The sequence below is a fragment of the Leptinotarsa decemlineata genome, unplaced genomic scaffold (assembly GCF_025532065.1).
Source record: "Leptinotarsa decemlineata unplaced genomic scaffold, Ldec_3_MD MMD2_tig00026328_RagTag_RagTag, whole genome shotgun sequence".
Classification (NCBI taxonomy): Eukaryota; Metazoa; Arthropoda; class Insecta; order Coleoptera; family Chrysomelidae; genus Leptinotarsa; species Leptinotarsa decemlineata.
In genome coordinates this window covers 12,613,605-12,674,552 of record NW_027412688.1, presented here as the reverse complement: position 1 = coordinate 12,674,552, position 60,948 = coordinate 12,613,605, and the positions used below count along the sequence as shown (strand labels likewise).

The 60,948-nt window shown below is 37.3% G+C and overlaps 1 protein-coding gene across 2 annotated transcripts; it reads right to left on the bottom strand.

Moving 5' to 3' along the window:
- Positions 1 to 8,668: 8,668 nt before the first annotated feature.
- LOC111507733 (uncharacterized) lies at positions 8,669 to 35,675 on the bottom strand. Of its 2 annotated transcripts, none has more exons than XM_023163076.2 (3): positions 35,402 to 35,665; positions 34,865 to 35,345; positions 8,669 to 9,462 (listed from the first exon to the last, which is right to left on the bottom strand). In XM_023163076.2, the coding sequence occupies exons 1-3, from the start codon at positions 35,519 to 35,521 to the stop codon at positions 8,807 to 8,809; spliced, it is 1,257 nt and encodes a 418-aa protein (XP_023018844.2). In that variant the 5' UTR covers positions 35,522 to 35,665; the 3' UTR covers positions 8,669 to 8,806. The 2 variants fall into 2 exon arrangements, with proteins under 2 accessions (XP_023018844.2, XP_023018846.1); XM_023163078.2 differs by lacking the exon at positions 8,669 to 9,462 and adding an exon at positions 11,160 to 16,542 and having other exon boundaries at positions 35,402 to 35,675.
- Between the last annotated feature and the right edge of the window lie 25,273 nt (positions 35,676 to 60,948).

Below are 60,948 nucleotides of genomic sequence, written 5' to 3'. Positions count from 1 at the left end.
TGTATACAAGAGAAGATCTAGATCCGTATAAATTTACAGGATAGTTAAATTCAAATGATGAACGTGTGCGTCGCAGCGGTACATTAAAAGGTATTAACGATAGAATTTCCGGACAATTTATTCTATTGTTTAAGATTTTATACAAAAATATCATAATATTCAAACAACGTCTTTGCTGTAGAGATAATATTTTAAATTCTGCTATAAGTGTTGATGTTCGCACCGTTCTATAATCCGGCCATTTATGATATTTTTTTAAATACAGATATCTCAGCAATTTATTTTGCACTTTTTCTATATCACCTAATAGCGTTGCATTCTCGTTTGACCAAACTTCGGATGCATACTCAAGTTTGGGCCGAACTAAGGTATAATAAAGTAATTTAATAGTTTTAATACTGTTGAAATGTCTACTTTCTCTAATTATATATCCTAACATTCGATTAGCAGATTTGATGACATTGTAGATATGGTTGGCAAAGGAAAATGTGTTATTATAGGTTACCCCCAAATCTTTAACTTCCTCTACACGCTCCAATGCTTCATTGTCCATTGTGTAATCAAAAATAACTGGGTGCTTGATCCTATGTATAGTTAAGACATGGCATTTATTTATGTTGAATGAAAGTGTGTTGTCGTTACTCCATTTCACTATATTGTTTACATCTTTCTGTAGGAGTATACAGTCCCTCATCGTTTTTACATTTTTAAAAACTCTAAAATCGTCTGCGAAAAGCAAACCGGATGAATAATTCAGCACTGAAGATAGATCATTAATAAACAATGAAAACAATAGAGGCCCCAAATTAGAGCTTTGTGGGACTCCGGAAGTTATAGGAAACTTTGACGATATATTTTGATTGTGCTTAACCATGAAGAATCTATTTTGTAGGTAATTTGATAATAACTGCAATGCCCCTCCTATTACTCCATACTTCCCCAATTTATACAGTTATACATCGTGATTCACCTGATCAAATGCTTTCCTGAAATCAGTATACACTATATCCAATTTAGACTTGTTTCCAAAACATTCAGAGACACAATTACTGAACAGAAATAGATTAGATCTAATTGATTTATTAGCCATAAAACCATGCTGTTCTGGAACAATATATTTATTGGCATATTGATTTAACTTTGTATGAATAATTTGTTCAAATAGTTTTGCTGGGGAACATAGTATTGAAATAGGCCTGTAGTTCTCTATATCCTTTTTATCGTTCGATTTATGTGTGGGAGTAACTATAGATGTTTTCCAAATAGATGGAAAAGTTTTGCTAGTTATTATTAGGTTGAAAATATGAAGCAATGGTGTTCTGAGCCATTCATGACAGCCTTTAAGTATATATGGCGGTATACCATCCACTCCAGCTGACTTTTTTGGTTTAATTTTTTTTGCCGCATTATCGAAATCAGATTCATCTAAACGATTTATTACAAATGTATCATTACAATAAACATCAGAATCTTCAGAGTTTACAGTATATGTGGCTTGTTGTTGGCAAAACGTGGAAGAGAAAAATGTTGCAAAGTATTCTGTAGTTTCATTAGCTAATACTTCATTTCCCTGGTAGTAGAAAGAATTTAAATTCGGAGAATTATTTTGTTTATTATTAACATAATTCCAGAAGGAGTTAATATCAGTATCTATATTATCCTCCAATCTCTTGAAGTACTTTTGTTCCTCTTTTTTTATTGAATTTTTCAACTCTTATCTCAATTTGAAACATCGGTTTTTTTCCTTTAGTAATAATTTGATTTCTTTTGAAAACCAGGAAGGGTATTTGCTCATTTTACTAGTATTAGTACAGTACGTTGGAACACATTTCGCAACAATTGCCCCCCATGTACTGTAAAATTTGTGTAAAGCTGTTTATACATTATTATCATTCAAAACCTCGTACCAATCTGTATTTCTGACATTCGTACTTAAAGCAAAGAAATCTGCATTTTTGTAATTATATTTCACCTAGTTACACTTTTGGGTAGATTGCTTAATATTAAAACTTTTTGAAACATTGATATTTATATTCAAGGAAGGGTGATAGTTATCCTCTTTTACAAACGGTAATGAATCTCTTTCAACTGAACATTTACCTATAGAACTTTCCGGACCTAGTACCAAGTCTAATATTTTCCCTTGTGTATTCTGAATGTTATTCAACTGTGAAAAGTTATTAAAGTCTAAGAAATCTTGTAACATATTGTATTTTTGTAAATTACTATCATGTATATTGAAATCACCAATAACATAAACTTTTTCGTTATCATAAATTTGGTCCTGTATAAAATTAAATGCCGTTTCAACTATTTGAACTGTACTACTGGGAGATAAATAAATTACACATAAGGTATATTTCTGATTACTTACTTGATATTGATTGATATTGCCTCAAAATCTCTCCGATATCTATTAACATGCAGAACTTTATATGATTTTTTGAGCGCAATAAAAACTCCCCCACCAGTAGTCAAATTAGTGTATTGTAAATTTCTATCAGATCTTATCAGATTGTACCGCTGTACGTAAACTATTTCACCATCTTGTATGTTCTCCTGTAACCATGACTCAACAGCTATAATGATATCAAAATCCTCGTCAAGACTTCTCCCAAAAAACTCATTACTCTTTGTATTTAGTCCCCTGCAATTCTGGTAATAAACATTCAGGTCATATGTACCTATTCTGCTACGATTTTTATTGCATTGGTGAGCTCTAAATATCAAATTAAACTATTTCAAATTGAATTTGGATTCAACAGTTTGGATTCAACAGTTGGAATCAACAGTGTTACAGATATTTGAATTTCCATAATACCAAATTGAGTGCTACTTAATAAAATAAATGAAGAATAAAATAAAAAAATATTTCCTTTTAGAACTAACTTCAAAGAAAATCAATAACAACTTTAAATTCCAGTGTGAAGAAATGCAAACATTTTTATCAATGACTTTTTACTCTACACAAAAAGTCCTATTCCATGTCTACTTCTCGGTTTATCAGTTTAACAGTGTTGTCAACTCTAGCATATATTTTGCCATTCCTAGACCATACGTTTCTGGCTCCATATTTCGATTTGGCTTTTCCTTGGATTTTGTAGCGTGCATCAGACAGATCTTCGTTTATGAACATTGACGTTCCTTTCAGATTTTTCTTGGCTGAGAATATCTCATTCCGTTTTAGACACGACACAAAGGTAAGCAGTACCACTCTAGGACTGGGCTTATTATGAGAATTAGTAATTTTTCCCATGCGAAATACGTTACTTATATCATTCGCCGTAGTTTCAACTTTCAGTACACTATTCAACAAATTGAGTACCTTGGTAAGTAAATTTTCTCTCATTTCTTCCTCTAATCCAATTATCCTCAGAGAATTTAGCTTCAATTTTTGTTCGATTCTATCCATTCTATCATTTAAGGACACCATTTCATTTTTATTCGCTTCGACTGTCTGTTCCAGTGATGAAAATTTGTCGAATAGGGTATTTAACTTTTTGCCTATTTTCTCGAATTGTTTCTCCAGATGTTCCTCAATCATGTTTGATAATCTGGGTGATAATTTATTTAGGATAGCATCCACCATACTATCGTCCACTTGTCCACTTCTTGTTTTGGACATTTTCTTGGAGATATGACAACAATGTACAGGTAATTCAAACCAAAATTTCAAATTGCGTTCTAATGTTATTCTTTTTTACACTGCAGTGCACTTTTAAAAGCTACACCAATAATATTTTATTCACATCAGAGGGTCAATTGAAAGTCACAAAAACAAACCACTAACTATTGAAAATCTCTGGAGCTCACCTTGATAGGTGTTCACAGCAGCACAGTCATAGCACATTATATTGAAGTCTACAATAAAAAAGGCTTTGTGGATTATGTCCTCAATTATTGTTATCATTATTACTTTTATATTTCCACGGATGACCTCTACCATATATCCCCAAGATGAATCGCTCAAGATCAAACTTCAATCTGAGTCGACATCCAGCACCCACGCAGTTCCAGGAGGATGCCAGGCGCTAACTTATGTCCATTGTGCAAAAGTACCTACGTATTGGCGTCTTCATGAGATGAAGTAGAGTAATCTATATTAGTCTTTCATCTCCTGAAGTAGAGTGATGCAGTTCTGGTGTTTGGAAATAGTGTTTGTTTTGGATTTACTCAACGCCAGAGGTTCCGGTTCTACCTTTCATTAACAAATTAATAGTTGAATTTACTAATAAAGAGTTTATACTTTATTTCCTTCTAGAACAGTCTAATGGGTGCTGAAATAAGTATGTTTCATCACATTATTGATAGAATTAATTGCATAAGGAATGAATTGGAAGTTTTCTTAAAACATCGGCTCTTGCTGTAGATAGATAGAAGGATAGTTCATTTCCATTGTTCAAACGTGGTTCATAAGATCACAGTTAGAAAAATAACTCTGGACACTCGATGACATGGTTTATAAGTTTGTAGAGAAATGAACTTGAATGGTAGGTTCTACGGTTTTCTAATGATTAGAAAGATCATTTTCAATGCATCGTTTTGCATAAACTGTTATCAATTTCGTAAATGGCATATTTCAAAAGTTGTTGCTGGACAGATTTATGTAAGACTATATATCAGAAACCAGATCAGAGAGCCATACTCCAATTGTTATCTTACATAAGAATGAAATTGAACTAAGAACAACTTCAGAAAATCAATCCCAAATTTTTTCACTGTCTATATAGTTTTGCCCTAAATACATTGAAAAGTTGGTTTTGACAAAAAATATATACCAAGAAATGATTCAACTCTTCTTGCTCAATAATTGCTATCCACAAGTATAGTTTAAAATTTAAATTCAAAATAATGCAGCTTTTTGCATTTTTCCATTCATTCTGCTGGACATTTCGTAGCTTTGTTTTCAGATATAATGTTCTGGTTCAACGGACTGGGCAAAATGAATTATCTAACCCAGTTCTACATAGCTGGTGAGGTTCTAGTAGACAAATGTCTTGAAATTCATTACCATCGTAAATTCTGGTAAATATTGATCCTATGTTCGGTGCTCGGCATCAGCGAACTGGGCTATCATGGTTTAAATACTTTGTTGGTTCTCTCAACAGGGTTACATTATGCTGAGTATGGCGGCGTGGTCCAATGTTCGATGTCATATTGATCAAACAATTCTGTGAACTCTTTTCCCAGGAACTGTTTACTTTATAAGTGAATACCAATTTTTAAACATCCAATACACGGATGTTTTGAAGTATTCAAGTAACACTTTCCGAAAGGAAGTTGTTGAATAAAATATGTTTTCTGTATTAGGTACCCTGTAGTAAGAGTAATTTAAGATTGACTTAGTTTAAATTGAAAGGGTATATTTTTAGGAGATTTCAGGAAAAAGTTTTTGGCCTTCTATTTCTCCATCATGATACAAAAAATGTGGGAATCTTTCAAAGAAGGGAAGGAAGCAATCAATTTCAAAACTCAACTCTATACAAAGATGTGTAGATCATGCAAAGAAGTAACTTTCAGTCACAAACTGGAAGAAAAATACCTTCAGAAATAGATATTTTCATATAAACATTGAATTACACTAAAGAAAAATACTTTCGAAACAAATACTTTTATATGAACTCTGAATTATACGAAAAATACTTTTCTCTATTCCGTTCGTATATCAAACATTCGTATGGAATCGAATCAGATATCATTCATAGGATTCTTACACAATATAATTAATGAAAGAAGTAAAATTTCACTTACATGGAACACTGTAATCCTCACTGCTAGACATCCGATAGGACCCTTTTCTATGAGAAATGATTTTCAACCAGCTGAATATTTGAGTCAAATCATGATTCAATAGTGTAAATTCGTGAATATTTGTACTGAATTGTTTTTTGAGTAAAATTATTTTTTAGTGGCACCTTGTGAATATAGTTATGCTGTGAATATTGAGTAGCATTGTTAAGTTGTTCTGCAATTACCCTCTCAATTTCAAGCAGAATAATGGAGAACTATGCTGCTGTGAAGCAGAATGATATTTCGAATTTGACGATATAAATTAATTTAGACCATAGTACAGTTCACTTCTTGGTCTATTAATGATTATCATCATTAGTTTTTGATTATGTCATAATCGCACCACATTCAGTGTACAAAACCTATGCACAAATAAACCCTCGATATATGGGCGAGTTCTTAGTGGGGGTACCTATTTATACTCAGCACACTTGCTGTACTTTTCCAACAAATTTAATTGTCAATATTGCGTTTGAGGTATTAGAATGTCACAAAGTATATTTCATCGCAAGTCAGCAGGTAAATACAATCAAACATAAGAAAAGTGACAATGACAAAAGCTGAACTGGATAATAAATTTGATCCACTTCAGTCAAACATACAGTTTGTTCAAACAAATGTTGAAGTGATCACTGAGCAAATATTTCTTATAGATGAAAGGTTGGACCACAATACGTCGGAAGATGAAATCTAGGTTTTTACGGAATAGATCAAGTAAACCAAATGATACCATCTCTTCATATTGAAAATATTTTTAATAATGAGTTGAAAATTGAAAATATTAATACCATGGATGTCGAGTGTGCCAAAAAGTTCTCAGAAAGTGCACCTTATGTCAAATTTGCGAATTATAATGTCAATAAAAGCACTTGCAATGCTGAAAAACTACTTGAAGGATCCAAAATCGAATTCAGAGAAGATCTCACATCTGCCCCCCTCAGTATGGCTCTGACAATGTGTGGACGATGAAAGGAAATACCAACATTTCTGAAAAGAGCAAAGCTGTGAAACCCACTAACCGGGAACGTCAAATTCAAACTGAAAAACACTCCAGCCAACGTGTAGAATAACTTTCTTCCGTATTGAATATTACTGGAGTTTTTTCCCAACACCAAATCGTTATTTTTAACACCTCGACACGTGTTTCGATCACCAAGTGATCATCTTCAAAAAGGAATATTAAAACTGTTTTTATCTTCCTCTTTGAAGATGATCACTTGGTGATCGAAACACGTGTCGAGGTGTTAAAAATAACGATTTGGTGTTGGGAAAAAACTCCAGTAATATTCATTACTACACCAAAGATTCCAAACAGTTCTTCAGTATTGTTCAATCATTGGTATACTTATACCTAATAATTTTTGCTCAACTCTTTTCGGGTTTAAACAATGAGTTTTATTTTGTTCTACTTCACCTACTTATCATTGATGCTTATTGTTTTCTGTTTATTTATTTGAATTATTGCTTGTTTCTAATGGTTAAATTATCAACAATATATTATAATTTTTTTCTGGAAAATTAGGTTTTTTGCACTATATTCTAGGCATACTTTATACACTCAGCTCAAATGAATGATAACTGTTGCTTCCCAGAACTGGGATAGAGAGAATTTATTGACCACCTAACACAAAGGGGAGCTGATTGCATTGAGGCTCTCGAGGATACTATTTCGTTGGCATTACCACATGTGGATGAAATCATACTAGCACTACTAGCAGGAGAAATCAATTTAATTAAAACTACAAACAAAAATACGGCTGATTTCTTTGATTGTTTGGAATCCTTTGGTCCTTTGGTCTCACTATATGAATAGTTCCCCAAGAAAGGTGAATATTTTCGTCAGTATGTAAAAAATTTCTCATATTTCCAGTTAACGAAATCAACAGATCAGTCAATGACCTCAGGCCTATTGATATTTCACCAACAATTTCGGAACTTCTGGAAAACAGAAAGCATCACTCATAAAATTTTGCACAGCTTGTCAAATCTAGGAAGAGACTTGAGAATTCTCTCTTTTTCTCTCGCTCTCATGGTCTTCTAACGAACGCACATCTAGTGGGCGGGACCATAACGGAATTCAGAAAACTCTTCCTACATTTGACAAACTGTACATAGACTCCTGGACAATAACTCTTGAGTATATCATGAATAAACTTGTACCCAGACACCTCATACATGACCAACATATTCGTTTTATTGATCTCACAATTACTGAAAAATTCTTTAAAATTATATGGACGTTAATTTTTTTACTAGGCAGCAACTCTATTCAATACTCAATTTCATTATATTAAAATAAAATAATTTTTTTTGATGAAAATCAAATAAAATAAATTATTATTTTCAGCAGATAGTGAAATTAGTCTAATATGCTATCCTTCGTATATATTGTTCTCTTTTTTATTGTAATTTGGTTTACCTAGCAATAAGATTTTTGACAAATACTCTTGTCAAGTTTGTTCTTGGTTTAGTAAAAAAATAGCCATGCTAATAAACTCCACCAAGTACATAAAAACCCTTTATAAATTTGAAAATAAAGAAAAAATCCCTCTTGAAAACTCAGTCAGACGACATTGCATTGGTGAGATTTATTCGTTTTACGAAAATACTGTCGTCAATTTTCAACAAAAAAAAACCCATTGTTCATTTCAATATTAAAACAAAACCATGCACAGAAACCTTTATTTTTCTTTCGAGTTAACCTTTCTGAACAGTTGAAAAATGAAGGAAAATACACAATCTCAGTGTGTTCGAAAATGTCTTTTCAAATGACTCCTTCTAATGAATCCCTTGTCACAACTTGTGCATTTATAGGGCCTTTCACCAGTATGCAAAAGTACATGTTTCCTCAATGAACCAGATGTTCTAAAAGCTTTATCACATTGTGTACACTGAAAAGGCTTGATACCTTTATGTATATTCAAATGGTGATTTAAAGATCTTTGTATGGTAAACCTGCTCCCGCAAATATGACATTCATAAGGCTTTTCTCCACTATGCATCAGAAGATGAGTTTTTAGATATGAAACTGAGTGCAGCTGTTTTCCACAATGTGAACATACACACTTTTTATCATCAGTATTTCGTTTACCTTTTTGCCAGTCAAGTAGTAATTAAGATGTTTCTTCAAGTAATCTTTGTTTGAAAAGTATTTTCCACAATGGAAGCAAAGGTAAGGAGATGATCCATCATGATTTTTAATATGCTCTGTTAATATTTCCTTACGGGTAAATGTCTTACCACACAAGTTACACTGGAAAGGCCTTTCTTTCGTGTGAACTAAATTGTGCCGTGTTAGAGAATGTCGTTGGGTAAAACCTCTTCCACAAATATTGCAAATGAAGGGCTTCACTGTTGCATGTATGGCCATGTGATTTTTGAGATATCCTCTTCTTCGAAATACTTTGCCACAAAGATTACACAAACATATTTCAATTCGTTTTTTGGTTTTGTGTTCAATCTCTTTTTCTTCAGAAGAATTTTCTTCAGTTTCTAAAGATGTTTCTTTGATTTCCGTTTCAGTTTCCACAGTACTGACGTCAGCTCTCTCGTGTTCAGTAATAATTGATTCAAAATCTGTAACGTTTGAATGGTGTTTCTGAATATGTTCAACGAGCTGATCTTTCCTTCTACCCACTTTTCCACATAAATTGCATTCAAATGGTTTCTCACCTATCAAATTGAAAAATTGAATTATCTGTGAAGTTACCTCTTAGGTTAGATATGTACAATACATACTTATTCCAGATTGCCAACTCTTTTTACATATATAATCTGTTGAAATGTGCATAACCCTTGCCACTCTTTTGGAACAATAACATCTGATTTAGAAATGTTTGTTCTTAGTTGAATTACAGCATCTCATTGTATCTCATTGGTAAAATTAGGGCCCCCGCGCACTGGCAACTTTGTCAAAGCAATTGTTCGGTTGCTTTAAAGAAATATAAATGATGCACACGGTATTGGATGCAGCCCCGCGCACGGGAGACTTTTAAGTTGCCGTGACTAATAATTGCGTCTAGAACTATTCCAAGGGTGACTAAACAGTTGCCAGCAGAAATGAGCAACGTGAATTTCTTCGTAACCTCGCCACAGCATTGTGACCTCGCGCACTGTCAACTATTCAGTTGCTAGACGGCCTTGGTCTGGAGTATATGTGCATTTCCTATTTTTCAAAGCAATGACGACAGTATTGTTGAAACGTTTATTTTGGCAATCGAGAAGCGGCCAGCGTTGTACAATACGCATCTAAAGGAGTATGCTGATAAAATTAAAAAAAAATTGGTTTATTTTAAGAAGTTCTAAAACAATTTTTCATTTACTAAAAATGCCATTTGCGAATTAAATACTAATAAATCGTTTTTATTTGTACTTTGTGATTTAGTTTGCAATAAATTATCAATGTTTGGTAGTGTTAATTAATGTTTTCTTTCTTGAGGTGGTACAGCCTATCATAATGATGTATTTCGGTAAGTAATACGTGTGCCAACAGAAATCAATAGACGATCAAAAGATTCTATGCTCATTCTAAAATAATTGAAGAACTTGTTTGGATGTTCTTTCAATCTGTCGAAGAGCTTATAAAATTTCCCGTCAAGAAGTCGTGAACTAATTAATGGATGTACCCAAAACGTTTTGTTCCTTTGCTTAATTTTTCGCTGCCTCAGAATAAGCGCAACAGCACAGGCGGCTTCCACGATATCCATTGTACACTGAGCTGAGAGGCAACTATTTTAGTAGCGAGCGCGGTGGTGGACAAATCATGGGTGAGTAAACTGTTTAGTTGCTGGTGATTAAAATTTTCAGTGCGCGGGGGCCCTTTTACTGACAAGTTTATGCACCCGCCAGTCAGTATTGACAATTGTAACCGCGAAAATATGGATTAGTTCTTACGCAATTAATATAGATTATTGTAGGAGAGCAATATTAGCACATTACGAAAAATACTTATAATTATTTTAAAAAGGGCTGAGTTTTTATCCAATCTGATCTCATTATTTATAATGCGGTAAATAAGCAAGTACGGCTTCTAGCAATCAATGGAATGCGTCCACCTGCATAGACTCCTGAACGTTTGAATCGATATATCATCATAGACGGTTTTACCGAATAGTTCCATCTTTTTATCCAATTTTCCTGGACTACAGTGTGTTGTGCCCATTTTACCTAGATTACAGTATTTATATGCTGACAGTGATTTTATTCCGAATGTTATCTTCAATGATGATGACTGAATTTAATACAAACTTGTTTAGACATATTTTTATCCATAAATTAGAATTGCTCACTTATATTTTATTCAGAGTCACAAAGAATTTCCATATAAATTCAATGATTTGTAGACTTAAGCTTAGTTCAGTTCCAAACAATTGTGAAGTTGTTGCCTGTTATTTATTAAATAAAACAAAACATAGTGAAAATGTATTATTTTTTGTTTGTGGGTATTATAGATAATACAGGAGTAATTCAATGAAGCTGTTCTCACCACTCGGAGAGGCTTGAAAGGACCAACAATCTCTTGAGGCATAACGTCACTAATGATCGAGAAATAATGAATCTTTTGAAGGCAAATGAACAACGATGAAAATGATGTAAGTCACAAAAGAAAGTGGTAATGCTCCAGAAACTTCATCGTGTTTATTTAGGAAATTACCGAGCGCTTTAGTCAAATCACAACAGCGACAGCAATGAACAAGTGAAATGATATTGAAGTACAAAAGTTTGAAATTGCATTTTTGAGTCTTCGGATGATAAAATTATTAATAGATTAAGTTTGCCACTCAACTTATTAGAGAATCTACAGAAGTAACATAAGCAGCGACAGCCTCGAATTCTTGATATCAGTGAAAGAAAAAAAGAATTGAAAAAGAAGAACGGTAGGAGCGTGAAAGGAAAACAAAGAGAGCAATGAAGAAAAAGAAAGAGATGGAAAAGAAAAAACACGCGACGATCTTTAAGCCACTAGAATAAGGGTGAGAACAAGAGTCATTGCGAAAATAACTAGAACAACATGAAATGGAATGGAAAGAAAAGTAAGAGTATGAAATGAATAGAAAACAAGAAATAAAAGAGAAAGGAAAACGTCAAGAACATTAAAAAAGGATACAAATAGGTATTGATGATAGACTAGAGCAACAAGAAATCACAAAAATGAATCAAGGGATGAACAAGAACGGAGAAGGAAAGATACCTATAGGAATAGAAGAAAAAAATTAGTCTGAAATAACAGAGTGAATGATGAAATATTTGAGGTTCGAAATAAAGTCATATAATTTCGAGGTGAAGTTGAAGAAGTTCGAGATGAAGTGCTGACTTACAGCAGCTGAGTACAATGAATTGAAAATGTAATCGGAAAAATCCATGACCGAAAGAGATGGTCAATAAATTCAAGTGAAAAAAATTAAATGAAAACTAGGGACCACCTACACCTCTTATAACAAGGACAGTCTTGAAGCCTCCACCTTTCCATGAACAGGCATCATGAGTCGTGTACCATCGACAAGGCTAACGCCTTGTCACAAGAGAAAAGAGATAATGCACACGTTGTAGCACTTCGATTATAAAGTACCATAAATACTGCATAACATTTCACAAAATCAGCCAAAACGAATATCAATGGATTGCGGAAGCTCTTGAAATGAGAGGCAAGAAGATCAGAGCCATATCAGCTCTCATATCAACAACTGAAGGAGATTTTTCAGGAGTGTGGCAGTCATCGAAATACCAATTAGTTCGGCTTACCCCAAGTCACGAAACGGACTTGGGGTAGGAACGGACTAATAATTATCCGTGCGCTCGTGCATATAGGGAAACCTACACCAATAACTGTTCCGAAAGCCACAGAGAACAATATTGGGACTCTGCGAGCCTACACGTGTGGTAACCAACTGTGATAAGTATGTATTGACCAGAATTGTCAATACTCACGAAGCTCGTCCGATGCAATTGGTTTTCTATAATGGACCTAAAGAGCAATACGAAGTCCACGCTAACGTCAAGAAAGAGACCGTATTTTCTGCTGAAAGTAGACAGTACCAGTTCAGACTCCTTTTCTTCGGATTGTGAGGTGCTTCAGCCGATTTTGAAAGGTTTATGGGACTGGTTCATGGAAGACTTGCCTTGTCTATCTGAATGACGTAATTGACCATATTCACGTAATAATGGTTACACATACGAGGTCCTCCTAAAAAAGAGATTGCAGCCTGATGAGAGCATCACGATACTTCCTGCAAACAAAGAAAATGCCATGGTGATTCTAGATCCGGCAAACTATCGCAAACTTTAACGGGACCCAACGCAATCTAAGTTAAGGAACGTGAACAAAATCATTAGATCTTCCTCACTGTCGGAAACTGCACAGAAAGTCATTCTTAGAACTGAAGCTGTTCCACCTAGGCTCTACGGGCTTCCGAAAATACACAAAACCAACATGCCACTGAGACCGATAGTCAGTACCCCGGGCTCTCCGACCTACCACTTGGCGAGACATCTGGCCTCGCTTCCACAACCTCATGTGGGAAAGATCAACTCCTACGTTAAGGACTCGACAGACTTCGTTGGTAAAATTAGGGGCTTAACGCTGGAGCCGACGGATATTCTGGTCAGCTTCGATGTGGTGCCCTTGATTACCAATGTCCCACTGGAAGACTCTCTGAGGGGGATAGTCCACGTGTTCCTGAATGACGTCGTCGAACTCTTTAGAGCATGTCTCACAGGAAGTTACTTTCAATGGAGGGGAAACTTCTATGAGCAACTAGATGGCGTTGCGATGGGGAGTCCACTTAGCCCAGTGATAGCAAATTATTTCATGAAACGGTTTGAAGGAAAAGCGATACACGTTTGAATTGAAGCCGACCCTGTGGCTACGTTACGTGGATGACACCTTCGTCATCTGGAAACATGGAAGAGACGCCCTGAACCGTTTCCTAAACCACTTGAATGCCCAACACCCTAGCATAAAATTCACAATGGAGATTGAGCAGGACCAACGGATAGCTTTTCTAGATGTACTAGTAGAACGATGTGGTACCATAATAACCCACAAAGTGTATCGAAACCCCACACACAGATAGATACTTGCACGCACTATCGAACCATCATCCTAGCCATAAGAGAGGAGTCATCTCCACTCTAACGGAACCGGCTCGGAGAATATGTGAACCAGGACATCTGGAGAGGGAACTGAAATACCTTGAAGTGACCTTGAGATCGAATTGATACAGTACCTCCGAGATCAGGAAAGGCATGAAACCGAAGAGCACCACGGTTCCAAAAGCGAAAAAGGATCAGATATAACAAAGCCTCAGGTCGGCTAAAGACAAAAAGAATCCATTATCAGCAGCAGGGGTCTATTGCATACCGTGCACTTGTGGGAAGGTATATATCGGAACCACCAAACGATCCATGGGAACACGACTGAAAGAGCATAAAAGGAACTGCAGACTAGGCTAAGCGGACAAGTCAGCTGTGGCAGAACACGCGCTTAGTGAAGGAGACCACATAATTTTGTTTGAAAACACAGAACTAATTGCCCCCAACCAGGGATACTATAGCCGACTGGTACGGGAGTCAATAGAAATCCACAAACACATGGAGAATTTCAACAGAAAAGAAGAAGCGGTGAACCTCAATCGAATATGGAACCCGATTTTGAGCAATTCGAGAATAACGAACAGAATGACAATAGGCAGCACGATTGTTAATGTTCCAGGTTCAAGTACAGGTACAAATACAGGTACAAGTGCATGTACAAGTACAGGTACAAATACAGGTACCAATACAACTGATTATCTGACAAGGCATAAATACGCTTTACGAAGCCTAAAAGTTAGTCATCGGACAGCAAGCCATGATGGTTAAACCTCTGAAGAAGCTAACCACTCGCGCCAGCGAAACGTCAGAAAGAAATTCCAAAAATCCACGGCTTTCAAAATCGAAAAACAGTGACACTGGATCTTCAAGAGGAGTTTAATCTTCATTACTAATGAATATTACTACAGTAATATTCATTACTACACCAAAGGTTTCAAACAGAACATCACAAGTTATTAATATATGATCAAAATACTAGATCCCGATAAAATCACATTGATTACACTTCTTTTTGTTAATATTTTAAATCAAACATGAAACGGACTGGAAAATATAAAAGCATTTCTACTTTGAAATGGTCTCAGGCGCCTCGCGGCAGGCCCTGCATCTGACGTCAGGGACTCTATGCCCATCATGCGACTACAGTAGACTTAGGTATTAAAGACACCATCCTGGCAAGCCATGATGAACCCGAGAGTTTCCGACATCAGTCCACTCGACCTGAGGAAAGCAAATGTCGGGTGCTGTGATAAGTTGCCATGCATCGGCTAATGCTCGAGTTACCGAAGGAGTGGAAAAATTTTTGAAGCTCTTATGTGGGCCTTTTGCTGAACGAGTTTCAACCTGATGACTCAGTTGTGGTCAACTCATCCAGTGTCGAAAATTAAACCAAGTCCATCAGCCGTCGAGCAGCTGTCTAGAAGAAAAATGTTCCAATTCCTAGACTCTCGTGGTTCCAGATCATACAGAGAACTCGTTTGTTTGAAGGTGGTTGACAATGGTTCGTGGTGTATTTCATCAGTTCGGACTTCCATTGTCTAATAGAATTGTTATTTTTCGGTTAATCTTTTTTTAATTTTGTACAGATTCTTTCAGGGATTTCAAATTAATTTATATTATATTACACAATGGAATCCGAACTAATGAAATAATACATTGAACTCCTGAAGACTTTACAGGCTCCATCCAGTAACATTCTATCATATAGACACTCCAAACTCAAATATCCACGGCACCATGGACGGATGATTTGGGATGCAAACACTTCCTCGCCTACCTATTTGTTCGTCGTTTCACTTGAGAACTGCTAATTACATACTCTTCAGTGTATCATGAATCTCAAAAAAAGGACAGTATCTTTGCGGAACCCCCTTTGAGAGAGTCGCAGTAGATATACTTATTTAGACATTTTTCCATTACTAATGATGGCAATAAATACCTGATAGCTGTAATGGATAATGTCTCCAAATGGTCGAGATTGTTTCTATTTCAATTCAACAGGCTGGAAGGTACAGTAGCAGAGGCGTTACTCATACATGGACTATCCATAGAACTGCATTTCGATTAGGGAAGGAATTTCGATCGGAAAAGGTCTGTGGCAAGAACTGATGCTAAGATTGAGAACCCTAAAATTCATAAGGCAAAAAGATACTTCAACGACAATGGCAGTACGGCACAACAAAACAGTCAGATAGTATATATATGTACCGTTTTAGAAGATGAGAAACTCCGTCTCAACTTGGTATCAATATTCCAAGAACCAAGATCTGAGAACAGAAAAGAGTTACCAAAAAAAATGAAAAATTATGTATCACCTTGAGGGAAATGAACAGCGGTAAAAACGAATAAAGGTTGAAGAAGACAGTGGAGAACTTTTGAGTAATTTCCTCTAGTTATTTTAAATTTTCCAAGAGATATCGGGAACTAGTCTTAGTCCAACCAGGATACAGAGATCCAAAAATCATGAATTCGAATCCGTCTCCAATCAGATATGTTTCTGGCACAAATGTATCTAGTTGAAGGTAGAAATCTGCTATTTTAGATGGCTGCGAATTGCTATGATGTTCTCTAGGTGGCTCGGGAAAATTAATAATTGTACCCACTGTACTTCGGCTACTGCCGAAGTCGCCAACAAATGTCAAAGTCATCTGTCAAGTGTATCTGCAAAAAATTCAAATCAAATATATAAGAAAATAAGTTTCATTAAATCCTCTACTGTTATACATTGAGCTGGCAGTGCACATGTGCATTCAACTTGTCCGAAGTTTTTGCAGTATTCTCATTAAATATTTTTGGCATTCTGGAGTAAATATATTAATTCAAGATTACAGAGCCGCCAGATTTGCATCATTTCAGCAAAGCTAATATATATTTTGACAATAAATTGAGTATCATGTAAGAAATGTATGTATACTTGCTAGTTTTGAAAAGAGGCCCTTTTACAGATATCAGAAAATCAATTAGTATTTTTTCACCCAGAATTTGCACTTGAATTAGCAATCTAATGCTAACTCACTGCAATAATAAACATTGTCCTTGGAATTTGACACACTGGAAGTCGTTTTTGATGTGATTATTCGAGAATAGATTATACAAAGTAAGTAAATAGCTTTATGTATCATTAAAGCGGTATACATTGGTAAACACATAAGTGTTTATCGGAATAGTCAAAAAAGATCTCACATACTAGTATGAAATCTTGATATTAAACATTGATAAAAAATTCACAATCAACTTTTAAAATACTGGGGTGGTGATTAACCTCCCAGAAATATCTAAAACTCTATATTAAAATGATAATCCTGCCAAATACTCTTTCAGAGAATAAAATGCTTCTCCATCAACAATAAATACGTGTAGTTTACTCTTTGATTTATTTTAATTATTTAGGTTACAGCATAATTCTAGATATTTTTCGTAGCATTTTATTTGTTTATATTTTTGTGGAGAATAAAATCGACATCTTACAAGAAACCTACTGAATTTTCTGGCCCCCTTTTTTCTATTACTTTTTCTTAATACCATCATCCTTTCTTCAATGGAATATAAATGGAGTATTTTCCCACCTGGAAATGTTTCAACTTCTAATAAATAAAGAGAACCCCATAGTAATATGCTTGCAGGAAACTAATTTTAAGACTGACCATACATACGAAATCAAATCTTACAATTCATTCCATAAAATTATAAATAGTCCACTTAGAGCCTGCGGTGGAGTCACTATTTATATTGAAAAAGCTATCGCTTCAGAAGTGGTTCCAATAATGTCAGTACTCGAAGTCATGGCAGTTCTTCTCACAACCCCACGAAAAATATGCATCTGTAACCTATATATTCCATCGAGATCTTGGCTTAACAATACAACAGCTGCCAAAACTCTTCATTATTATAGGCGATTTCAATGCCCATTTCTATTTTATCTTCCAACAATCGCGGAGTAGTCTTGGAGGAGTATATCAATTTTTCCAATCTCGTTATACTAAACAATGGTGAATTCACGAGAATTAACAGCACATCTGGCAACCATTCTGCTGTAAACTTAGCATTTTGCACGCCAATGATCTCTATATCGCTCTCTTGGAAAGTATCATTACAATCATACGATGGTAATCATCTCCCAATCCTGATTAAAAGTAACGAAATCTCAAATCAGACATCAGTATATCATCCCACATGACACATAGAAACTCAAAAGTATACATCATGACAAATGGACTCAATATGAGAATTTGATTGAATCCAAGTTATCAAATATTTCTTTCCCAAATTTCGATAATGACGTGAAAACTCTGACAATAACTTTTTAGAAATGAGGAAAGTCATAGACGCCAAACCTTTTTTAATTGAAGATGACAATGAAAATTCACTAAATGTCGATATAACCATGGATGAGCTCAAAGAGGCATTGTCTAAAGTGTAAGATCATACTGATGACATTTCATAAATATTTTTCAAGAAACTCCCACACTCTGGCAAACATTATCTTCTAGGGATTTACAACACATTATATCGCACAATTTCTCACATCTTGGTCTAAATCTATCGTGCTGCCTCTTTCGAAACAGAATGAATCTCCATCTGATACCAATTCATATAGACCTACTTCCCTTATCTCCACCATGTATGAGGTGTTAAAGAAGATTCTTAACGCCAGACTACAGTATTTCCTAGAGAAGAATAACCTAATAGTTCCCCAACAAAGTGGATTTTGAAAGAACCGGTCAACAACAGACAATCTTGTTATTTTACAGTCAGCCATCCAGACTGATTATAGCCATCTCTTTTGATATTCGTCGAGCATTCAGTATAGTTTAGAATCGCAACATATTGGAACAGATGAAAAAGTGGGATATCCAAGGAAACCTACTTGCTTTTATAGAAAATTTCTTGAAAAACAGATCTTTTCCTGTGAGAGTTAATAGCATAGAATTTTCCCTAATAAAAACAACCCCGCCTATCATTATACCTCCAATAACAGATTCCTCCATCTTTTTGAACAAAATGATAAAGTTACCTCACCTCTCTATGCAAAAATGTCAAACATTCCTATTAACCCTATAGTTCATAAAAACGTCATGTCATGTGGTTTCTTCTCTTTACCACCATGGACCACAGGAAAAATGATACCCCACCAATTCTTATTCAGAAAACTTTCTCTGAATTAATCTCTAACTACAAGGAATACAATCACTTATGCACAGATGCCTCCAAATCTTCTAAGTGTATGGGAGCAGCCGTCGTCACAGCAGATACGGAGCATGCTTATCGTCTGCCGTCAATCTGTAGTGTTTATACAGGTGAATTGTACGCCATAGCCCAATCCGTAGCACACTGTGAAAGACTGGAAGGTAACCCTGTTATTGTCAAATATGGAAAATAATCATGAAATAATTCAAATTCATTTAAGTAAATACATGAATTGAAAGGTGTTCCAACCTCAACTTCAATATTCTAAAACAAAAACACTTAGTATTCAGAATTCCATCTTTTAATATTCCAAGTTCATAGACATCGAAATTGATACGATCACAGGATATAGAAATATAAAACAATCGCCAAATGAGCAAACTTTGCACAGATTGCATACTGAGCATTTTACCTTCATACAGTGACCGAATCAAAGTTGCAATGTCAGCGTATAAATCTTCATAAATATTGAGGGAGGTCAAGATCAGTAAGAGACAGTATTGAGAAATTTATTCAGTATCTATTGATCTTCTATTCCTGCTGGGTGGCAGTATAATGTAAGTTTTTGGTGATTTATTTAATTTTTGATTAGCATTTTAGTGTAAGTTTATTCTTGAAGTATTTTCCCTGTTTTCGTTACAATAAATATTTAATATAGTTTTTTAATGAGTTCTTTCATTATTTAGATGAATGATGAATGGGTGAAACAGTGAATAAAATCATCTCGTTAATAAGCCAAGCGAGTACTGAGTTGCGACATCACTTTCACCGATTCTCTCAGCGCAATCCACGGAATCAGACAGCTATACCCATGCAATGCACTGCTTGTTCGTATTAAGGAAAGGTTAACTAGGCTAATGCAGGATCAAAAAAGTATTAAACTAGTCTGGATACCTTCCCATACTAGAATCAAAGGCAACAAGAAAGCCAATGCAGCCGCTCGCAATATTACCGTTACTATTTCCGTAACTGTTTGAATTAATTCCACACACAGATTAACTTCAATACAATAAGCAAACTACTAACAATCACTTGGAAAGAAAGACGGATGGCCATAGAAACAAATAAATTACGAGGGATAAATCCCGATATGCGCTCCCAGAACTACCGTCTTAGAATCGAACACACAAGACTAACCCACCAACACCTTATGAAGAAAGAATATGGTGCGGATGTGAAGTCTCTGGTGTGATCAACAGTATGAAGCACATAATCGTGGAGTGCCCAGTTTTTGAATATGAAAGACAAGAGGCAAGACTTCCCAGTGATCTCAGTTTTGCATTAGAAGTAGTTAACTTGAACTCTTTATTAACTTTTTTGAGCATAGATTTCAAAAAAGTTAATAATCTATTCGTATATTGGATAAAATATAATTATATCTAATTGATATATGATGGAATCGGCCGATACTTGATGAAAATCCATACTAACGTATTCCAAAAACACTTTATTGTGAGATTTTCACTAAATTGTTTTACAAAAACGCAACACGTGTTTCGCCATAAAATGGCTTCATCTGGCGTGTCTTTCAACAGGAGTTGAAAGACACGCCAGATGAAGCCATTGTATGGCGAAACACGTGTTGCGTTTTTGTAAAACAATTTAGTGAAAATCTCACAATAAAGTGTTTTTGGAATACGTTATATCTAAATGATCCTTCGCATCAACCGCTCTCCTCGCGGTTGATGCGGTTATTTTGAAATAAAAAAAAAAATCAAATGATTTTAGAGACAAGACGAAATGTATCATTTGTATAACTTTATGATTATAATTGTGTTCTTCCCAAGTACTTGGATAACTAATTTCAACTCTTAAAATGTTACTGACTTGGCTTGCTGAATTATTTGTTGATTCATTTTCATTGATATGTGATGGAATCGGCCGATACTTGATGAAAATCCATAAATTATTCAAGAAACACTATATTGTGAGATTTTCACTACAAAAACGCAACACGTCTTTGAATCAAACTCATGCTATGCCAATGACACGTTCTGCTCTGATAAAGCTGCTTGCAGCACCCTCCTTTGCAAGGGAGTCAGCAGCCTCATTGTCTTTCAGGCTAGTATGGCCATAATCCAGACCAGAGACAATCTGTTACGTCTTCCTATCGAGAGAGTTCTGGCAATTTGCTACCAACTGAGACGTTGCTCGTAGGAGCCAAGATCTTCCAATCTCTCCGCACACAATTCAATAGCGTGAATATCCGCTTGTAATACAGTCGCATAGGTTCCCAGGCAGGTTGACATCTCTGCCCTGGGTCTGCGACTGAAAACACCTGCACCAAAACCGGAAGGTGTTTTTGATCTATCTGTGAACCAACAACAATCTACTCTTAATATTTCCTTCTCTCGGAGAATCCAGTCGTTTCTACTCGGGGACTGTACTTTATAAGGCAGTTCGTAGTTGACAGTTGGAGGCATAAAGTCAGAGGTCATTTCCAGAATGTTATGACTTCCAGTATCAACTAACATTCCGTGGCACTATGCATTAAATTGATTTGTGCAATTAGCAATATGCACAAGTCTGTATGCAGTCCATCTGGCCTCTCCATAGAAATGTGGAAAGGAGGTAGATCTAGAAGGATCTCCATGACCGTTGACGGTGTAGTATTGATGGCACCACCTCTACAAGCCAGAGAGTTTCACCTGGGCCGTTTTCTGTAAAGCCTTCGGCCACCAAACAATTGCACCATAAGTGATCATTGGTCTGACAATCATCACATAAATCCAATGGATTTGTTTGGGACCTTAACCCCAAGTTTTACCATAAATCCTTCGACTCGACATGTCCATAGGGACAGTCTGGCTTTGTGTAAAACTTTTTCCAAGTGAGCGTTCCAGGTGAGTTTTTCATCAAGGACAATGTCAAGATATTTCAACTCTGTACCAAATTGAATGAGGGGAAAGTGGCGTTAGATCGTACGATTTGCTCCTCCTGGTGAAGGGATTATCACAGGTTTGCTCCCTCAGGCACCAACTGTGAACAACGTCCATCGTTCTTTTTTGGGCGTTTAACGCCCTCGAAGATGGGAGGTCTGTTGGTATCGAGAGTCAGATTTCCAGGAAAGTGGTTTTCTATCAAAAGCTCTAACGTTTCTTTACTAGAGGTCGTGAATGTTCCATCGGGTCGTTTAAGCGACCAGCAGTCGGCTCTCTAGAGAGAATCTTGTGAATTCATGTGCTGCGAGGTAAATCAGAGATACTCTCACATAGAATCTTGTGAATTCTTGTGCTGCGAGATACTCTCACAGAACTTCCTCCATCACTCCCATTTTGCCTTTCTAATTTCCTTGTTGTACTGTATCCATATCATTACAACTGTGAATAGTAATGAATCCGTTCTCAAAGTACGATTGGAGGGAGTTTTTATACCCACTCCAATCAGTAGATTTTGAGTCACGATATTCTACTACTGGTCTTAGACCTGTTTCAATATTGAAAAGAATATATCTATGGTTTGAACAAGAAGGTTCAGTAGATACAGACCAATGGTGTATCTCAGAGAATGTGAGCTGATGGTTAAGTCTAATACCTCTTGACTATTACTAGTGACAAAAGTTGGTTCCGAGCCCCCATTAATTACAAACAGTCCTTACCCTAGTTTATTATCAAAGAGTAACTCACCTCTATAGTTTATATTCGTGCTGCCCCACGCTGTATGGTGTGAATTGGCGTCACATCCCATTACGATTTGAAGTTTGTTCCTTTTGCTGTAGTCGATAAGTCGTCTAACAGCTAGAGGAGGTACGGTATCCGAATCTCCCGGAAAGTAGGCGGAGCAGGCGATAATATTCGTCTTACCCTTCTTGTCCGATATGGAAATTTGAATGGCCACCACGTCTTGGGTGCAGAAGCCTGTGCATGCTCTGGGTTTCACCCCAGGGCACGCTATTACCTCACCAGGAATATTGCTCAATCCGGCTACTCGGCCTGTTTTTCCTGTCAATGGTTCCTGCAGGAGAGCGTAGCTAACCTAATCCTCACGACCTGTAACCATCCAGGCCTAAAAATGCAGCTCTGAAATTGTACCTATGGCCCTTCATCTAGAATAACCTCTGAGGCCGACAAAATAGCCACCTGAAGAGATTCCAGTTAATGAGGTAGTCGGATAATCAAGGTGCAAGATTCCCACCTTGATACCCGCGACAACCTTTCCATATGAGGGTTTTTGCACATCAGCTACACCTGACGATGCCTTAGATTCAGCCGTGCAGGGCTTTTTCGCCTCTGGTTTCGGTGAATCATCATTTGAGCGCAAACGTTTGCTAACCTGCTCATGGGGGGTTTGTTCCTCCACCTGAAACAGATTCTGCGTACGCTGCTCAAGAATTTGGTGCAAGATTCAGTTATTGGATCAGGAGTTGGAGAGTTAATAAGTTTTCGCTCCTGATCTGAAGTTACAGGGAGGTCAGTCGGAGTTGTAAGCTCGATATCCATCTCCTCTGTAGACTCAGCGTACTCAGTCCATAAAAATCCCACAAGTAGCTAGGGCAATCACGGCAGAGCCCCGCATTACCATGACAAGGCGATGCTACGACGAAAGGGTGCGGTATCTCGAAGGTACCGTAGAGACAGCTGATAGGTTCAGTGTCATTCATCCTCTCGGTACGGATACACACACCTTAGTATCAAGCCATCGTTGAGATGCCATTCAGTTAGGGAATAACAGGACAAGTGATTATGTCATTCCCGTATCCAGCGGAGCTACGTGGAAGCAGGCATCCAATGACCGTTTGCTCCCAAGCCAATGCACTCGCAAAAACAGCGGGTAGTGGTTCAGGCAGTGAAAGCTGAACAAAGACAGCCAACCTGCCCCATCTAAATAAACATGTAAAGAATGAAATTACCTGTGTTTATGTATCAGGTAATTAAGTTTTCACATTTGAAAAAATATTCAGTAACGGAGACTGATCTAATTCTCTTCGGTCATTCAGTAAATGACCCTATCCATTTCTCAACATTTTAAAAGATCAAGTTTCATACTTTTCTCTTTCAAATGTAACAAATCATAGTCGTGATTGAACTCTGGTTCTTCTGTTAGAAGATGGTATGCAAATATGGAACTGGTCTTTCCATTTAAGAAACTACTATGCTCCCTAATTATTTGGGAAAATGTTCTCCCCATTTGGCCAATATGAAGTTTTAGGCAAAAATCACAAGTCAACTTATATACTCCCGATCTATCCTAGACCGAGTTTTGTCTTTATTGTTTTTAGTAAATTTGCTAAAGTATAATTTGTTCTGTGAGGCACGTCTAATCCTTTCTTTCCCAAAAAATGTGCGATATTATTGGTGAGAACACCAAGATATGTCAATGTCCTGTAAGGCACACTACCGTTTCTTGAAGTTGGGTAGACCTGGTCCATGGTTTGTTTTCGTAGTTATATTGAGCGTATATTATCGCGTTTATGCGTATTATCGACTACATTCTCTCCGAAGAGCATAGAAGTCATTTCTTGAATGCAAAGACCAATTCCACATTTGCAAACCATATTCTAGCAGAAGGATATGCCTTCAATAACGACTTTGAGGTGTTACATTCAGAATAGAAAAGTTTAAAACTCAATGTTTACAAATAAATTTAAGTATTCAGGTCATTTACTGAATGAACAAATAGAGTTAAATAATTCCTCATTACTGAATATTTTTCAAATGTGTAAACTGGTGATTAACTGATACATGAACTCAGGTAATTACATTCAACATATTTATTTAAATGAGCTTGTAAACTCAGATACATATTTTCAACATTAATAACTGCAATGCAGTTTGAGTAGAGCCTTGATGATGACAGCACGACCAGCTGTAGAAAGCGCTCCCATATAATTAAATAGGAGTTATGAAGCTGCAAATCCTTTTTGTAACAAATATTAATATTGACGTAAGTTCACCTATGTCAGTGATTGTATATTGACTTCTTCTAAGCCATGCTGAAAGTTCAATAGTAGATTATTTGGTTCAAGAAAATTAGCTAATCTAGTATTCATGGCAACATTATTATTTAGAAATAAACCTTACCATATAATCCATCAACAATGTTCCTACCATAACCCAAACAAATCAAAAAAACCGACCAGAAAATTGAGGCCTCTTTTTCTGTTATTAACACAAATGAAGTAAATTTAAGCTGTTTCTACCGCACCGCTAGTGGAACTCACACAAAACTTAAAGATCTACAACTTGCTGTTAACTGCTTAGATTACAATGCTTTGCTACTGTCGGAAACATGGCTAGACAGTCAAACTTCTGATGGAGAATTGGGATTTAAACAATACAATATATTCAGATGTGACAGAGAATCTACCAGGAGCGACAAACGTGGAGGGGGTGGGGTGTACTGATTGCTATTCATTTTAGAATCAAAGCTAACTTAATAGCTTTGCATAACAACGTTGAAAATATTTTTGTAATAACCAAGTATGGCAACTCCCCCATTATTTTTGGCTGTGTTTACATTCCACCATCATCCCCCCAAGGCTAGTATATTAAGCATTTCTAATACCTTCTTAGATCCAATTTTCTCCAACAGACATGACATAATAATTTAACTTGCAACGGACCCACTACTACATATTAGCATTCATCATTCTTCTTTTTCATTTGACATCATAACACACACTTCTAGCAATAAACTCGATTACAATGAATACTTTTATAATTTAAAAAACGCTGATATTAACTCCTTAAATGCATTTCCTGTGTGGACTGCTCAATTCCCGCAATGATATCAATCAAGCAGTTTCTTATTTCTACGAAGTCTTGTATAATGCTCTCAAGCTCTGTGTACCTTTAAAAAAATATAATTATCAAATTTTCCCTCTTGGTTCACTCTTTAGTTACGGCAGTTAATCAGAAAAAAAGTATCACAAACTTACTTGCCAGCTCAGTGTAAATTGGTTAGCCAAATTGTTACAAAAGTCATATTGATAACATAGAGAGAAACATATCTAACAATCCTACGCATTTCTGATCACATGCCAACAAAATGAAAAATTCACACAAAATTCCTGAAAAAATGCACTACATATTGATATGATCAGTTCTGATGGTAATGATATATCAAATCTTTTTGCCAACTTTTTTTCTACAGTCTATTCTAAAGACTTACATTAGATTCGAATTTAATTATGCCAGAACTGTTAATATAGTTGAAATCATAATTTGTGTGACGGAAATTTTTGATCGTATTGCAAGTTTGCCATCTAAATTATCTTTTGACCCAGATGGAATCCCCCTGTATTTTATCAAAAACTGCATTTATTCTATCACAAATCCTATTCACACAATATTTAATACGTCTCTGAAAACAGGGATTTTCCCCGATTTCTGGAAACATGGCTTCTTAACACCCATTTTTGAATCGGGAAATAAAGATAATATTGAAAGTTATAGAGCAATTTGCATGTAATCAAAAATTTCTAACACGTTGGATTATTCTGTAACAAAAAATGTCTCTTGGATGTGCAAAAATAAAATCAACAGCATGGCTTCATACATGAAAGGCCAACCAACAAAAATTTATTACTGTATCAAAACTATATTCTATTACATTTTGAAAATAAATATCAGGTTGACTCTATATATACTGTAATGAATCTGAAGCCGGCCCTGACCGTTATCTCAGACACCAAACATATGACTCAGCGCGAAAGGAATGTGATCGACGAACCTCCACGAAAAGAATAGATGAGTACCGAAACCGCTAGAGGTATCTAGAACGTTCGTTACCAATATAAAAGGTCGGGTCCTCGCTCAGAGAGGAGTCTGTATCTAGAAAGTGAATTGTGCGTTTAAAGAAAGAATTCTAACCGTTAGTTGCTAAGTGTTGTATATAAATTAGTTGTGATGGTGAAATATTGTTAAAAATAAATTTGTTTAAGACAGTTAATTCTTTAATTCGTTACAATTGGTCATCAGAAGTGGATTTTTAAAATAAATTTGTGAGCGCTTGGTGGACACTCTTTGTATTACGGTGAAATTGACTATAAGACTTATTTGTTCGCGTAGAGACTGGTGATTCATTGTGTTTCGCGAAGTGGACAGTACCGGACCACGGAAACATAAACTGATAGACCTTTCTCGCGAAAAATAAACTTGTGAAAATGAATAAGTATTTCGGACTCGATTAAAATAAGTGGACATTTTCAGTTTTGTGGAAAATAGAAAATAAGAGACAAAATGTGTTCGAGGAAAGTGCGCCTTGTGGACTTGAAAGTCGCTGAATTGAAGCAAGAATTGGAGGAGAGAGAGCTAGATGCTTCCGGAAAGAAATCAGTTCTCCAGAAGAGACTATGGGATAACTTGATTGAATCAGGAGAAGATCCGGAAGCATATTAATTCGAAGTTTCTGGGGGTGATTTGAGTTCAATAATGAGCAAACTCGATGAGAACACCAAATCGCTGAAAGATGAACTTCAACAAAATTCGGTAAGTCTGGAGGAGAAGCTTCTGGAAAATTCAAAGAGTTTGGAGGAGAAGCTTCGCGAAAATTCGGTGAGTTTAAAAGATGAACTTCAACAAAATTCGAAGTGCCTGGAGGAGAAGCTTCTAGAAAATGCAGAAGGCTTAAAGAAAGAACTTTGTGGTGTGGCGAGTCTACTCGAAGAAAGAATAGGTACCATCGAGACAGAGATAGACAAAATCAGAGAGAAAATCAAAGGGGAGATCAAAGATGAAATCGGGCAGAAATCAAGAGAATGAAAGAAAAATTAGGCGATGAAATCAAAGGCGGATTTGAGGCAGAAATCAGCGAGATAAAGGAAACAATTAGCAAGTTGCGAAACCAAATCGTTAATTCTGCCCACCCCACAGAAACGGTTACAGAAATTTCAATTCCGGAACTGAAAGAGTTCAAAGCCAGTTCTGAACCAGGAAAGCTCTCCATGAAGCCGCACCAGTTCGACGGAAAAACTCCTTGGGCAAATTACCGCCGACAATTTGAAGCTGCGGCCAGAGCGAATTGATGGAATGCAGGAGAAAAGGCGGTAGCATTAACATTGGCGTTGCGTGGAGAAGCAACGAATATTCTGCAAACCCTCACGGCCCAGGAACAGGAAGACTATGACCAACTTGTAAAGCATCTTGAGCTGCGGTATGGACAGGCCCACCTAGAGCACGTTTACCATTCACAGCTGCAGAACCGCTGCCAGAAATCAGGAGAATCCCTACAGGAGTTTGAAGCCGACATAGCTCGATTGGTCCGTCTGGCATATCCTGCTACACCCGAAAATGTAATGGAGCGGTTAACAGTTCAGGCATTCTTGGATGGACTTCGCGTCCAAGAAACGAGGCAGGCCTTGACATCCCAAAAATCTCGTGAATGCAGTGGCAAGCGCTCTGGAGTTTGAGGCTGCAAAACAATCCTGCAAGAGCCAGAGCAAAGTTCAAGCTATCGAGGAAGATGGACAAGTGCTTGCTGATATTGAAGCCACCATCAGGAAAGTAATGAAAGAAGTGTTGCCTGAGAGGAAACAAATAAGATGCTGGAACTGTGGGAAAGTTGGACATGTGCGTAGCAAAATTCCAACTTTCAAAGAATCGAAACCAAATCAGGAAAACTAGAGGTGGTCGATGAGAAGGGGCAATCGTCGGCCTGTACCCAACAAGCCCCCGTAAAAATCGCATATGTTGCCGTTCTCCAACGACAAGACAAAGGTGTTTTCGTAGACGGCCTCATCAACAACGAGCCTTGCACCATGCTGCTAGATACAGGTGCGACGAGAAACATTCTTGGGCCAATCTTTGCCAAAACACCGGCAAGAATTGAACCGTCAAGCTGGAAGCTACGCACCGCAACAGGGGAGCCAGCCACTATATTTGGAGAACTGCCAATTGAATTGGTGTTGGGCAGCACAAAATTGAAACATCGTGCATTGGTGGCGGACATCGAGGATGATGCAATCATTGGAATGGGCATAATGAATTCCAGAGGGTTCGAGCTTAATTTCCAAGACGGCGTCCTACGTGTCGGCGGAGAAGAGCTGGTGCTTCATGGAAGAAGCGAAGAGACGAACAGGGTCCTGTTGGCTGAAGACATGTGCGTACCTGAAAGGGCTGAAACCATCCTTCAGGCTCGCTTGGACGGAAGTGCGAGCAGCGGCAAGGTGGTAATGTTCGAGCCCAAGATACACGATGAGAAAATTGGACGAGGAATCGCACTGGGAAAGACCCTGTTGCGTGTTGATAAAGTTGTGCCAGTCAGGGTCATGAATGTCAACTACTTTCCCGTGACTTTGAAGAAAGGAACCATGCTGGGGCACTGTTCGTCCACTTCCTCTGTGATACGGAGTGTACGCAGTTCTGTTAGCCAAGCCAACAACTTACCTAAAGAGTTGGAGAAGTTGATTGACATTTCCTCCAAGGACATAACACCAACTCACCGATCAAAACTGAGGGAGTTAGTCAAGAAGTACCAAGAGATCTTCGATATTGGAGAAGGAAAAGGCGGCAGAACGAATGTGGTTCAGCATAGAATCGACACTGGGAATGCCCGACCAATCCGACAATCAGCTAGAAGACTCCCTCTTGCCAAGAGAGAAGAGGCAGACAAGATAGTCAACGATATGGGAAAAGAAGGAGTCATCGAACCTTCTGACAACCCCTGGTCTTCCCCAGTCGTGTTAGTGAAGAAGAAGGACGACTCGACAAGGTTCTGCGTGGATTATCGCCAATTAAATCACGTGACGAAGAAAGACAGCTACCCTCTTCCAAGAATCGACGACACCCTAGACACGCTAGCTGGCTCCACAATTGTCTCGACTCTGGATTTGAAGAGTGGATATTGGCAAGTTGAATTTGCCCCAGAAAATCGAGAAAAGACAGCTTTCACCATCGGCTCAGGATTGTGGCAGTTCACGGTTATGCAATTCGGGCTTTGTAATGCTCCAGCGACCTTCGAGAGATTGATGGAGACGGTTCTCAAGGGGCTCTCATGGAAGACATGTCTAATGTATCTCGACGATATAATCGTGGTCGGAAAATCGTTCGACGATCACTTGAAAAATCTGGAGGAGGTGTTCATGGAGGTGTTCATGAAAAGTTCTAGATTGAAACTTAATCCCAAGAAATTCCATCTGTTCCAGAAAAAAGTCCGTTACCTTGGCCACGTTGTCTCTGAGGAAGGAGTGGCGGTAGACGAACAAAGGATCAAAGCAGTTAAGGATTGGCCCATTCCATCAGCTTCGTAGCTTCCTTGGTTTTAGCACCTACTACCGCAGATATGTGCTGGGGTTTGCCAACATCTCCAAACCGTTGATCCGACTTACAGGTCCGAGGAATCCCAAGACTCATTCATTCAAGGAATTGAAAAGAGCTTTGATCAACGCTCCTGTTTTGAGCTATCCCCTACCGGACGGAAGGTTCATTTTAGATACGGACGCCAGCAACGTGGAACTTGGAGCAGTCCTTTCTCAGATCCAGGATGGACAAGACAAGGTTAATGGCTACTTCTGCACAACGCTCAGTAAACCAGATCGCAATTATTGTGTCACCAGGTGAGAGCTGTTGGCCTTTGTCAAAGGTGTAGAACATTTCTACAAATACGTGTATGGAAGATTTCTGTTGAGAACGGACCATGCAGCTCTCAAATGGCTGCTGCAGTTCAAAAATCCCGAGGGCCAAGTGGCACGCTGGATTGAGAGACTTCAAGAATTTTACTTCAAAATAGAACATCGAGCTGGGACTAGCCATAAAAACGCAGATGCCCTATCACGGAGACCATGCCCCGATGACTGCACACATTGTCGACGAGCAGAAGAGAAGGATGCAGCTATTAGTAGAAATACAGCTGTAGACGACGATTGGGAGGAAAATAAGATCAAGGAAGAACCAGATCTTGGTTTATTCATCGGATGGAAGAAAAATAATCAAAGACCATCGTGGCAAGAGGTAGCAGGTTATTCGTCAGCTGTTAAAGTCTTACTGGGCCCAACGAAACTCTCTCACCATGGAAAACGGGGTTCTGAAGCGGGTGTTGGAGTCTGAAGACGGTGGAGAAGAAAGGCGCCAGACAGTGGTACCCAGGAACGGACGACGGGAGGTGCTCAAAGAAATCCACGATGGCGGAGTGCTAGCGATAGAATGAAGAAGGCCTATGACATCAAGACGAATGCTGGAGAATTCGAAACCGGTGACCTAGTTTGGCTGTACAACCCTAAGCGACGCCGTGGTTTACCACCGAAGTTGCGGAACTCGTGGGAAGGTCCGTACAAAATCATGAAAAAGATTAATGACTTCGTCTACCGAATCCATAAGCCACCTCGAGGAAAGCCTAGGGTCGTCCATTTTAATAGATTGGCTCCTTATGCTGGAAATCACGATCAAGTTCGCGCCCTCAGACCACCAGAGGATGGAATGGCGTTCCAGCAATTCATGTCCTTATACTCGAACGGACAGAAGGTCGAACGGACAGAAGGTCAAACGGACAGGAGTTCTACAGTTGAAGAAGGGTCAGAGAAACATCTTCTACTTGGTGAGCAAAAAGCATTCTCGAGACAAACCGTCCTATGAAGATGTCTGGAGGAGTCTTACAAGACTGAAGGAGACGATGCTCGACCAGAATCTCGTGGAATTGGCAATCCCGAAATTAGCCTCTGGGCTCGACAGGCTGGACTGGAGAATTGTGAGAAAAATGTTGGAAATGATCTTCAGATCCAGCGGCATCCAGATTTTGGTGTACGGTAACCATCTTCCACGACCGAGCATGAAGACTGTGGAGTGTTACTTCCATTGAACTTCACAGTGCAGTCCTGCAGGTATCGACACACGCCAAGGATAACATTTCGGGACGAAACGTCTTTAAGAAGGGGGCAATGTAATGAATCTGAAGCCGGCCCTGATCGTTATCTCAGATACCAAACATATGACTCACCGCGAAAGGAATTCGATCGACGAACCGCCACGAAAAGAATAGATGAGTACCGAAACCGCTAGAGGTATCTAGAACGTTTGTTATCAATATAAAAGGTCGGGTCCTCGCTCAGAGAGGGAGTCTGTATCTAGAAAGTGAATCGTGCGTTTAAAGAAAGAATTCTAACCGTGAAGATAAATTAAGCGTTAGTTGCTAAGTGTTGCATATAAATTAGTTGTGATAGTGAAATATTGTTAAAAATAAATTTGTTTAAGACAGTTAATTCTTCAATTCGTTACTATACAGACTTTTCCAAGGCTTTTGATGGGGTCAAGCATGATATCCTAGCATCCAAATTAATATCTCTTGGTTTCAAGAGTCATTTGTTGAGTTGGTTCAAGAGCTTCTTGAATGGGCAAACACAATGTGTGAAAGTGGCTGGATATATTTCACATGCAATTAATTTATCTTCTGGAGTACCAAAGGGTCACTTGTCTTTGATTTATTTATAAATTGTATAAAATACAATTAGGAGTTCCCAATTTTTATTATTTACTGACGATCTGAAATTATTTCGCCCTGTGAACACTTTCTATGATGCCAATCTTTTGCAAGAAGATATAGAGAACTTAGGCCACTGGTGTCAACCCAATAAAATGAATTTAAATGTCAAGAAGTGTTTTGCAATATCTTTCTTTCGGATGAAAACCTTTACCAATTTTCTATATGAAATCCTTGGTAATCAGTTAACACGTGTCAATGAGATAAAAGACCTAGGAATAAAATTTGACTCCAAACTCAGTTTTTCTTACCAAATTGATGAAATCACAGCAAAAGCTTATAAAATATTGGGCTTCACCTTCAGGACATGCAGACTTCAGTCATAACACAATAAAGGTAATGAAGAAAAGAGAATTGAAACTTTCTTTGTTTCTAGAAAGTTTCAATTCTCTTTTCTTCATTATGATTTCTTACCACGTAGTAACGACTACATCCATCATGTTAGATCCATTCTAGAGTATGGGTCTTTTGTCTAATCTCCACACTATGACTGGTCAAACAAATTGAAAGAGTACAAGAAAAATTTTTGAGGTGCTGTACTTATAAATTGGGTTTACTCCTAGAGCAATATGAGTATGTCGAAGTAGAAAAAATCATTATTATTCAGCCACTTTCTCACAGAAGCTGTATCAATGATGTAATATTCCTGCAAAAAATTCTCTCAGGTAATATCAACTGTCCACATACATAATACTCGAGACTATTTCATTGAAAACTCCTATTTATAGGAGTGAATACAAAGGTGAATCAGTTTAAACAGCAAGCTTTCTATGCATCTATGTGCATTTGATATAAGTCTACGAACTGGTACCTACAAACTAATGAAAACAAAACGATGTGACTACTGCTTCGAACATCCTAAGCTTTTGATGAAGAATTGCTTATACATATTTCTAAAATTCACTAATAGTGAAATACCCCATGTTATGATTTTGGATTAACTTCATAACTTCAGCAACCTATTACTCTGTATAAACATATTTTATATTTTACATTTCACTCATGATATCTGGCAGTTTCATTTTTAAGTATGGGGAACATTAGACAGAGCTATCCTCAATTTGAGGTTTAAATTTATAATCATGATAAAAAATTTATTTACTGTGAAATAGGAAGTCTCGTAAGTTTATTAGTTGTGAAAATACTATTTGTAAAGTATAATGGAATTGAAAATGTAGGAACTTTTCAATAAACAACATGAAAACAATGTAAGCTATCAAATGGTCTGAAAATCAAAATGATTACTGATGACTCACGTTTGTTCCACTAAAGGAATCACTGCCCTCACAAGTGAAAATAAATTATAAAAAGGGTTCATATCTTCTCTCTCTCTCTCTTTTATCTTTTTTTTTTTCTTGCTTTTCTCTCATCTTCTTGTTCACTGGTACTAGTCAGTAAGTATATTTTAGTTTTAAGTTTAGTTTGTAGTATGGGTCTAAATGGAAGACCAGTTTCTCTCCTCCTGGTGTTGAAAGAAAACTGAACTCTCAACTTTTATTTACCTAACTTTTTTTTAATTGAAACTTAATATTGTTTGTGGATTTGTGGTAAATAATAAACGTATTATTATTATTATCATCTCTCTTTGATGTATTGAGTGCACGCTATCATTGGAATAAGAACTCTTGCTGATTAAATGCAAATGTCAATTGTTTTGTTTCCTTTTTTTCATTTGTAAATTGAAAGGATGCTATGTATCATATATTGTTGACTAATCATGAGTATTTTTTATTGTTCCAGTTGTAACTAATCATTGCTCCTTCTTTAACACAGTAAAATGTTAATTTCATTCACTCAATTTCTTGTCTGAAGAAAAACTGGATAATAACTGGTGAAATGAAGCATGGAAGTAAAAAAATAAACATTCATGAAATGAACAAGAAGGATCAGGTATATCAAATATAGCAAATACATTTCATGATATTCCATGTGACAAGCTTTTTTTTTCATCCTTGTTACAACCAATTAAATCAAGTTGATACTAAAAAGATCATCTCTGTAGCTGTGTCTTGAAATTGATGAAATATGTAGAATAGTACTAAATATGCCATTATAAAAGGGTTGATGTAGGAATCGTTTATCTGATTTGATTTGAAGAGTTATATACTGCGAAGATAGTTCAATGAATTATACTGTTGCAACTCAAGTACTCACTTGGCTGTATTTACTTAAATGAATTTGAATTATTTCATGAATATTTTCCATATTTGACAATACTTATGTTTCTATTTTGAACATTCCTACATTTGTTGAAAATTATTTCAAGACAAATAGTATCTACATATTACTATATTTATTGACAAAATAATAACTTTGCTAAAATCACATATTTGGAGCTCTGGGATCTTGGGTTATCTATATATAATATGATTTTTATATCTCTTACCTGTATGTGTTAAATAATGCCTTTCTAAAGTTGCCTTCTGAGAAAATGTTTTGCAGCAGGTTGTACATTTGAAAGGCTTGATACCCAAATGAATTTTCATGTGACGTTGCAATCCTCCTAATCTAGTAAACTTTTTTCCACATGTATCACATGAACATTCTTCTGAACGTGTTTTCTTTGAAGATTTGTAAGATTTTCTATCTAATTTATTTTTTTCTGTTAGGGGTACGATAACTGCTTCTTCTGGTTTTGAATCCAAGACAGAGGAGCTGTTCATTTCAATAACACTCTGGCTATCGTAGTCATTGGCAATGTCATCTTCAATTGATGAGTCACATATTTCAATGTTATCTTTTTCAGTCAACCGTTGTCTAATATATGAATCACTAGCTTTGCATATCCTAATGAATTTTGTAATATCTTCCAACTTAAGGGCACACTTCAAACAAATGTTCTGTGGCATCTCCTCACCCTCCTCAATCTTCGAACAAAGTGATGAATGAAAAATTTGAAGTCCATATATTTTATATTATATACCTGTAGACAAGTTATATGTTCAAATGTTATAAATAAATCGATGGAATCATGTAAAGACTTCAGATCATTAGAAGAGCATAAGCAAGCCCTACATAAATTGGAATAATTTCCAGTATCCATTACGGAAAATAATGGATAAAAATCAATTTCTGGGTGCAGTTAACAGGCTACTCAGAATAAAATTTTTGAAATTTTATGATTCAAAACAATAATAAATTTTATGACAGGTTACATTATTGATTTTTTGACAGCATTCTCCATTCTTCTTATTTTATTTTTTTGGCTATGAGTTTGAAATTCGATTGGACATTAGACCGTTAGATCTTTACCATGTCTTTACCACAAGAATACGATAGCGTCAACAAAAAACTAAGGAAAGATAAAGGTATAGATGGGGTAGGTATATATGTTAAAAAAAATTATCGGTATAAGACTCGAACCCAGATCATTGGCATTGTAGACTTTGCCCTTAGCCTTGACACCAACGTCTTCCGACGCCAGGCTAGTAGATGAACAACAAAGAGCCCACTTCAAGATCGCGCGTCGTTGGTAAGTGTTTCAGAGAGAGACTTCAGTGAGTGAAAGAGGGAAACATTTGACGTAATCGATGCAGAGAAGGGTGGAATGAGTATCGGAGAGATTCAAAAAGCGAGGGCCCCCTTGGGACTCCGCCTCAGCACTCAGGCTTTGAACCCTGAGCACCAGTCACGTAGTCCTAGTGGTCATCGGCAGTTGAGGGAAATTAAATTAAATTGAATTATAAAAATAAAAAATGTAGATGAAAATAATGGAATTGCGAAAGTGATATATTATTAATGATGAATGAAGAATCAGATTAAAGAAAAAACATGGTGACAATGTAACGGACATACAGCTGGAAATTCAATATAATTAGGTTGTGAATAACTATAAGTGAAATTCAACAGCAGTAGTTTGAATCATGGTTAAACCAGAAGGGACCTTAAAGTTTTCGAAGCGAGAGATTCTGAAATTCATAAGACACGCTTTCACTATCACACTGTCACCAGTAAACAGGTCAGGTTGGCGTGAAGTTGTATGTTGTTGATAGTTGGGTGAAGACTAAAAGTAAATAATACATAATTTCAAGATTGAAGTAAATCAGCAAAATGTCCACCTTCTGATACAATACACGACTACAATCAATTTATCATTGTTTGTCTGACACGTTCAAAAATACTCGGAGTATTCCTTATGACATTGCAATTGTCAATTATTCAATTCCTAAAGTCATTCACATCTAGTACGGGCGTTATATAAAAGAGAGCCTTGAGGTCCTTCACGTCCAATCCAGCGATTATGGTAGGTGATGTCACGGTAATGAAAAAGAAAGATGTCGTATCATACTATGAAGCGGTTATTTCTGTCATGAACATCGCATACGAAATTCACAAAAATATATCGCCCTGAAACGGTAATTTTGGTCACTGTAACCGCATCGAAAAAGCACACATTTTTTCAAACTCAATTTTTGCCAAAAACTCATATGATTTGCAATGTAACGTGGCACGAAAAATCATGTAAAAATAAGCGGATTTTCATCTCATTACCTATAAGTTTGAAAAAATAACCGTCCACAGTTGTTGGAAATTTTTATTTAGTCGAACAATTGAAATTGAATTGATCAAAAAACCTTTTCTGTGAAGAACAGAGATTTTTCACTTGGGATATTGAGAAAAATAGGAAATCAGTCTGCTTTGATTGAATCATAATTATTCGTAACAGCACCACCACGTGAAAGAGCAATACTTTACCTTTCGAATAGATAAAAATTGCTTGTAGACTGTAATTAGCGTCATGTTAGTAATGAGTGATGGATTAGGTTAGAATAGGTCAAAAGTGAGTGGGTCTATTCGACCCTCCACCTCAATCCGCAAGGGTTTATTGTGGCTCACACCTATTCCCACTCGACCACTTAAACCCAGCTTCTTAACGAAGCCGATCAGTTTGTATTTTGAGTGGTCTTTCAGGTCCGGTGGTACTCTTACGTATATGCTCTGCTATTTCATCGTTAACGAAGTAGTCGGATAGCCAAGATTTCCACCTTGATACCCGCGACAACCTTCCCATATGAGGGTTTTTGCACGTTAGCTACACCTGGTGAATCATTACTTGAGCGCGAATGTTTGCTAACATGCTCATGGGGGGTTTGTTACTCCACCTGAGACAGATTATGCGTACGCTGCTCAAAAATTTCGTGCAAGGTGATTTTATAAGATACCCCGCTTTTGAGAAGACGACTCAGTCGTTTCCTGGCTGCATCACCAAATTTTTTTTTAGGTTCAGTTATTGGATCAGGAGTTGGGGAGTTGAGAAGCTCTCGCTCCTGAACTAAATTTACAGGAAGGTCAGTTTTAGTCGTAAACTTGACATCCATCCCCTTTAAAGACTCGCTTCTGATCTAAATTTACAGGGAGGTCAATTGGAGTCGTGAAATCGACATCCATCTCCTCTATAGACTTAGCGTCAGAAAGAATTTTTGAGTTTACTCTGTCCATAAAAGTCTCTCGAAGATTCCATAGAGACAGCTGATAGGCTCAGTGTCATTAATCCTCTCGGCATGGCTACACACACCTTAGGATTTAACTATCATAGAAGCAGGCATCCGATGGCCGGTTTGCTCAACCTCCACATGCCAAGCCAATGCACTCGCCAAAAACAGCATGCACAGTGGTTCAGTCAGTGAAAGATGAACAAGGACAGCCAACCCGCCGAACTAAATTTACAGGGAGGTCAGTGTTCACAATTACATTTTAAGTATCGAGACATTTTGCTATTATCAAAGTTTTTTGAATCCCTATAGTTCAAATCTACTAATAATATGAAGTAGTTAGTTGAACATTTATCAATGATATAAAAATCTTTTCTCAGCTGAATTGCAGCCAAATACATACCTACTAATAATCATTATAAGGGGTTAATCGTCAGTATCCATGGCATTTGATGTTAGAGGGATAGAATAGTGACCCCAAGGTAGCGTATCGTGTTAATCTGAAATTATATAACGTTTACCTTCTTCAGGGCTGAGGGTAATCTTGTATTGGATTTTGGGTGACATTCATATTCTTCCAATTATCTATGCAATTCAGATAAGCATCGAACGTAATTTTATTCTTCACCACAGAAGATTTAGCCTCCTTTTCCTTATTGGTAACCCCCAAGCATAAGATGATTTGATTGATTTCATCCTCATCATAGCCATTATTTACAAACTGCTATCGCTTCTTATTGATACCATCCTCCGTCACCAACACCCTAGTTATATACAATTTCGATCTAAGGCCTATGTAATCAGTCATCGGAACTGCGTAATTTTCATCTTTCATCATTCAGAAAACCTTTTTATTTACCAAAGGAACGATAAACTGATTGTTGAAAGGACAATCCAAAGTAATGAAGAATTGGTGACAATCTTAATGTATGACTTCATAGGGATTCTGATTGCATATTTCATTCATCAGGCTATCTGTATCAGTGTAGAGAATTACACAATTATCTCCAAATCGATGGCACATACAGCCATAATGAAAATCATATATGGTAGTCTTTGCCAAGTAAAGATAGTCTGTCCTATTTGTATCGGTTTATTTAAAAAAACTTGCAGTTTCCTTAGTTTGACTGCCACCAAATTCTCGTTGAAGATTATGCAATTTTTGAACTCTGGCTTAGAAATATAGGCCTCGGCTTCGTAGTGACCAATCCATTTGGTGAGGAGTTCATTAATATTGACTCTTTTTTTATGTTTTCCATAGTTTTCCCGAATACTGCATTATTCATTAGCTTGAAGAGGTTTTCCTCAAACTCATTCGTAGCCCTTTTCCGCAACTCAGTATTCAAATCAACATATAACTTCAACCATGGTGACTAAAGGAACTACATGGCTATCTTTGTAGTTTATATTACACCCTTCGTGCGCGCGGCCACGATAGTTATCACATGCTATGAGATTTTTATGGTCACGTAATTTCATGTCTTCGAGAGTAAAGGGTTCTTGCCAGATGTAACAGTGTTTAGCTTTTCGAAATTCAACTTCTTGCTCCGCAGTCACAAAAACACTGTAGCCATATTTTCAGTCAGTTGATCCATCTCATCAGCGAATCATTGCATATAATCCTCTCTACGATATGCCCTATAGAAGGATAGAGTGTCATCGTATGAACACTTCAAGTAGTAACCCACAGCTGCCGGAATGTGATGTTGAGCATTAAGTTCACTTGTCAATCTCTCTTTTCGTTTGCGAGGTATATAGGTAGGGTAATGAATGTTTCCCATTTCTTCTGAAGGATGTAGCATTGATGGAAATATCATTTAGTTTTTCAAATCTCGGAATTTATCTAAAAGTCATTTGGAAATGAATTTCCGCGAGTTTTAATGCTTTAGAATAATGAGAATATGATGAAGTCCCTTCTGGTTTGATCATGGTTCAAACTACGGCTATTGAATTTACAGTTTTTTCAAAGTTTTTCTTTGAATTTGCCATTTTCTTTATGTTATTCTGCATTAGGCGCTCGATATTGTATTTTTCATAATATAATGTATTTATGTTTCTTGGTATCGAAACAAATCCATTGATGTCAAAATCATTGAAATCGGATGACCAGAAGTGACCTGTTTTTGACGTACTCGAAACCTCACCATAAGGAATCCAAATATATCGTATATTTTACCGGATGCGTTTATTTTTGCATGAAACGGAAATATATGTCAAAGGTGGATGATCAAATTTTTCATATTTTTTTTCAACAACTCTTCAACTTCACATATGCTTCTCATACGAATTTCGAAATTATTTCATCACATGCACACCTAATGCACATTTAAGTACCTTTCATGTGTTTTATATCATAATCTGTCTGCGAAGATGCGAGCTAATGCCATTTTGACATAACGTTACCTTTGAGTTCTCTTTATGAATTCTACACTCCTCCTACATTCATTTGATGTGCTACACGTTGAGATCCAAACATTATTAACGACGATGCAGCTTAGTGCTCTGTTGGTATCCTCTTTGTTTTATTTTCTTGACGTGAGTGCGTGGCGATCTGATCATTATTAGCGAATATACAACTTAGTGCTCTCGGACATGTTGCGCCATATTTGTTCTTTTCTTTGTCGATACATTCTAAATTCGTTTCCTTTTCATTCGATGTGCTACATGCGATGATGTGACTATTATTAACGAAGATACAACTCAGTGCCCTCTTGACATCATCTTTGTTTTTTCTTTATCGATGATTCCTGCATTTCTTTCCTTTTTTTTGACGTGAATTATCTCACCACCTAGGACAATCCCGCTGATCTAGCAGTACCACCACTCTGTTTTTCAAGTTTGTAACAATAAAAGCATTTTTTAAAAAGCAAGTTTAGTGCCGTCGATAGTTAATTGGCGCAGTCGACAGTAGGATTGTCAAAATTACGCGTATCGTACGAGTGATTTTCGTTTCAACGATTAATTGGCAATCGAACCTTTGTGAACAGAACAAGTTGGTGTTGAAAGCAGAGCGGCTCCTACAACTTCAGGAAACCCAGTCAATCGAAGACCTGCAGAAAACTCCGTACCGAAGCTGTTTTCGAGAAGAGGAACTTCATCGTCCCCTTCTGCAAGTAAGAAACATTTGGCGAAGACAAAATCGCTGAACCAGGGCAGACTCCTTATAGTGGTTAAGAAAGCGATGGCCAAAATTTTGCTTTTATTGTGAGTACTCTGATTTTATGTCGCTTGAAAATATTTTTCAATCATTGTCTTTAGCTGACTCAGGCAATTCTATTTCCAACCCAAATCCAAGAACCAATCGAGTTTTTGTAAACCCCTTTTCAAATCGAACTAATTTAATTTCTCAATCAATTCCAATCAATAGTAATAATACATCTTATAACCAAAACCCAGAATTGAATATTTCAAACTCTTCGGAAATGGCAAATGTTTTCAAACCCGAATATTTAAATTGTGTTCCACAATTCGATGGGAACCCAAATGAACTTAATAGATATTTGAGTACTTGTGATAGCTTAATTACTCATTTTTATGATGCCGAAAATCCAAACTCTTTCCAAAATACATATCTATTGAATAGTTTGATTAATAAACTAACAGGAAATGCTAAATTAGTAGTTAATATTCAAAATGTCACAACTTGGAATATTTTAAAAGACACACTATATAGGAATTTTGCGGATCAACGCGATGAAGCCTGTTTGAATAGAGACATGGTTATGATGAAACAATACCCGGCTGAAAAACCTCAACAATTTTTTGATCGAATTTTGCAAATTCTCAATCTGATTTGTTGCTATATTGATTCTCATGAAGCAGACGAAAATTCGAAAGTTTTAAAACGCAAATTATATAATTCATTAGCTTTAAAAACGTTTTTATCTGGATTAAAAGAACCTTTAGGAACTACAATTCGTTGTATGAGACCTATGGATTTGAATGAAGCTTTGCAATTCATCATTCAAGAAGAAAATATCAATTATTATCAAAACCAATCAAAAAGAGTTTCTCTAAGACAAAATAGTAGCCAAATAAGATCAAATTCTAATCAAAATTCAAATCAGTCCCATTTTCCAAGAACTTCTTTTAATGCCAATACAAGAAACGATCAATTCCAAATTCGTCAATCGTTTAATCAAAATAGATATTCAAATAATCAATTCCATCCACAAAACAATTTCCCTTCACAGCCTATAAGTATTCAACCAAGAACTAATGTTCCACAACAAAAATTTTTCCGAAATTCCCAAGTTTTCAAACAACCTACTAATAACCAGAACGTTTTCAAGCCCAATCCCAATCGGAATCTTCCCAGTCAAACACCTATGAGTGTTTCAACAAGGCAAACGTTCAACAGAAATCAACCAGGTCCCTCATTTCCTAGTAGACCTCAACAAAGAAACTTTATCTCAGAAGAACTTTTCAATACAGAAACGAATGATGTCGAATATTATTCACAAGATTCTGAAGTTAAAAATCAGAGCCAGTATGAAAATTTCGAAAATACTGAATGGAATCCTGATGAAAATTTTCAATTGATAACCCAAGACATCAATCAAACGTAGAACCAGTGATAATATCTTTAAATTCAAGTAATTCTAGTGAATTACCCTATATAATTCTACCTGAATATAATTTGAAATTTTTAGTCGATACAGGTTCGACTAAATCTTTTATTGATCCAAATCTAGGTTATAATCTATACCCCGATAGAATCCAAAATGATCCTTTCATAGTGTCAACCGTATTTCAAAAATCTTGTCACAAACATAGCGCTTTCATTCCCATTTCAAAAGTATTTAATGTTTCTGGAAATACATGGAATACATTTCATGGATTGATAGGTATTGATAACTTGAAACTACTTCAAGCAAATGTTAACTTGAGCAAAGGATTTTTGACAACACCTCATTCACAAATCAAATTGCATTATCATAAAATAAAAAATGATTTGAACCTCATTACCATTCTTCCCCGAAACGAACAAGTAATTAAGATAAAAACATCTGTACGCGACGGTGAAATTCTAATTCCTTATCAAAAGATACACAACTGCGAAATTCCAGAGAGTTTGTCGATCGCGAGAAACGGAGAAGCGCTAACAACTATATTAAATAACAGTACGGATCAGATTACACTAGATTTCTCTGAACCTATTGTCGTTGAAAAATTTGATAGAACATGCATACAAGAATTTAACTTCAACAATTTTGATGAGACGTACAAACGTAAACTGGACTTATCTAATATTAGAACTGACCATTTGAATGTCGAAGAAAAATCAATGATAGAAAAATTATGTTTAGAATTTTCTGATATTTTTTACCATGAGGATGAATCGCTCACTTTTACAAATAAAACTAAACATCGTATAAAGACAACTGACGAAATACCCGTTTATACAAAGACATACAGATATCCATTCATTCACAAAAAAGAAGTCCAAACACAAATTCATAAATGTTAGATCAAAAAATTATAAGGCCTAGTAGTTCACCTTGGTCGTCCCCAATTTGGGTCGTCCCTAAGAAAATGGATGCCTCCGGTAAACAAAAATGGCGAGTTATTGTAGATTACCGGAAGCTTAATGAGAAAACAATTGATGATAAGTATCCCTTGCCGAATATAACCGATTTACTAGATAAACTAGGTAGATGTCAATATTTTTCGACTTTAGATCTTGTCAGCGGTTTCCACCAAATTGAAATGTGTGAGGAAGACATCGAAAAAACAGCATTCAATACCGAAAATGGGCATTACGAGTTTCTCAGGATGCCATTTGGTCTCAAGAATGCTCCCGCGACCTTTGAACGAGTGATAGAGAATATCCTTAGAGGTATTCAAAACGAAAAATGCTTAGTTTATTTAGATGACATAATCATCTTTTCCACATCTCTCCAAGAGCATATTGAAAGGCTAAGAGCAGTTTTTCAAAGACTCAGAGAGTCAAACTTCAAAATTCAACTCGATAAGTCAGAATTTTTACAAAAAGAAGTGGCTTATCTTGGGCATATTGTTACTCCGAACGGTGTCAAACCAAATCCGAATGAAATTAAATCAATAAAGAACTTTCATATTCCAAAAACAACTAAACAAATTAAAGGATTTTTAGGACTGTTAGGATATTATAGACGATTAATTAATAACTTCGCGAAATTAACGAAACCACTTACCAAATGCTTGAAGAAGGGTGCACAGATCATCCACGACGAAGAATTTCTATCGTGTTTCGAAACTTGTAAAAATTTACTAATTAACGAACCAATCCTTCAGTATCCAGATTTTACTAAACCGTTCAATTTAACAACGGACGCCTCAAACGTAGCTTTGGGTGCGGTCTTGAGCCAAGGACCTATTGGAAAAGACCTTCCAGTAGCGTATGCTTCAAGGACTCTAAACGACTCCGAATCAAATTACAGCACAATAGAAAAAGAACTATTGGCTATTGTCTGGGCAACCAAATATTTTCGTCCCTACCTTTTTGGCAGGAAATTCAATATAGTCACGGATCATAAACCACTCCAGTGGCTATTTTCAACGAAAGACCAGAGTTCTAAATTGCTAAGATGGCGAATTAAACTTGAAGAATATCAATATAATATAATTTACAAAAAAGGGTCATCCAATACGAATGCTGATGCACTTTCACGCATTGAACTACACACAAAAGAGTCAAAGACTTTTTGGGAAGAACTAGACGAGATAATCGAAGAGTCCGAACGTCTAGCCGGCCCCTCTATTACTTTTGATAACCAAAATAGCGTTAACCCCAACTTAAATACCTCGGATTACCAACCATCTTCGGATATATTTGAAATAGGTAAACCTCTTCAAGATAATATTTCTATGATAGTTAATGCCGATACAGAATCTACTCAAACTCCTGAGAAACATGAACTAAACCCAATTGAAGAAATTGATGACGTAACCGTACACACTAATACCGAGGAAAATCCAATTGTTGAAATACCCATTTCAGAATCCCCAGTAAATTTCGGTCAAAACCAAATTATTTTCCAATCTGTTCTTCATTCACCATCTAAACCAAAAATAACGATCTTATTTGAGAAGAAACAGAGAATGACTGTTCAGCTTTCTTTAAATAACTTTGAAAGAGACGTAATCGATTTTGTAAAAGAATATATTGCACCTAACATACCTTATTATCTTTACTTTGAAAATTCAGATAACTATGAACGATTTTGTGAAGTAATTAGACAAAATTTCAAATGGCCTTCATTAAAATTTAAAAGATGTAAATTCAAACTAATCGATGTCACAGATAAAAAAGAAGCTTTACAACTGATACAAGCATATCACGAAGGAAAAAGTAATCATAGAGGCATTGACGAGACCGAACAAAAACTCAAAACCCTTTATTATTGGCCCAATATGAAAGATTCTATCCAAACCTTCATTAACGAGTGTGAAATCTGTCAAAGAAGTAAATACGAAAGACATCCTATCAAAACAAAAATGAATATAACCCCGACAGCCACCAAACCATTCGAAATTATCCACATTGACGTTTATACTTTAGAAAAAAATAAATTTCTTACTATTATAGACAGTTTTTCGAAATACGCGCAAGCATATCATTTACCCTTTTTATCGGCTACCGATATAGCTGACAAACTATTGATATTTTTCTCACATCATGGCGTACCTATCCAAATTATAGTTGACAACGGATCTGAATTTAAAAATACAGTTATTGAAGAACTTCTCAAACTGCACAAAGTAAATGTACATTTCTGCTCACCCAATCATCCCCAATCAAACGGACAAATTGAAAGACTTCACTCTACTCTCATTGAACACATTAGACTTCTCAATACTAGAGGATTTCTTAAAACACCGCCTCAAACGAAAATGGTTTACGCTATACTTGCATACAATCACTCAATACATTCTGCAACAAAATTAAAACCCATCGATATAGTTAATGGACATATAACCAATGAAAATCCATTCGATATCGACATAGACAATATTCTTCTCAATGACTATACAAATGACCACCGAGAAAAGACTAAATTACTTTACGCGGAAATAAACAGAAAAATAATGAATAGAAAAGAAAAGGTTATTTCAAAATCTAATGAAACGCGCGATAATCCAGAAATGTTCAAACCTAATTCTAAAACGTACGTGAAAAAACACTTGAGACAAAAACACGCTAACGAATTTGAAAAACCAACCACTATCACAAAAGTAGACGAATCTATGAAGACAGTTTCCACAGAAAATCATGAAAAAGTACACATGGACAATTTAAAAAGACCAAGAAAGAAGTGCTATGATTTTAATAAATAGTTCATTTCATTTCTTTTCAGAATACCTTTTGTATTCGGACTTCAGGACAGAATAACATTGAAAAACCTGGAAAACAATCCTGGTATGATACCTTTAAAATTGGGCACTGCCAAAATTCAACAATACTCACACACACTGATACACTACTATGACCTGAATCCATTCATAACTGAAATCCAAAAATTGAACGACCAATACGGACAAACTTTAGAAGCACTCAGTATAAACAAAAACAATATTTCCTCAGCTGAAACAAAAAATTACATAAAAATTTTGACTTTGACAAAAGACAAGACTGAATCCAAATTGCAAGAAATAATCACAAATCCCAAACGAATCAAAAGAGGATTGATTAATGGTATTGGTTCGATATTTAAATCAATTACAGGAAGACGGGGAGCGGTACGAAAAACTTATTAGGGAACTTCAAAACAACCAAAAAGTATTGGCTTCTAGTGTTGTGAAACAAAATTCAGTTTCAATCAATTTAATCAATAAATTCAATCAAACTGTTCAACAAATAATTCACAATGAAAAATTTCTTCAAGAAAAAATAGTTCATATTGCTGCCATATTCCAAACAAAAAGTTATGAAGAAAATAGAGCATATGTTCACGATATACTCAACCAAATGATTGATATGTTTGAAATAGTCAACTCTGCCTTACAGGACATTGAAAATTCTATAGCATTCGCGAAACTCAACATTATGCATCCAAGCATAGTGAAACCCACTGACTTATACGCCGAACTTCTTAAATTACACGGAATTATTGCAAAGAATCAATTTCCTATTGATATTACTTTAGAAAACATCTTGAAATTAGAGAAAATCATAAACATCGAATGTTTTATTCTGAATAATAGAATAACCTTTCTTCTACATGTTCCAATCACATATCCATACATTTTCGATTACTATCACTTATATTCAATCCCTACATATAGTCAAAGTCAGTTCAAGGCACTTATACTCAAAAATTCATTTTTACTGAAGAACTCAGAATATTTCACATTTAAAAGCGACGATTGTGTCAAAGTCGAACCACAATTCTATGTCTGCAAGAAAATGCCGATTAGAGAAATTTCTGGAAATCTCTGTGAGCTGCAACTCCTGAAGATGGAAGACACTTCCACATGTAGACAAATCGATGTTAGGATTACTAAGCCAATAGCTAACCAACTGGAGGACTCTACCCAATGGATAGCGATATTTCCAAATAAAACGACAATCCACTTACAATGTAATGAACAAGAGGAAGTTCAAAGAATAATTGGATCATATTTAATTGACATACCAGTAGGCTGCAAAATCAAGGCGAATCAAATCGAAATAATCAATGAAGAAAATGTAATCAATAGCAATCAAATAATATTGATTCCCGAATTGAACCAAGATCGCAACCCTCCAAGAAATGTAAATATGAGTTTTCAATTGGACGATGTTGACCTAAAAGAACTCCAAAACCTGAAAAATCAGCTAATTGATAACAATCCTGAAATAACATTTAACCAAGGCGGACTTTACCAATCACCGAGTATATGGACTTTAGTGGTTTACTTAGCGATCATATCAATGATAGTTTACTTCTTGTACAGGAAAAATGTACTTCGATGTTGCACCAATAAGAAGCCAAGTCAAGAAGAGAACCAATTACAAGTAGTAAATGAAGTAACCGATCTATCCACTGTTCAACTACCCCGCTGCGCATGATAGTTGAATCTTCGGTGGGAGGAATTATCTCACCACCTAGGACAATCCCGCTGATCTAGCAGTACCACCACCCTGTTCCAGATGCTGACAAGACAGTTCTCACAGGAGCGCACATCTTCGAAGCTTTGCATCCAGAATCAGTCAGATTTTATTCATCAAACCAACAACACGTATAATTTCATATATTTCGTATTTCTGTAATTTTTCATTTTCAAGTTTGTAACAATAAAAGTATTTTTTAAAAAGCAAGTTTAGTGCCGTCGATAGTTAATTCGTGCTGTACGTGACGATCCGGCTATTATTAACGAAGATGCGGCTTAGTGTCCTTCCGATATGTTGCGCCATCTTTGTTTTTTTTTGTCGATACGATAGGATGATGCGTATCCTGTACCGAAAATCTCCAACACAAATTCGCCTCGACGAAAATCGGTTCTTCCAGAACCTAAAATGCAGCAAAACAACGTACTCGTTAGAATAAATCTCAACTGCAACAATAGGCAGCCACTAAAACAACGAAATAGAAGCCGATTAGTTTGTATAGTGAGTGGTCTTTCAGGTCAGATGGTAAGAGAACGGCTCTACCGAGCTCTAAAAACCTGATTCGGTCCCCAGCGGGGCATGTACAAAGTATGTGCTCTGATGTTTCATCAATTTCCATACAGAGGTGACACACACTGTTTTCCGACTGTCCGAGTCCCTACATATGATGATTCAAATGACAGTGACCTGTAAGAAGGCCTGTTAGACATTTTAGTTCATCCCTACTGTAGTCCAACAACTGTTTGGTATCAAGCTTCGAAGGGTGAATAACCGCCTCAGAGTGAGCCAATTCTGGAAGATTCTGCCAGGAGTCCATAAATCTTCTCGCCATCCAGGTGTTCAATCTTTGTTTGGCAAGAGAGTCAGCAGCCTCATTGCCTTCCAGGCCAGTATGGCCAGTAATCCAGACCAGAGAAAATATGTTAAGTCTTCATATCTAGGAGAGTCGTTTTTGGCAATTTACTACCAATTTAAACGTTGCTCGGTAGGAGCCAAAAGCTTCCAACGCTGTTTGACTGTCCAAGAATATTTTGATTGACTTGTGTATGAGGTTCGATTCTTCCAATGTCTCCGCACATAATTCAATAGCGTAAATTTTCACTTGTAATAGTGTCGGATAGGTTCCTAGGCAGGTTGATATATCTGTCCTGCGTCTGCGACTGAAAACACCTGTACCAGAACCGGAAGGTGTTTTTGATCCATCTGCGAACAAACAACTATCTGCTCTTAGTATTTCCTTCTCCCGGGAATCCAGTACTCTCTACTTGAGAACAGTACCTTATAAGGCAGTTCGTAGTTGACAGTTGGAAGCATAATGTCAAAGGTCATTTGCAGAATGATCTGAACTCCAGTGTCAACCACCAATCAATTGCACTCTGCTTTACATTGATTTGTGCAGTTGGCAATATGCACAAGTCTAAATGCAGTCCATCTAGCCTCTCTCTTCAGAAAGATGTGGAGAGGAGGTAGATCTAGAAGGATCTCCATGGCCGCTGACGGTGTGGTACTGATGGCACCACTGCCAGACAAGCCTGTCTCTGTAAGCCAGAGAGCTTCGCCTGGGCCGTTTTCTGTAAAGCCTTTGGCCACCAGGCAATTGCACCATAAGTGATCATTGGTCTGACAATCATCACATAAATCCAATGTTTGGAACCTAAACCCCAAGTTTTACCACAAATCCTTCAACATGTCCAGTCTGGCTTTGTGTAAAACTTTTTCCAAGAGAGCGTTAAAGATGAGTTTTTTATCAAGGACAATGCCAAAATACCTCACCTCCGTTCCAATTGGAATGACCTCACCATTGGGGAAAAATGGCATTAGATCGCACAATTTTCTCCTCCTGGTGAAGGGGACAGATTTGCTGGGGTTGACAGACATCTGCTCCCTCAGGCACCAAGTGTGAACAACGTCCATCGTGCTTCGAAGGATATTACTATAAGCTATATAAGTATCCTTTCCGACGTGGACCTTGCCAAAATGACAAGGTCATCTGCATGAGCTTGCAGATCTATTTTTTTCTGTTGAGGGCATCAAGCAGACTATCCATCAGGAGCGACCACAGAAGGGGAGATAGAGGCTGCCCGTGAGGGCAGCCTCTGGTGACCCTGAACCTGATGGCCTCGCCTTAAAGAGTCGTAGTTGCAGTTATGTTAACCAGCATGGCATAGATCCAGTCAGTTATGGTCGATTCTATACCTTTCCTAGCTAAATTCGGTCGTATAGATTTAGGTAGTGCATTGTCAAATGCTCCTTCAATATCGAGAAATACAGCAACCGCAATCTCTTTGTTGTTGAGGGATTGGGAGATTTTCTCTACAAGATTTTTTAATGCTAAATCTGACGATTTTCCGGTTTGATAAGCATACTGGTGGTCATTCAGGGGGGATGCATATAATGCCACCCTCCTAATATATCCATCCAGTATCCTCTCAAGTCCTTTCAACAGGAAGGTCGTACCGATTTAGGGTATGAGGTCTTTCCGACCCACTTTAAGTTTATATACCACCCTTGCTGCCAACCAAGCAAAATAATTTTTTTATATATGAAAAGCAGAAATTAATTTCATTTGGGCGGGACGACCACCGATAGACCGATATTGGAGTACTAGCTTTTCGTCAGTACCGGGAGGGTCATTTCAGACGGAGTGAATCATCTCAGTATCCCTAACAAACAGAATTAATTCCAACTAGTTATGGATTATATCTGTAGTTAATCCAGTAGGATGTACCACTGTGTCACCTGCAGACAGAGTCTGGAAACAACTCCACAAACACATATACTCTGAGGGAGTCCGAATAATAAACTAATATCTTCCAGACAGGTACATATAAGATGCTCAAAATGTTTACGTGTATTTATATATAAGAGTAATAAAGAGTCTGAATGTACACAGACTGCCATCTTGGGACGGAAAGCCGACTTATATTGGCAACGACCGTGCTAGATTTCTCTAGTTGTTTCAGAGACTTGTCGAGTTCATTCCTTTCGCGATTAGTCATGTGTTTATTTGCTGGCTGAGATATCGGTCAGGGCCGGCTCCAGTTTCGTTTCATTGCCCCCTTCTCAATCCCTTCTCAATGACGTTTCGCCCCGAAATGTCATCCTTGACGTTTGTCGATACCTGCAGGACTCCCCATATCTGCACTGTGGAGTTCGATGGAAGTAACACTCCACAGTCTTCATGCTGGGTCGTGGAGAATGGTTACCGCACACCAAAATCTTGATGCCGCTGAATCTGAAGATCGTTTCCAACATCCTTCTCACAATTTTTCAGTCCAGCCTGTCGAGACCAGAGGCTAATTTCGGGATTGCCAAGTCCACGAGATTCTGGTCGAGCATCGTGTCCGTCAGTCTGGTAAGACTCCTCCAGACATCTTAATATGACGGTTTGTCTCGAGAATGCTTTTTGGTCATCAAGCAGAAAATGTTTCTCTGACCCTTCTTCAACTGTAGCACTCGTCCGACTTCAGGATTCTGTTCTCGTAACGTTTGGAGCTGACCGAATTTCTTGTTGAATACCACAGCGATACCCTTGGACATTTGGAGATCCTCTGCTACGCAGTGAGCTAGTGCGTAATCAACTGGAACCTTGAAGAGGTCTCGTGGCTCTTCTCGAGTTACCCCATGTACGACCTTCTCTCCGTTCGATTATAAGGACATGAATTTCTGGAACGTCATTTCATCCTCTTGGTGGTCTGAGGGCGCGAACTTGGTTGTGATTGCCAGCATAAGGAGCCAATCTATTAAAATGGACGACCCTAGGCTTTCCTCAAGGTGGCTTATGGATTCGTAGACGAGGTCATTAATCTTTTTCATGTTTTTGTACGGACCCTCCCACGAGTTCCGCAACTTCGGTGATAATCCACAGCGTCTCTTAGGATTGTACAGGCTGTGGTTCTGGTCTTTAGAATGTCCAACAGTTTACATATTTCTTGGAACAGGTTGGACTAAAAATTTCTGCCCTGGTCCGAATGCAGCTCCAATGGGACACCGAATCGACATATCCATTTCTTTACCAGGACGTCAGCGACGGTAAAGGATTCCTGGTTGGGCAGGGCATAGGCTTCTGCCCACTTGCTGAAGTAGTCCATGGCTACTAGGATGTTTTTGTTCACATGGTCGGATTCTGGGAATGGGCCGGCGATATCGATGGCGATTCTCTCAAAAGGACTACCCACGTTATACTGGCGCATTGGAGCTTTCGATCGTATCCTAGATCCGTTACTGAAAGCGCATGCAGTATACTTTCTGAACCAGTCCTTGACGTCGGCTTCACAATTAACCCAGTAAAACCGTTGTCTTATTTTCTGAAGGGCCTTCGTTACTCCCAGATGCCCTTTAGTGACTCTATAATGGATTTATTTGAGCACCTCTCGTCGTCTGCTCCTGGGTACCACTGTCTGGTGCCTATCTTCTCCACCGACTTCAGACTCCAACAGCCGTTTCAGAACCCTGTTTTCCAAGGTAAGGAAACTCCATTGTGCCCAGTAGGGCTTAACCGCTGGCGAATAACCTGCTACCTCCTGCCACGATAGTCTTCGATTACTTTTCTTCCATCCGATGACTAAACCATGATCTGGGTCTTTCTCTTGGTCTTCCTTGATCTTATTATCCCTCCAGTTGTCGTCCACAGCTCTAGTTCAACAAATAGCTGCTTCCTTCTCTTCTGGTCGTCGGCAATGTGAGCAGTCATCGGGGCATGGCCTCCGTGACAGGGCATCTGCGTTTTTATGACTAGTTATGTAGTCTCTCAATCCAGCGCGCTACCTAGCCCTCAGGATTTTTGAACTGCAGAAGCCATTTGAGAGCCGCATGGTCCGTTCTCAATAGAAATCTTCTTCCATACACGTATTTGTAGGAATGTTTTACACCTTTGACAAAGGCCAACAGCTCTCACCTGGTGACACAATAATTGCGCTCTGGTTTACTGTGCGTTTTGCTGAAGTAGCCAATAACCTTCTCTGGTCCATCCTGGATCTGACAAAGGACTGCTCCAAGTCCCACGTTGCTGGCGTCCGTATCTAAAATGAACTTTCCGTCAGGTAGGGGATAGCTCAAAATAGGAGCATTGATCAAAGCTCTTTTCAACTTCTTGAACGAGTCTTGGCATTCCTCATACCACTGGAATTGGATCTGCCCTTCTGTGAGTCGGGTCAATGGTTTGGCAATGTTGGCAAACCCCAGTACGTACCTGCGGTAGTAGGTGCATAAACCAAGGAAGCTCCGATGCTGATGTTTGTATTTTGGAATGGGCCAATCCTCAACTGCTTTGATCTTTTGTTCGTCTACTGCCACTCCTTCCCCAGAGACAACGTTGCTAAGGTAACGGACTCCTTTCTGGAATAGATGGCATTTCTTGGGACTAAGTTTCAATCCAGAACTCCTCAGACGCATGAATACCTCCTCCAGATTCTTTAAGTGATCGTCGAACGATTTTCCGACCACGATTATATCGTCGAGATACACTAGACACGTCTTCCATGAGAGCCCCTCCATTAATCTCTCGATGGTCGCTGGAGCATTACAAAGCCCGAATGGCGTAACCGTAAACTGCCATAATTCTGAGCCGATGGTGAAAGCAGTCTTTTCTTGATCTTCTGGGGCCAATTCAACTTACCAATATCCACTCTCAAATCTAAAGTCGAGAAAATTGTGGAGCCGGCTAGCGTGTCTAGGGTGTCGTCGATTCTTGGAAGAGGATAGCTGTCTTTCTTCGTCACGTGATTTAGTTGGCGATAATCCACGCAGAACCTTGTCGAGCCGTCCTTCTTCTTCACTGATACGACTGGGGAAGACCAGGGGCTGTCAAAAGGTTCGATGACTCCTTCTTTTTCGATATCGCTGACTATTTTGTCTGCCTCTTCTTTCTTCGCAAGAGGGAGTCTTCTAGCTGATTGCAGGATTGGTCGGGCATTCCCAGTGTCGATTCTATGCTGAACTACATTCGTTCTGCCGCCTTTTCCTTCTCCAATATCGAAGATCTCTTGCTACTTCTTGACTAATTCCCCCCGTTTTGATCGATGAGTTGATGATATGTTCTTGGAGAAAATGTCCGTCAACTTCTCCAACTCTTCAGGCAAGTTGTTGGCTTGGCTAACAGAACTGCGTACACTTCGTATCACAGATAAAATGGACGAACAGTGCCCCAGCATTGTTCCTTTCTTCAAGGTCACGGGAAAGTAGTTGACATTCATGACCCTGATCGGCAAAACTTCATCAACACGCAACAGGGTCTTTCCCAGTGCGATTTCTCGTCCAATTTTCTCATCGTGTATCTTGGGCTCGAACATTACCACCTAACCGCTGCTCGCACTTCCGTCCAAGCGAGCCTCCAGGATGGTTTCAGCCCTTTCAGGTACGCACACGTCTTCAGCCAACAGGACCCTGATTGTCTCTTCGCTTCTTCCATGAAGCATCAGCTCTTCTCCGCCGACACGTAGGACGCCGTCTTGGAAATTCAGCTTGAACCCTCTGGAATTCATTATGTCCATTCCAATGATCGCATCGTCCTCGATGTCCGCCACCAATGCACGATGTTTCAATTTTGTGCTGCCCAACACCAATTCAGTTGGTAGTTCTCTAAGTACAGTGGCTGGCTCCCCTGTTGCGGTGCGTAGCTTCCAGCTTGACGGTTCAATTCTTGCCGGTGTTTTGGCAAAGGTTGGCCCAAGAATGGTTCTCGTCGCACCTGTACCTAGCAGCATTTTGCAAGGCTCGTTGTTGATGAGGCCGTCTACGAAAACACCTTTGTCTTGTCGTTGAAGAACGGCAACATATGAGTTTTTTACGGGGGCTTGCTGGGTACAGGCTGACGATTGCCCTTCTCATCGACCCCCTCTAGTTTTTCTGATTTGGTGTCGATTTTTTTGACCTTTGCTGCGCACACGTTCAATTTTCCCACAGTTCCAGCATCTTATTTGTTTCCTCTCAGGCAACACTTCTTTCCTTACTTCTCTTATGGTGGCCTCAATATCAGTAGGCACTTGTCCCATCTTCCTCGATAGCTCGAACTTTGCTCTGGCTCTTGCAGGATTGTTTTGCAGCCTCAAACTCCAGAGCGCTTGCCAGTGCATCCACCAGATGTTTGGGATGAGCTAGTGTTAAGGCCTGCCTCGTTTCTTGGTTGCGAAGTCCGTCCAAGAATGCCTGAACTGTTAACCGCTCCATTACATTTTCCGGTGTAGCAGGATATGCCAGACGAACCAATCGAGCAAAGTCGGCTTCAAACTCCTGTAGGGATTCTTCTGATTTCTGATAGCAGTTCTTCAGCTGTGAATGGTAAACGTGCTCTAGGTGGGCCTGTCCATACAGCAGCTCGAACTGGATCGGCTTCATGGAGAGTTTTCCTAGTTCAGGACTGGCTATGACATCTTTCAGTTCCGGAATGGAGTTTTCGGTAACCATTTCTGTGGGGTGGGCAGAATTAACGATTTGATTTTGCGAATTGCTAATTGCTTCTTTCATCTTGCTGATTTCTGCCTGAACTCCGCCTTTGATTTTAATGACTTATTTTAATCGAGTCCGAAACACTTATTTATTGTCACAAGTTTATTTTTTGAGAGAAAAGTCTATCAGTTTATGTTTCCGTAGTCGGTACTGTCCACTTCGCGAAACACAATGAATCACCAGTCTCTCTGCGCGAAAGTTTTACTTTTCACCCTAATACAAAGACTGTCCACCATGCGCTCACAAATTTATTTTAAAAATCCACTTCTGATCACCAATTGTAACGAATTAAAGAATTAACTGTCTCAAACAAATTTATTTTTAACAATATTTCACTATCACAACTAATTTATATTCCACACTTAGCAACTAACGCTTAATTTATCTTCACTGTTCGAATTCTTTATTGAAACACACGATTCGCTTTCTGAATACAGACTGCCAACTCGGGACGGGAAGCCGAATTATACAGGGTGACCCTGGACTTCCTCCTTTCCTCTCGGAATGTATAGATGGGGTCAAAATATCACCAGTACTTCATATAACTTTTTTTCCTAAAATCCTTCGTTACCAAGTAACGGGCCCTCGAAGTTACAAAATGAAAAATGTTTTTCTTTGATAACTTTTCAAGTGAATATTCAAAATCATCCAAATTTTGGTAATTGACTAAACAAATGAATTCCGTCGATGAGCTTTCATGCAGGAGTCAGTTGTTTTGCTACAAAGTCAGGAACGGACTACCCCCGATGGTCCACACCCCAAAACTTTGAAATGACAGATATTTTTCAATATTTTTCAACAAAATAAGGTCACTTGGACAATTTTATGAATAAAAGTACTCGTGTGGAAAGTCGATCGGAGCAACGAGTCTTGATAAAAATGTAGTTCTACTCGACGACATCAAACCTGCTCGTCCACCATTATTTGAAATGAATAATTATCAAAGCAGAAATAATAATGATAACGTTAATTCAACAACATTTATAACAGGAATAATGCTAAATGAAGTATGCCAAAATGAAGTCGTAAACAAAAAGTACAGTACCTAAATGTTCATAACGAATTTTTATAATGCAAACACGTTTAACTAACGAAACTCAAGAGCCTCAAGAGCAAACAGAAATGAAAAATCCGCTACAGAAACTGCTCGATATGACCACTTTCTCTCTCTCTATACATTTTCTTAGTCTGCGAAGACACCCTCTCTGTACTTGAAATAGCATTCCAGGGTCGTTTCGTATGGCTTCACAATGTAATGTTATTCTATTCAACAATGCATCTCTTGTGTGAATAGGTGTAGCGTAAACAAGGCTTTTTAGATGCCCCCACAGAAAGAAATCCAATGGATTTAAATCCGGAGACCGCGATGGCCATGAATATGGCCCACCTCTACCAATCCATCTATTGTGGAAAATATGGTTCAGATGGTCACGCACAATCAAACTAAAATGAGGAGGAGCGCCATCATGCATAAACCACATATCTCTTCGGGTTTGCAATGGAACATATTCCAAAAGTCCATTCAAATCGTTCTGAATGAACTCCAAATAACGTTCTCCATTCAATCGGTCCTGTAGAACGAATGGTCCTATAAGATGGTTTCCTATGATACCAGCCCAAACATTCACGTTGAATTTCCGTTGGTGTTTGGTTTGCAATATCCCATGGGGATTTTCTTCGGCCCATATATGGAGATTATGAGAGTTGATAACTCCATCTCTACTGAAACCTGCTTCATCAGTGAATAAAAGTCGATTAATAAAAGTCATATCCTCTCTTTGCCTATCCATGAACCAATTGGCATATTCCAGTCGTGCTGGAAAATCTTGAGGTGTCATGGCATGTACCTTCTGGATGTGAAATGGGTGGAGCAGTTGTTCCCTAATTATTCTATGAATAGTGGACTTGGATGTATGGAACTGTTCTGATAGATTTCTGATGCTCATTGAAGAATCATCAGCGACGGCTTCCAAAATATTTTCCTCCAATACAACGGTACGTACAGTCCTAGGAGCGCCCTCACCACCTCGTTTTGGCAAAACTGTACCTACAATAATATCGAAATAAAACAACGTGCTCAAATTAATTATCAATTATTACATACCTGTCTCCCTCAAGCTGCGATCGACACGCTCGAATATTTCTCTTGACGGTACCGTTCGATTGGGAAAATGCTCGGAATACAGACGACGAGCTTCTGCAGCATTATAAAATGCTCGTCCATAAAATACATGCATATCTGCATATTCATTGAATGTAAACTGTTCGGCCATATCAAAAAAATCAAAATATCCTATAGAATATTGACAATACAATGATAGTCATATGACAACGCACCACTCAACAAAACAAAATCGCATTCCAGTTTCTCATTTTTTTATGAAAACTTTCTAAAAGGTTTTTTTGTCAACATCTGTGAAAGAAATGGAACATAATTATTCCCTGGATATTTTTCACCTGATCATGTGCAGCCGTCTTTGTAGTTCATTCGTTTGCTTTTTATTAGTATAGTAAATATTTTTTCCGATGTGCGTTTTTTCAGCTAAATTTAGATTCGTGTTAAAGATTTCTCCCATAAAATTATAATTATCAGTGAAACTCCTCAACAGTTTAGCTGTGAAGAAGAATTTGAAACATTCGAATGTTGAGTTTCATGAGTTCAGATAACTGATCAACACGAAACGTGATTATTCCACACGTATTATGTACATACAAAATATGGAATGAATTCGATATTTCATAGTAGAGTAGCTTGTTAGTTTAAAAACACCACGAATCTACAGAACTTGATATTTCTTTTGAAAAAATATCTGCTATCACAATTGTGACTTAAACTTCCATATAGGTACTGTACTTTTTGTTTACGACTTCATTTTAGCATACTTCATTTAGCATTATTCCTGTTATAAATGTTGTTGAATTAACGTTATCATTATTATTTCTGCTTTGATAATTATTCATTTCAAATAATGGTGGACGAGCAGGTTTGATGTCGTCGAGTAGAACTACATTTTTATCAAGACTCGTTGCTCCGATCGACTTTCCACACGAGTACTTTTATTCATAAAATTGTCCAAGTAACCTTATTTTGTTGAAAAATATTGAAAAATATCTGTCATTTCAAAGTTTTGGGGTGTGGACCATCGGGGGTAGTCCGTTCCTGACTTTGTAGCAAAACAACTGACTACTGCATGAAAGCTCATCGACGGAATTCATTTGTTTAGTCAATTACCAAATTTGGATGATTTTGAATATTCACTTGAAAAGTTATCAAAGAAAAACATTTTTCATTTTGTAACTTCGAGGGCCCGTAACTTGGTTACGAAGACTTTTAGGAAAAAAAGTTATATGAAGTACTGGTGATATTTTGACCCCATCTATACATTCCCGAGAGGAAAAGAGGAAGTCCAGGGACACTCTGTATATTGGCAACGATCGTGCTAGATTTCTCTAGTTGTTTCGGTAGTGGCCTAGACTGTTTGCGGCGACTTGTCGAGTTCATTCGCGACGAGTCATGTGTTTATTTTCTGGCTGAGATATCGGTCAGGGCCGGCTTCTGATTCGTTACAGTATCATAAGTCATAGAAGGTGTTTAGCATTCTACTGTGACAATACCAGAAAATACTTTGAATTTCTTGTAAGAAGTTCCCGAGATATTAGATACATTTAGCCAATTAGAAAGAGAGGAACACTCCTTTTGTCTGCTTGAGCCAACAATCACCAATCATAATCACTCAAATGAGTGATAAAATGAAATAATTAAAATGTGGTTAATAAAAAATTTGAAAAATTTTTAAAATCACTAAATGAAATATAGAAAAAACAATTATCATCAAGTAATATCATTTATTATCAAAATATTTTCAGGAATGTTTTGAGTTGTATCTAATAGTAAGAGAAAAGAATAAGATCAGTAATAATAAGAAAATAATAAGATCAGTTTTTTGTTCGAACAATGATCTGATTGTAAAATGAAAGACATCTTGAGAAACAAACTCTTCCGATATTATTTAGTATGGTTATTGGTCTGGTTTGACCAATATAAGTTTTATTACAATACATACAAGAAAATCAATTTACTATTGCAGACTGATACATAATGGGAGTTTTATCTTCATTTTTGGAAAAAATTACTGCTTACACAAAAAGGTTTTCAACATTTGTAGATATCTTAACTGGTCAGCAAAGACTACCCTTCTTCGCATTGGCGGAAATTCCACAAACATCTATAGATATTTGACGATTGCCAAATGAAAGAGACGTGAGTGCTATCCAGCTAGATGTACTAGATTCACACTCGAAATGTTTTCAGTTATCATATCATATCTGAAGAACAGATATATATATATATATATATATATATATATTCACTTCATTGTGTTTTTTTTTCAACTCACAAACAAATCATTGAGTGAATGATTATATTTTTCGTCAACATAGAGATGCTCTGAATTGTCGTATTTTCTATTGAAAACGCCATCAATAATTCCCTTAGATTTTATTTGAACATCCCTTACCTTGTACAAAGAACTATAGTACCATGAGTTGCAATATAATATTCCAATTGCACCAAGAAAGAGGTATTGCTGTTAAAACCGTCTGCAAAAACAGAGTCAAAATGTATTATTTTATCCTCTTCTCTCCGGATATATTTATCTTGTAAAGAGTGGGCCAATTTGGATACTTCTGAAGGAAAACTCATGTTTTCAAACTAGATAGATAAAAACTGATGGCTGTGTCTGAAAGTCAAATTTTATGACAGACTTAATGGTGAAAACCGCATATCGATATCTATCATCATTTCTGAGTTACATGTTTTTCGAAAATGTGCATTTTCGAAAAGTAGCTGTAACTTCTTTACTGTCAAAAGTGTCTTGTTTCTATGAAAACATTTCTGAAGTACTTTTTTATGTAGATTTCCATGGTGTGAAAAACTTTTTTCAAACGAGATATCAAGAGTTATTAATGAAAAACTATATTTCAACGAGACACCCAGTATATTTCTGCATATATCAATAAAGCCTAAAATTACCTTTTCAAAAATGTAGCACACTTGATGTTTTGCTGAAATTATCTTTCAAATACAGTGCTTTCAGGTTTTTTCATGTAGACTTTGATTAAGTAGGCTTTGGAAAAAATAGTTCAGTAAGTAGCTATCTAATATTGAGGAAGCTTTTCACAGCAGTAATTAAAACGACTAGTTTCAATTAAACTGATAACAATTTATACCATATTTACTAATAATAAACTAAACTTCAACAATAATAATAATGATAAAGAACAAACAATAAAATATATTTCTTCAGAGAAGGTGTTCGAAATGTCTACCAGCTTCTCCTATACACAGGGCGACACCTTTTCTGAACGATTTTGGCGAATTAATTAGTTCAATAGGATTGAGAGAAGCAAAAACTTTACATCACTGCCGCTTCCAATTGGTATTTAGAATTGGATAGCAATATAAAAATAAGATCTTTCAACCTTTCCCAGAAAAGTTCATAGGCGTGAGAAGGTTTCGAA

Coding starts and splice junctions, on each gene's coding strand:
- LOC111507733 (XM_023163076.2), bottom strand. CDS start 35,521: ATGGATACTGGAAATTATTCCAATTTATGTAGGGCTTGCTTATGCTCT. Junction 35,346..35,401: donor AACATATAACTTGTCTACAG/GTATATAATATA, acceptor CTTTGTTCGAAG/ATTGAGGAGGGTGAGGAGAT. Junction 9,463..34,864: donor GCATTATTTAACACATACAG/GTAAGAGATATA, acceptor TCAATTTGATAG/GTGAGAAACCATTTGAATGC.